Raw genomic sequence first — 71852 nt, 5'->3', positions numbered from 1 at the left:
TCTCTATATGTGCCTTATGGGGATTCCTTTTAACACCCCTTCTGATGTTATGAACGATAGCAACCATATGTCGGTTGTTCAAAAAGCATCCTATCACACGAAAATGTCAGGGACGGCTAAGAATGTCCAATAGATATAGGAAGAGAATATTTGGGAACTCAAGAAGGAGATTAGAGCATTCGAGGAAGATATTGCAAAAGAATTCAAGGAATTCAAGGAGGCTATAAGCTTTCTTTGAGCCATTGATTGAACAAGAAAAGTGCTATGGACTTCAATACATTATCTCTGGAGTTTCTAAGAACGATATGTTTGAAGCAAGTGTGGCGACTCAAGAGGAATCCACTGCTGGCTTGTTCGATGGACCCATGGATACATCCACCGATGGATCAACAACTCGATCGAAGGAAGTGCCAATGAAAATTGATGATCAACCGTCAAGCATGGTAGAGGAGATTGAAGGATTAACAAGTATGGGTGATTTGATGGTCGAAAAGATGGATAGTTTCACAATCAGTATGGTGATATCTCAATGTCAATTAAGGCTGACAGATCAAAAGTCGACGATGATGAAGGGGCCACAATTGAAGCCTAGAAGATGGAGGACCACCAAGTAGTGAAAGAAAAGATTGTGCGTATGCAACACTATATTATGCACAAGCTACCCATCGGGTATGTTGATCTCTACCATCAATTGCCAACGAAGTTGAAGAAGAGCCGCTACAAACGAGGATCTTTGCAAGAGATTATGACCATCAATTTTAACTTGAGGACGAGTTCTTTTCGAACCTAGGTGGAATTGATGCAACCAAATGGCCACGTAAGTTGATTGATTAAGATTTGAAGAGTTCACCAATTCGAATTGTCTTAATTGATGGTTTGGACTAAATCCGTAGACTGATAATCGATCTAATGTGATCAACGGTTAGATTACATTGTGGGGTTGAGAAGATCAATCTGATGGTCATTATATTTATTGGAGGTATTTGTTTTAGTTATTTATTAGGGTTATTTAATAATTTTTTTTCTCTCTCTCTCTCTTTTTTTCTTGGTATTTTCATCACTTTTTGTTAGGCCACTTTTGGGGCACCAAATGATATTCGAACGATATGAGATTGGTCCCATTTGATAGGCCATTGAGTTAGCTTTCAAACAAGCTCAAGATCATGTAATTATGATTGCATTTGAGTGAGTTATGCCCCATTTATACAACGCCCATATGGTAGTGACGGGATTTAGAGGCAATTTGCTCATTTTCTATTATTAGGGCCTCTCACTCTCTCTCTTAAAGCCTATATAAGGCTATGCTATGGAGGTGTAATGCATTTTTATGATGATTTGAATAAAACTTCTTTTGTTTGCCGTTTCTTTATTCGATAAAAGATTTGGAGAGTGTTTTTTTTTTTTTTTTTTCCTGTGATCTCTAGCATTTGTGATGCAGGACAATTAACCACTTGCTCTAAAAGCTCGATTTGTTATAGCATAGCGAATCAATCCCCTTATCTCATAGCCCAGGCCCCACATCTCATGGGTTAGGACCTCGGCAGAACCCCCTCGTGGGCCTCAAATCACATGGGTACCGCCTCACACGAGCCACCTGCCTCACACGGGCCGCCCACCTCGGGTGTGCCCCTGCATCCCACAGACAACCCCACTCAAGCCCGATGTGAAAATGCCCCTGCGTTAATCACCCTTGGTGAGTAGTCTTGAACATGAGACCTCCCGCTCTAATACCAATTTGATGAAAAACAATTAACCACTTGCTCTAAAAGCTCGAACTGCTAGAGCATAGCGAATCAATCCCTTTATCTCATAGCCCAGGCCCCACATCTCATGGGTTAGTACCTCGGCCAAACCTCCCTCGTGGGCCCCAAATCACGTGGGTACCGCTTCACACGAGCCACCTGCCTCACACGGGCCACCCACCCCGAGTGTGCCCCTGCATCCCACAGGCAACCCCACTCGAGCCCTATGTGAAAATGCCCCTACATTAATTTGGCTAAAGGATATCCTCTTCTTAGGGAATGTGATGAAATGAGGCCAAGGTCACCAGGAGCAAATTTCATTGATAGTAAAGGATATCCTCCTCGGTTTCAGAGACACCCACAAGATGACATTTTTAAAATCATCTACCATGATCACCCTTCTATGATAATCGTTGTGGTGACTTGGTGATGCCTAAAAGGATCGATGCATTCTTCATTATTTGGCATGGGGTCAAACGGTGTTCGAAGTATCAGTATTGCTAGAAGTTTCGTTGGCCAGGGATACGAAAACAACATCGATATCGCTGATAATTGAAAATGTGGGGAAACATGGGAAAAACAATGGAAATTTTCTGGGAAACTTCTTCAAGAGCTACTAAAACACACATATTTAGGAATATAAAAAATTGCAAAAAGAATGCATACTAATAAGTTTCCATTTAATGGGGGGCTTAAAAGCATGTGTTATTGTAAGAAATTAGTCCTACCATCTCATCAATCCCATCCAACCATCCTACCTTCCATCAATATTTCAGAATATCGATAGCACACGATATTTTGCTGAGAAATCGTCGACAACTGAAAAGGAGACAAAAGAATGTGGTCTTGATATCGCCCATGTTGCGTTAATGATAATATCGTCAACAATTTGATCACTACATAAAACCATGCCCATAAAAAAAAATTTGAGATGTGATTTTTTTAATAAACATTTTTTTGGGGATATCGATACATTGGCGATACAAGTGACGCCTGGAATTTACGTTGTTGAAAATATTGGCGATACATTGGAGATATCGAGACATTGACGATGCAGGCAAAACCTGGAGTTTACATAGTCGAAAATATTGGTGATACATTGGCAATATCGATACATTGGTGATGCTTAGCGATACATCACTGATACCTGGGATTTTTTATACTATTGGTGCTATCGGTATTGCTACAAGTGTTATCGATTTCTCTAAGCTGGAGATGATAATATCGGGAATACTTTGAACAATGGGGTCAAATAGGGGCACAAGAGGATTCTATTGTGGAGGCTCACTTTGCTTGCTCGATTATGGTAGATATGAAAGGAGCGGAACGTAGAACATTTTGCATAATGCATCTCATGCAGGATAGATATTCTAAGATGAACATGGTTATAGCATGGGTGACCATCATTTAAGAATTCAATGGGTATGGATGGGATCAGTTCATGGGATCTTGGGGATCGGGGTCTTTATTATTTTCAGATAGATGATATTTGTTATCTATTCACCTAGTTCTGTGTTTGCCATTGAAACGTCTTCTTCTTCTTCTTTTTTTCCTTTTTTATTCCCCCTTTTGGCCTTGATGCTTGAATAAAATCTCTTTAACTTAAACATAAAACACCTGCCTAGAGAAACGATCTTTGAGGGTGCACAACCCTGTTCTAATAGCAAGAATTTCTGCACCATTTGAATCGATCACACCAGTGGGACCTAAGAAAACCAATTAATCTCTCTCTTGTCTTTCTGGATAACACCGCTGATACCAGATTCCCCTTGATTGCTGAAAACCCCCACTGCACTCCAAATTATTGATGGGCCATTTGTTGTGTTCAGAAAATTCGTGAAAATTTTATGAAAGAATGTCTGACATTATGGTTCTTTTGAATAATTTATTTCTTTTTTAATGAATGCCTAGGTTTCTAACATCTCATTATGCTTAAATTGCTCTGGCTTATCCGTGGTTTGTAATGATTGTGCTTTCCTAGACTCTTCAGGGTCGGTTGACATATTGACACTAGATGCTGAAGAGAAAACAGCTGAAGCAGAGACTTTTAAGGAACAGGTATTGCCAATATTTTCATGACACTGTTTTTTGCTGCTTCCAGATTTAGACAGAATGCTGTTCACACAATTGCATTTCATATGTATTAGCCTATTTCCACAAAAGGCGAGAAGATGGTGTATCCCAACATCTCACATGATTCAACCACCATGGGCCCTTCAAGGGATACAGCAGGACATCAGGGATCTTTGGGCACAGGTGGAGATCGCAGTGCTGTTTATCCATCCAATGTCTATGCTCCTCAGGCCCAAACACAGTCGTTTTACTATGGGGGTTAGTTGCTTGATCTCTTGCTAAAATTCTCTGTTGTGGGAAAGTTATGGCTGTGACCTTGGGGTCCCCGATGCAGCAATCTCCTGCTGTCCAAGGATGGTGGGCAGGATGGTTATACCCATTTCAAACTGGGATTTTCAAATTCCATTTTGAAGTATTCGTTGGATTCCCAGTTTGCTACCTACCATCCTTAGACGGTGGGAGACTAGTGTACACCGTATCATACCCATATTTTAATTATCCCACACTTTTTTTTTGGCGTTGGGATCACGATTCATAGAAAAAATCAATGTTCAGAAGCATGCAGATTCACATGGCCGATTTAACGGTGTTTGACTTGTGTTGCTGCCTTTGGCATCTTCTGATGCACACAGATCCACTGTCCACCGTGCCTCATGCTCATGTGTTTGAGGCCCATCTGGGATCCATCTAATGACTGGTTGGTGTTAGTATTTACTTGTGATTATTGCTTTAAAACAACAGGGGAAGTGACAAAACTACCATGACTAGGAACAGATGGGGAATAATATCTATTTAAGTCACACTAGCAATTTCCGTGATTATTAGTCTTTTAGACTTTTTTTTAAACTATTTATAGTGCCTCCTGGGTGTGTGTGTGACTATTAGCTCGTTGAATGAAAGTTTTGTTTTTTTTTTTTTTTCTCTTTGGAGAATTACTTTTCTAATATGAGCATGTGTTGCTTTGTGGTAAGCATTGCCATGTGTCGTAGCATGTGTTGTTAGGTTCTTTCCATCTTATCGCATTTCCGGTGCTTCCAGCTTCAATAAGATGCAAAAGAAACATAATAATTGGTTTGCTTTCGTGTTTCTATGATTAATGCTTTAAAATAAGAGGGGAAATGGCAAAATTGCCCTCAATAAGGACAAATAGGGGATATTATTTTGTTAAGGGCAGATTCATGATTTCCGTTGTTATTACAGTTTTAGTTTGCGCAAAATCTGGAAAAAAAAAAAAAAACCAAAAAAAAAAGATAGAAGGAAGACATGTAAGATAGATAGAATAGGCAACATCATAGATTTGTGTCTTCATTTTGGGGCATTTGAGCTTACATTACAAATTCCAATTCAACATCATTAATCGGCCTATGTTTCCCATATGTTATGTTTATTCAGGTTACGATAATGCTGGAGAATGGGATGAATATTCACGGTATGTAAATGCCGAAGGTGTAGAAATTGGATCACCTGTAAGTATAAATCCTTATCTTCGTGTTATTGCGTCTCCATTTCCCATTGAGGTCTTAATGAACATGTGTTTTTCTTTTGGTATGTTGAAGGGCATCTACAATGAGAGTCCGTCTCTCATGTTTCATCCTGGTTATGGATATAGTCCTCAAGTGCCATACGGACCTTACTCTCCAGTTACAACTCCACTGCCCAACATGAGGAGTGATGGCCCATTGTATTCTCCACAACAATTTCCGCATACGGGCCCTTACTACCAACAACCTCTCTCTCCCGGCATGCCATATATAACTTCACCAATCCCCATGTCTCAGGCTGAACTGTCAATTCCTACTGGCATTGAACAACAAGGTGTTTTCCTTACTGATAGCCCCAACTCCAATGGTGTGCTGTTTGGACCAAGGCCTGGTTACCCCCTTCCATACGGGTCATTCAGTAGGGGCAACTTCGCTGGTAGCTCTGGTAATCCTCCTGTCTATGATTTACAACAAGGGTATGATGTGTTTGGATCTGGCGGTCCTTGGTCAGATTGGTCAAAGTCCTCAGATGGGCAGAGATCTTTGACTCCATTGTCATCACCTGCAGCTTCACCGCAACCAATAGGCACAGCTGGATCATTTGGGCACAATACCACCCCTTCAGCTGCTGGAATGGTATGGTTTCCTACCTGCATAAAGTAAACTTCTACAGAACGTATAGACTTTTCGCATGCTTTTTAAATGGTTCCTTTTGGGCTAGTTACATTTATTATTCTATTTTATTTTTGTTAATGGAGATGTGCCTCTAGAGTTTTATGCAATCATCGTGTACCAATGAAACTGAAGGGGAAATTTTATTGGATAAGTAACAGATTAGCCATGCTTTATGGGACAGAATATTGGTCAGTTAACTTAAGGAACAACATGTTCATCAGATTGGCAAGATGAGGAAGGATAGAATTAGAAATGAATGCATTCGAGGGAACTTAGGAGTGGCACCAATAGTTAATAAGATGAGGAAAGTAGACTTAGATGGTTCACTCATGTGCAACGGAGACCAATGACTGCGCTGGTTAGGAGTGAGTTGGTGTGAGTTGAAGGCTCTAAAAGGGCTAGGGGAAGGCCCAAAAGGACATGGGTGGAGATATCAAGAAAAGACTTGGCCTATGGTCCAATTGAAGTTATGGCCATTGATAGAGTGGAATGGCGGAATAGGATTCCTTTAGCCGACCCCACTAGTTGGGATATGGCTTAGATGATGATGATTAATTTTGTTACTTGTGTTGAAAATATGTAAAGATGATTGCATTCTTGATTAACCCTACCCACTTTGCTCACCTTAATCTTGATTCAGAAAATAAAACAGAAAAAGAAGGATTCAGTTGCAAGCTTAATGGTAGAGCTGTGGCTCTTTCGCTTTTTAATCTCATTCCAAGTTCAACCACAGCTATTTATAAATCATCATTAAGTGAGAAAAGCACCTGAATATGAATATAAATGCAAATGTCGTGAGCAGCCACATGCTGCATGGAAACCTCGAGTTGCAGATTCTTCAACCTTCAATAATTTAATTTTAGCATTTTGTAAATTTGCCAAAATATTTCAGTCGAGCTACACTAGAGTCGTGGGTATTGTTATTTTTTCATGAAACTATTCTCTTTTTCGTCTTCTTATAGTATTATAGTCAAGTGCCTATGATTTACATAAGAACTTTCAGGTGTTACTTTTTCTCCCATCTGCAAGCAGCCTAGTTTTTCTTTGTGCATGGACATGGCACGGCCTTTGAAACACAAGGCATGCTTGATGCAGGACAATTAACCACTTGCTCTAAAAGCTCTAACTGTTAGAGTATGACGAATTAATCCCTTTATCTCATAGCCCAGACCCCACATCTCATGGGTTAGGACCTCGGCCGAACCCCTCTCATGTGCCCCAAATCACATGGGTACCACCTCACACGGACCGCCCATCCCGAGTGTGTCCTTACATCCCATAGGCTACCCCACTCGAGTCCGGTGTGAAATGTGCATTAATCACCCCCGGTGAGGAGTTTCGAACACGAGACCTCCCCCGTGGGCCTCGCCCACCCCGAGTGTGCCCCTGCATCCCACAGGCGACTTCACTCGAGCCCGATGTGAAAATGCCCCTACATTGATCACCCTCGGCGAGGAGTCTCGAACACGAGACCTCCCGCTCTGATACTAATTTGATGTAGGACATTAACCACTTGCTCTAAAAGCTCAAACTGTTAGAGTATGACGAATTAATTCATTTATCTCATAGCCCAGGCCCCACATCTCATGTGTTAGGGCCTCGGCCGAACTCCCTTCGTGGGCCCCAAATCACATGAGCCGCCCACCCCGAGTGTGTCCCCCCATCCCACGGGCTACCCCACTTGAGCCCGGTGTGAAATGTGCATTAATCACCCCTGGTAAGGAGTCTCGAACACGAGACCTCCCCCGTGAGCTCCAAATCGCATGAGTCACCCACCCCAAGTGTGCCCCTCCATCCCATAGGCGACCTCACTCGAGCCCAGTGTGAAAATGCCCTTGCATTAATCACCCCCGGTAAGGAGTCTCAAACACGAGACCTGCTTTGATACCAATTTGATGCAGGACAATTAACCACTTGCTCTAAAAGCTCGAACTGTTAAAGTATGACGAATTAATCCCTTTTATCTCATAGCCCAAGCCCCACATCTCATGGGTTAGGACCTCGGCCAAACCCCCCTCATGGGCCCCAAATTACATGGGTACCACCTCACACAGGCCGCCCACACCGAGTGTGTCCCCGCATCCCATAGGCTACCCCACTCGAGCCCAGTGTTAAATGCACATTAATCATCCCCGGTGAGGAGTTTCGAACACGAGACTTCCCCTGTGGGCCTCGCCCACCCTGAGTGTGCCCCTACATCCCACAGGCGACCCCACTCAAGCCCGGTGTGAAAATGCCCCTGCATTAATGCTCTAAGGGTACCAGGAAGATGTGGGGCCCAGTGATGTGTGTGTTCACAAAATCCAAACCATCCATGAGATGCATCACCTCAGAAAGCCCCCAGATTTCAAAATCAGTCCAATGCAAAACTCAGGTGGGCCACAACACACAACATATTGAGAGGAAATGCCCACCGTTGGTTAGATTTGGGGGCCCACTGTTTTGTTTATATATAATCAAGGCCGTTCATACTCTTCGTCCATTCCAGGTTTAGGTTGAGCTACAGTCTAGGCTGCTTCATGATTCATGTGGACCCCTATGAAATTCAAGGGTGGGTGTTGCCACCTATCTTGTTGCCTTTACTATTGCCTCATTAGTTTTGGATCGGGCTGGTTTGTGGGTCCAAGGTGTTTTCTGAGGTGACGCATATTATGGAGATTCCATGAGAACATCACATGGGCCCCACATCGACCCAGTACCACCATAAGCTGGAGGTGGTACTGGTACCACTGGAGCGCACTTGATATAGGTTCGAGTTGACATTCACACCCATGTCCTCATAACTGGATACATACAACTCTATTCTTTGTGCTATTTTCCCTATTTGATATTTTTTATATGTTAGATGAATTAACATAACAGGAGTTTTTAGCATCTTGAAGTCGCCATGTTAAACATCTAACATTCATGTCCATTGCCAACTCTTCTCTGTCCAAGATGTGTTAATTGAATATTGCCATTCCTATCTCCGCTATGCCTTCTCTCACTCCCTTTTGTTGATAACACTGCTTAATCATTTGCAGGCTTCTTCACAGCAGAGACCATTATACGGATTTGGATCTGCAGCAAGCTCCTATAGCAGAGGCTACCCACATGGAGGAATGTACCATCAGGGCATGAATTTCAGTGGCTCCATTTCTAGTTTAGGAGTGAATGGCCGAAGCTGGATTACGATTGATAAGGGCAGACGGCGAGGACGGGTTAGTGGTTCTTTGTGCAGTTGTAATGGCACACTCGATGTCCTCGGTGAGCAGAACAAAGGTCCCAGGGCCTCGAGGGCTAAGAATCAAACGTCAGAACGCAACTCATCCGTTGATACCAAAAATGGTGTATCTACTCCTGATGCTAACAGCGAGTTATATAATCGGCCCGACTTTGTCCCTGAATACAAGGATGCAAAGTTTTTCATAATCAAGTCATACAGTGAAGACAATGTACACAAGAGTATTAAGTATGGTGTATGGGCCAGCACGACCAGCGGAAACAGAAAGTTGGACGCTGCTTATCGTGAGTCGAAGGAGAAAGAAGGTGCCTGTCCGGTCTTCCTTTTGTTCTCGGTAAATATTCGACTTCCGATTGAGCTTTTCGTCTTCTTTTTTGTTTTTTTGTTCCCTTTGTGGTATAATTACAGTTATTATACCTTAAAAATTTTAAATCACTTTATTTGCTACACCTGGTCAAATGTCAACAAAGAAAATTAATTTAAATGATAAAAATACCCTATACAATGCCATTTTGCATCCAAAATCTGTGCCTCTTAGAGGTGACCGGAATCGTTGTATTTGTCAAGCATGTAGAACAGCATGCTGTGGAGCCCACCATGTTGTATGTTTGACGTCCAATAAGTCCATGTAATCCTTATGCTCAGTGTACATCTGAAAGATCAGCCTGATAAGAAAAAACTCAGATGGGCCACTTCATTAGAAACAACGTAAAATTATGCCTATAACTTCTGAGTTCACATGCCTATCTATAGCAATGTCCGGTGAACATAGGGGTTATCACTTATCACCTGATGGACGAAATGGATTTCACATTTACAACAGGTTGGCCTCAAAAGGTGTGGGTGTTCTATGCACTGGGGAAACAAGTGTTGCAGACGATTACATCCCCTGTAAACAAAACAAGAAGCTAGCTTTAAGGGTACTTTGGTCATTTAGTGAAGTTCTCTCATTAACTCTTTGACCAAGTGTACACAAGAAAGTGATTTAAAATTATTAGGGTATTAGTGTAATTAGACGATTAATAGGTGGATAACTGTAATTATGCCACAAATTTGGGCATTTTAGTTCTCTCTCTCTCTCTCTCTCTCTCTCTCTTTTGTTCCTTTTTGGGAAGTCTTTTATTTTTAATGATGTTTTTAGAAAACCAAAAATTGGCCCCTGCTTCCTGAGTTTGGCCTTTGGTCAAGTCATTAAGAGAACCCTGTGACTCAAGGCAGTCAGTGAAAAGTACTTTTGGGCATTGTTTTGAAATCGTTATAGCATCACAAATCGTGATAGGGGTTGAATTGTATTGGATCACAAATTGTATTTTAAATTGTAAGATTTTCTTGATGTCTTAAAAAATTGAAAAGAAGTCTGAAAAATATAAATCTATCAGGAAAAATTAAAACTCATCAATTATCCATTTCCCATCAATATTTACCAAGAAAAGTAATACATGTCATGATATTGGCAATTTAGAACTTGTATATGATGTACTTATCATGACAGGGTTAAAGGATTCATGTTTTTTTCCTTTATGATTTATCTTTTAAGAAATTTATCATAAAAAACATACGACTATTGTTTAATAGTTTTTACCCTTCTTGAGTGTAGAATGATGTTGGAAAAATCGGCATTCAATTTTGTGGACCTAAGAAAAAGATATTTTGATTTCTTTTGTTGGGATTTTGTTTGATTTCTTTGTGTTGGGATTTTGAATATCAAAATCTGTAAATCTCCTCTCTTATGTAGAATAAAATAATCTTGGGGATAGGGGGGGGGGGGGGGGGTGGGTGATTCGGTTATAGGAAGATGTGTGGATGGGTAATACCCCTTTGCAAATCTTGTTCCCAAAAATTACTAGCCTCTCGCCGACCCGAGACATCTTAGCTGCACATGCCACATTGTGCCTCAAGTTACGGTTGTTTGGTGGTGTGGGTTCCCCCTTGCTGCTTGTTCCTTTCGGATGAAGAGGCAGCTGAATTTGCCTCTCTTCTTAGCCTCATTCAGTTGTATCATCGGGTTAGTGGGGAAAGGGACCGAATAGTTTGGAGAAGGAAAACGTCAGGAAGCTTCTCCAGTTAAGTCTTTTTTACTCTATTGACACAGGGAAGGGCGTGATGAGGAGGATCACCGTCTTCCTTGAATGATAAACACATTGAATCCACAAGAGAAGTTTCTCGAATCCATGAGAGAAGGTAAATTTTGAGAAATTTTATTAAAGCTATCCAAATAAACGAATTTGCATGCTTAAATACTCTTAAACAAACCCTAAGATGCAATTAGGAAAAATTTAAACAAATAAGGAATCAAAAACTGAAAAACACACAAATATCCGCATTCCGTCAATCGATCAATCGGAATAGCGCAAAATGTCCAGAGACTAAAACCCGTAAAATTGAACTGAGTAAAAATTGTCCAGCAAGCTTTTCAACTAAATCCAAATTTCGATTGATCGATCGATCGATCGATCGAACTATGCTGAAACTTTGTTGATTTCTTTCTGGACTTCTTTCGGTCCATTTGTGATAGGCACGTGCTTGCTCCACGTCCTACATCATCTATGCTCATCAATTTCAGAAGTAGATGGGGGAATAAAGTATACTAAGCATGTATGGTCATACGCAGCTCCTCCAAAAGTAGCAGCTTTCTGTCGGCTTGGTGGGAGAGAGGATTTTAACTATGGACAATCTTCAGAAAATGGGGATGATTTTACCCAATGTATGCATGATGTGTGGGGCCGATTCAGAATTGGTCAATCACCTCTTCATCCATTGCCTATTTGCGTCCTAGTTGTGGAATGCTACCCTCACTAGGTTTAATGTCTTTTAGGTATGCCGAGTTTTGATGAAATTCTTATGGCCTAGCATGGTGTGCATATCGGGAAGGTGAAGATGGTTCTGTGGTGGATTTATTTACTGGCGGGCGGGTCTTTGTTTGATCTGGGAAGAGAGAAACAGGGGTTTCTGTAATGTTAGCCACAATGCTAAGTGGGTTGTAGGAAGGGCTTTGAGGTTTTGTTCGGGAGTGGGGCCGCTGTACTAGTGGGGAGAGGGTGTGCTCTTTGCCTATGTAAATGGTTGAGTTGGTGGGTTTTTTGTGGTCCTGTATTCTTTGTCGCCTTTCAGCACTGTTTAATAAAATTCCCATTTACTTTCAAAATAATAATAATAATAATAATTGACCATTTTTAAACAATTCTCAAAGGACCCACCAATTTGAAATCAGAAAATGAAAGCCACATAAAGTTTAGAAGAGAACAAGTATAATTTAAATAGTAAACCATAGGATTCAAATTATAGAATCATAGGATTCATTTTGAAATGGATTCAAGGTGGGATTCAGATCGTTTTTCCTAAGATTCGACTCAAATTTGAAATCGTTAATTGTAAATCATAGGATTTTGACAACTATTGTTTTGGGTATGAAAATTGGAAAAATGCTTGAAATGTATGAAAAGGCAAATGAATGTCTTCTTCTTCTTTTTTTGTTAATTAATGCTGGGCTATGCAGGCATAGAGGTGCCAAGGTCACATGAGGATAGATTGACGTGGTTAAATCTCTGCACACATGGCATGCTATCATGAAGCACCCATATGAGATCTGGACCGTTTATCAGGTGGGACCAACCTGAATATCCCCTGGCTTAGAAATCAGGCTGGTCAACTCATCAGATGGGCTTCTTCACCCCCCCCCCCTTTCATAATTTTTTGAAGGATATCAAATGGACTATTTGTGCATGAGAAAAAAGGACAGTCAGTAAAAGATGACAAATGGTCTATATTTGACGTCGACAGTTGGCCCACCTGATGAGTGGACCTTCTTGATTTTGGGCCATGGCATGCTCACGGTAGCCCCATCTTTTGAGCGGCCACCGGATCCTGCACTCCGTGCAGTGAATCACCTTTTCAATCTCTGTTCATGTGAATCACAAAGCATCTCTCATGCGAGGGAGATAACCAAGATCAAGGAGGAAGCAGCATGGTTTTATTTTATTCTGGGAAGTTTGCCAATTTCTTGCAACCCACTGCTTTGATCCTGTCCAAACTGATAGACTGGGTCACCCAAGTTTCATTTTATTTCTATATTTTACTGTTCTCCCATCCTGCAAAGTCTGAAGTCAGGGAACATAGGATATGTTCAAATCAGTTGCATTCTGATATTCCATTTCAAATCTAAGTCAAACTATAATGTTCTATCTTTATATAGAGCATTCAAAACAATCAGATGTTTGAAATACATTGGTCTCAGGCAATCCATTGTACAAAAGGATTCTCAGTTAGGTCATTTTACTCTGTTGATCAAGGCTTGAGTTTAATCATGAATCCTTTTGCACAAGACCCGGCTCAGCTTGGCTCGTGGTATTTGAATTTGTGAATTAACAATGCAGTTCATGGTTATGTGCAGGTAAATGCCAGTGCTCAATTTTGTGGGGTGGCTGAGATGATGGGGCTTGTAGATTTCGATAAGAGCGTGGATTACTGGCAGCAAGACAAGTGGAGTGGCCAGTTCCCTGTCAAGTGGCATATCATAAAGGATGTCCCCAACAGCCAGTTCCGTCATATTATCCTTGAAAACAATGACAACAAGCCCGTGACCAACAGCCGAGACACTCAGGAGGTAAGACATTTCTAATCTTTATTTCTACATCCCAGGAGAAAAGTCACAACGCTTTGAGGTTTCTTCTTGCATATGCAGCGATCAGATGCTTTTGATCATTTTCTTTTAACAAAAAGATGGGGGTTTTCTACCTGTCAAGAAAAAGAAGATCTCTTATCTGTCTAGTAACCCCTCTCTTCGTTCCATCCTTACCTGAAACCCTTTCAATTCGACGAACGGAGTTATGATCTGATAAGATTTCTTCTTCTGTATTCTGGTGCAAATTCTTTTGTGGGCCCCAGGTCGACCCATCCGTAGCCATATTGACACTTTTTGTTGGTGGGACCTACAAGTGGGCCCTTAATTGGATGGCTATGGTCATCCGATTAGAGTGTTTTTTGGCATCATGCAAACCTATGTAGATTCTTCTATCCGATAGTAGTTGGTGATCATAGGTGGGCCTCCTGGGGCTTCGTGCATTTGAAGTAAGGTTTAGTTCCTTACTTTCATCTTGTCACCTTTCAGAAGATAGGATAGTCCGATCGGCGAGGTTTGTCCGCTGCAGGCAATCTTTGGGGGAATCCACCTAGTGAGCACCGGTGCATGACATGCGCCAAGTATATTTGAGTGTTGGATTGAATACTCAATCAGGCTTACTGCATTTACAAGCTTATGCAAGGTTTTAAAGGGCCCGAAAAGTGAATGACTGTCGATACAGCATGTAGTTCCTCTAGTTTGCATGTGATGCATACCCTTGCAGATCTTATATGTTTCATCTTTCTGATTGGATTTCTTTTGCTCTTTTGTTCATGTTGAAGGTTGGATTGGAACAGGGTCTCGAGATGCTTAACATCTTCAAGAACTATGAATCTGATGTGTCAATCCTTGATGACTTCGACTTCTACGAGGATCGGCAGAAAGCGATGCAGGAGAGGAAGGCCAGACAGCAAGCAAACCTGGTGGCTGCCCCAGCAGCTGCAGGCATTGAGCACAGGACTCCAGTACCTTTCTCTGGAGATTTAATGAAGCAGATGTCAAAGAGCTTCGCACAGGTGGTCCGGCTGGAAGACAGTTGCAAAGAAGACACCACATCGGAAAAGGCGGGCTCCGCAGCTCCTGCTGGGGTGAAGCCTGAGGACCCAATAAAGACGACAGCAGCAGCCGCATCGCAAAGCAGTTAGCCATTTGTAGGTGGGCCAGAGTCTGACACCATGTAATCCGCCAGCTTATTTCGTATCAGAATCGATGAAAAGGTGTCAGCATTTGTGCCTGATGGAGAGTTGTCGGCGGGTGTGGCTTTGCCAGATTCAGAAGCTGGCATCGCATGTGTATAGTGTAGGCCTTTTGCATTTTAGTTGTAATTCTAGTTGTTTTTGTCTTCTTCTTCTTCTTCTTCTTCCCTTTTTTTTTTTTTTTTTTTTTTTTTTTTTAAAATAACTTTGTTTTAGTTTTAGTATTGTTTGTTTGTTTTGGGTGAGAGCAGTTATTTTGAGCTGCCTTTGTAAAATTTCCAGCTTTTAGATGGCAGAGTAATAAGAAGGGAATGCAGTCCTCTTTTTTTTTTTTTTTCACAGCCCAAGTGAATGTCAGAAAGCATGCATTTTAGGAATATCTATCTTGCAGGGGTAGTAGGAATCCGATTTTGACCTCAGATCTTCCACTCATGATTATTTGAAAAACGAAAATCACCACTAATAGAGATGACCTGTGCTGCAGGAACAAGGATTCACAAATAGCAATTTGGGGTAAAGAGTGGCAAAGAAGTAGAGGAAATGATCTCCTGTTCACAGTGTTTCAGCTCTGTAAGGATAGCTAGCTGTTAAGACCCCCTAAAAATGAGTCCTGTCTGTACTCATTTTTAGGCGTCTACCAAACAGGGCCCGAGTAACTTCACCTCACCATGTGATTTGAACGTATAGCAGAGCAAAAGAGATGCATTGACTTTCGATTTTAACCTAATCTTTCATGACCATTCTTGCTAAAGGTGCATTCCAAATACTCTATTTTAGTTTGACTCTTAAAAAACTCATAAAACTCCAAACCTCGAATTTGGCATTTACCTGCTTTCGGATGCACAGCCTGTTGCTGCATGTTTAACGACTTCTCATAATGTTTGGATATTCATCATCATCAACAACTATATTTACTATATATTAGTGCCAGTAGCTTTGGATGTATTTTTTCCTCCGTAATTAGTCTTTGCAACATTGGTTAAGAGGGTAATTTCATCACGAAAATATAGTTGCTTGCCCTCGATTGGTTGAGATGTTGCTGCACAAAGGACAGCATAAATTGTACTCTCTTCTTTTAATGCATATAGCCTATGCCAACCTCTCCTCTAACTTGGGCAAATACCATCACTAGAAAGACTGAAGGATGAGTGATTACCAAAGGCACTCTGACTGAAGGGAGGGAGTAGGGTTCAATGAAAATAGTCTGAGAAGAACGGTTTATCATTATCTTCATCAGATGAATATGAAAAGGAATTGACACTAGAAGTCACCCTCCCAAAGGTATGCCACTTTCTAGCTCTTGAAATTAGGACCGTTATTGGAGAATCTTTCTTGTGGAAGCCAGTAGATAATGTGATTTTTTTTCTTTTTTGTGCTACCCTTTCTACCTTCGAAAGGGTTCAACCCATTTCGTGAAATATTCCGTCACTACCAGAATCAACTGTCAGGTTCGGCTCTTTGTCAGTTGGGTTGGGAGGGTTCGACTAGAAATGCTATTCTTATGCACAAGACTACCCCTCTTGCCGAAAGCTTCATGGGGACTACTTTACAACGATGGACGACTGCTCGTCAGATAGAGGCTATGTAGGGCCTACCTTGATGGCTGAGGCTATGTAGGGCCTACCTACCTTGATGACTATATGACGTTAATTTCGTATATTCGTTTTATCGGCTCATATTAGGAAGCTAGCTAAGAAATGAGAGGCTAATTGTGAACTCGAGTTGGTCACGGAAGCAGAAACAAAGAGGATGGATTGCTCACCAACATGTAGCCCCTTTTTTCCTTACATCCTTCTTTTCCCTATCCCAGCCTCGCTCCACGAGCATTGCACATGCCATGCCCCTGGTATGGTGTTAAGCAGAAACATTTCAAAGTTGTGGACCCAAAATAAATATTGTTTGATCATTTACTGTTTGTTTCCAGGATAATTACCATAATTTCTCATGGTTAACTTGTAGGACCCACATGAACTTGGCCCATCACAAGTATTACAGGTGAGATCTTAAAATATGTGCATAAAGGTTCTTGAAAACAGGACAGAATATCCGAGGGTGTGGGCCCAGCAGCACAGTAGAGAGAGGGGTATGTGTAGAGTTCAATCCTATCCATAAAGTTCCTTCACTTCCCCATGCTGAATGTAGGTCGTTAACTCTTTCGAGGACACTGATCAGATGGCTAGGATCATCTTATGGATGTAAATTTTGGACCATTAGCCATTCACACTAGTGGGAGAAAACAGGTTGGACAGACCCAATTCATATATCACTCCCACCATATTCTGGTTCTACTGCTTCTTATGTCGGCTCTCTCTTGTCCGTTTGCCTCTCCCAAAGAACATTTCAAAACACACCAACTTAGCTATGTGGGTCCATTTCGATTACTCATGTTAGGATGAGAGACAAAAATAAGACATGTCCAATAGTATTTAAGGTTATTTGGACGCTTGTAAAATTATTTAGCTGTAAAGAAGTTTTTTAATGACTGCAATTGCCTCTTAAATTCTATACAAGTTATAAACATTCTTTTTTTAATGATGTTTCATATCACAAATAATTCAATTACAAGCATTTGAGAGACCATTCAAATGGGACACACTGCAGTCATCAATAGGGATTGAACGTCCGTTGTTGAAACCTTCTTAGGCGTGTATGAGTTTTGGATCAGAATGATATTTATATATTACCTCCATTTTGGTGGGAATTCACCTCATCAACGGATTGGATGGTACATAAAGTTTACGAGGGTGAGATCCAGGAAGTCTTCCATCCTCACTGTGGCGGGGCCCACTTGAGTCTTGGATCTGTTTTATTCTTGGGCCCTTATCTTAACATGTGCTAGCAGAAACGGATGGACTGATTGGTTTATGTTAGCCCTTTCCATGGTTACGCTATCCTATCCTACCGGTGCATTTTAGCCTTCTCCGTAGTTGACACTATCCTACCCTACTGGTGCACGTTAGTCTATCCCCGCTCGATTATCATTTTTCATTCACAGCCCCTGCAGAGGTGCACGTCTATAAAAGCCAGAAAAAACCGAAAAACTCCTCTCACGAGAGCAGAAGGCAGCGCTTGTCATTTCCATGGAAATCTTCACAGAAAACCCTAGATCTTTCAAGATGGATCGGAAATCGCCGCAGGCTTCCAAGCTCAAATCCTCCGTCTCTGAGAAGCTCTTCGAATTCCTCGGAAACTACTCCGATGACGTCCTCGCTGTAATTTTCTTCAACCCAGTGAAATTTCTCTATATTCCCGTCTCTTCGTCTACCTTTATCTTCATTCGCTCCTCATTTTTCTTGGATTTTGTGGTTGATTTCTGAGAATATGGTGGATTTTTTGTCACTCTGTTATTGGAATGCGTTTTCTTATAATTTGCTGCGATGGTATGTGAAATGTTTGTTAGGTTTGTGTTTTCTTTTTCTGATTTTTTTCCAGGTGAAATTTCTGACCACTAGTATCATGTTTGTGTTGAAATTATTCGGTTTAGTTACCATAATAATTCGCTGTTTTTCTTTTTCCTTTTTGACCGATATAACTTGCTCTTGTTTTCTCTAGGGTTTTTCTAGGTGTTTGATTTTTGGGGATTATTTGATTGATCTGTTTTGTTATTGAAGTACATGAGTGATACGGGGGAGTAGATAATGCATTTAAGTTGAAGGATGGGTTCTGTTAAAGATTCCTGCTAAGGGCTTTCCTGATGCTCACCTGGCTCCATGTGCCAGTGTGGCACATGTGGAAGATCAGGGCCATTCGTCAGGTTGGACCCACCACATGTTTGTTCGTGCCCACTAGCCTGCTTATCAGATGTGTAATAATTGGGTTGGCTGTGAAGAGTAGCTTATTGGTTTTTTTTTTTACCTTTTTATTTTCATATTAATTCCCTCCTGAGATTCTCGGTTTACCTTTGTTTCTTTTGCTATTATTTTAATATATTGATTTAAAAACGAAAAACATAAAAATAATTTCTCACAACCCTGTAGCATCATTTTTGCTTCAACTTTTATTATGCTGAAGGCACATTTTTTTTGCTCTTTGTTTGTATTGGTTTCTTTTGTTGATATTATTGGTTTCTTTTTTCTCCCCTTTCGGGTTTTTTTTTTCCTGTGGATATTATTCAATTCTTTTTGCAAAATTGACCAATAAATTCGTGATGGGACAAGATATGAGGGTTCTCTCTCAGTCAGATTTTTTCTGGGATTGGAAGGTCGTGATTCAATAACCCGATGTAGCTGGGACAAGGCTAAGGCGGTGATAATGATGATTGCAAGAAGAGGGCCACTTATTATTGGTAGTTTGTCCCCCTCTCTTAATGCGCCTTTCCTCTATCTAATAGTTTTTGGCATTAAAAAAGTAAAAAAGAAGAGTCAAGAGAAAAGATGTCTGAGATGCGTTTTGTTTTAGTACCTAGAACACAGTTCTCCCTGTTGACATATATGTTAAGGTCATCAGTCCAACGGGGTTCAAGATCATCATTCATTGAGGGATCACACCATTCACTGATAGGGTTCGGATGACCGATGAGGCTTAGCCTTTGTTCGGGCGCAGAAACTTCAGTGTTTCCTGTGCAATCAACGACTCGCCAACTCAATGTGATCTTCCTTCTTGGTGGAGCATCAATTACACAATGGTTCAAGCATTAGTCAAGCTTCAGTTAGACACTGATCAATGCACATAGTCGAGGTTTCTCATCAGTCACCATCATTGGTGCCACGTTATTCCACATGATTGGTTGAATTATGGGTGTCTCACCTCCACATCAAGCCTCTTTGCCTATAAAACTTCATTTCAAAAATTCATCATTATTGCCCTTCATGAGACCTAAGAGAAAGAGACAGTTATATCTGGGAGCACTGTTGCTTGTTAGCTGACCATTCTCTCCCATCCCTCTCTCATATGACAGTGAGTCAGCCAGCATGGGGTAGCCTGCGTGCTACCATTGGGCCATTACTTGTACTCTTTGCCTTTTCTTGTTCTTTGTCGCAGCTTGCAAGCTGTTAGACTAAGCCTCTGCCCTTCAGTCCGCCGGCCAGACTTGGTGTGGGTGGCGGACATGGTTGGCATCCCATCGTCGTTAGACTGGGTGTTCAAGCAATAATAATAGTGCAAGCTTGAACAGGACAACAAAAGAAAACTGAAACATTTAGCAATGGATTCCAAATTCCTGCTTGAACTTTGTTCGCATTCCTTGGGCTACTCCTTGGGCAATGGAGAAAACGTTAATTTCTGGGACAACATTTGGATTGACTCATCTCCCTTAAAATCTGACTTCCCTTCTATCTATCACTTGGCGCTGGACCCTCACATAAAGATCGTTGCATGCTTCTCCTTTATTGGAAATTCGGTGGTATGAGCACCTCCTTGTAGAAGATTTCTTCGGGATGAAGTGGCTGATTTTGCTGCTTTATTGGAAAGAATTCACCTATGCTTCCCAACCATTTTGGAACCTAACAGAATGATTTGGAGGGCACACAAATGTGGAGCATTCTCAGTCCGCTCCCTTTACTCTCTCATTTCTACCGAGGGCCGCAACAATGCAATGGAACACTCAAAATTATTATGGCGCTACAACACTTTGCCTAAGATTGCCACATTTGGATGGCTAGTTGGAAAAGAAAAAAGATTCTTACAATTGATAATCTGCAAAAAAGATCTATGATCATTCCAAACATTTGCCTCCTTAGCATGAACGACGAGGAGACCATTGACCACATATTCATCCATTGCTCCTTTGCCAGCTCTATTTGAGCAGATTTCTTGATGCGATTTCGGATGGTTTGGGCTTTTCCAAAGATGGTTCAAGACCTCCTCCTTGCTTGTCATGGGGCCTCTTTTGACAAGCAAAGGAAGACCCTTTGGAGGATGACCCTGTTGGCTGTTTGGTGGGCGATTTGGGAAGAAAGAAATGCTAGGTGCTTCACTAATATCTCTAAGTTGTCCGAGAGATCATCCCAAAGAGCTAGGTTCCTTGTTATCAAATGGGCTTTCGGTCTTTCATGTCTAAAGGGATATTAATGCTTGGGCATTTTCACACGCAGGCTCGAGTGGGGTGGCCTGTGTGAACCAGGGGCACACTCAGGGTGGGTGGCTAGTGTGAGGCGAGACCCATGTGAAGTGGGCCCACGACGGGGGTTCAGTCGAGGGCCTGACCTGTGCTACGAGAAAAAGGGATTGATTCACCACACTCTATTAGTTTGAGCTCTTAGAGCAAGTGGTTAGTTGTCTTGCATCAAAAGTGATATTAAAGCGGGAGGCCTTGTGTTAGAGTCTCCTCACCAGGGGTGATTAATTCATGGGTATTTTCAAACCGGGCTTGAGTGGGGTGGCTTGTGTGAGGTGAGACCCATAGGGGTGGGCGGCCCGTGTGAGGTTGGTAGCTTGTGTGAGGCGACACCCATGTGAAGTGAGGTCCACGAGGGGCATTCAACCGAGGGCCTAAGTTAAAGGGATTGATTACGCTCTATCAGTTCGAGCTTTTAGAGCAAGTGGTTAGTTGTCTTGTGTCAGATATAATCTTTTTTTTTTCTTGGGGATGTAGTTGAGTCGCTGTCTTGGCGCCTCTTCTTGTAATTGTTTTGTTTTTTTCCTTTTAATAAAAGTTCATTACCTTTCAAAAAAAAGCTTTGTTCGCATTCTTTGTAATTATGAAGCTATAAATTTATGTTGCATGTCACCTGTATTGATAACTTTTATATCTCACTTTTGCTATTTTAGCTGTGGCATTAGGATAGTGCTGTAACTGGTTGGTGTTAAGCTGTAATTCAAGGTGTTCCTAACGGTAACGGTGGCCGTAACGGCTACTACCGTTACCTTTATGATACGGGGCATAACGGCTGTTACAACCCCATAATGGCCGCTACGGTCTCTCTTTTTATTTATTGAGAAAAAAAAACCCCTGAAAAACATGTATTTGCCTCATAATGTTGATTAAAAAGTATGAAAAACTTGTATCTGTCCAGTAATAGACCATTATAAGGCTATTATGACCTTTTTAGGGGACGTAACGTGCCGTTAACGGCAATTATGGGTCATTTTTTCCATAACGGCTGTTACGGCCGTTACGACCCCGTAATGTGTAACGGTTGCCACTGTTACCTTTACATAACGGCCTTTACGGTACACCATTCTATAATTATTATGGGATGCATGATCTTCTGTTTATCGGATTGTATCTGTTTCTGACAGATTTTCTTGGATGTCAGTTATATTTACAGTTTTGCACGTGAGAAATGATGTAAATTTCCCCCCTTTTCATTTCAGGAATATATTGTGGTGCTTGTTTGTAATGGCAAGCATCAATATCAAGCAAGGGTTGATTTAGAGGCATTCCTTGGTGATGAAAGTGGAAATTTTGTAGCTTGGTATTGGAAACATCAGCACATTCTTCATTTTCTTTCTTTTTGTTGATCAGTGGTTATTATTGTTCATTGGACTGGCAATTTCAATGTTTTGGTTAGTATAAAACGACAGGAAGAGAAAACTATTGATGCCGTTTTCTTCTTCTGTCTCACTAATCATCCATCCATTGTCAGAAAAACTGTATTTGCTGGTGCTTCTTTACAACTACATTGCAGTGTTTGCTAAGTTATTGGAATTTACCATCTTGCACAGGCTGTGGAGTCATCTCTCAGAAACTGTAAATATTTCAAAAACACCATCTGGTATGACAAACCCTAAAGTGGCCACTGTTACAAATGGGTGTGTTGATGATCTGGACAGGGAGCAGAAATTTAGCATGACTGGGATTTCTAATAACCCATTGGTAATATTACCTCCAGATTCTTTGTACTTAAATGAATGTTTGATTGTTTGGATGAAGTTTATGAAGTAAATACTCTTTGCAGTCTGAGGATGAGAAGCAGCACATGCTGTCAGCCTTTTCGCCTAAGCTGATTTCCACAAATATCGACAATGTCTCAGAAGAATGTCAACGTTGGTGCCCTGGCTTCGATGCCTCTGTAACTGACATAAATACTGAGGAAGTACATGCAAGTTTTTTAAGAAGTGAGATACCCCAAAAAAGAACTGGTAACCACAAAGGAGCCATGAAGCATGGGTCTTCCAGAGAGAGATGCTCCAATGGAATCTCAGCTGGTGGTGAGCAATGCCTGCGTTATGAGGATCAATACAAGAAGGTTGACAGAGCTAAGCCTTCTGTCTTAGTTTGTCATGTTTATTCTTAATAAGGGACCCTGGTCTAACTTCAGCCATTGCATATCGTAGAGCAGATAGTCAACGGTAATCACAATGGGTCGCCTCATCTGCTTTTGCATTCACCAAAGAGAGAATCAGTTTCGAGGAATATGGAATCAGGTGTTACAGGTAACACAATTCTATCTATATCTGTGCCTGACTGCCCATTCATCACCTCATGCATTACATGCCTACAATGCAATGATATATAGAGATTTTTATTGTTTCTTCATGGCTTATGCAGAAAATCCTCATTCAAAGCTTATTTCTATGACAAATGCTGCTGCAACGGGGCTTTCTTCAAGAGCTGCAGATGCTGCTTCCCACCATGATGTTAAGCGACGTGGTAATGTTTGGGATAGATTAGGAAAGCCACGCGAAAATGATGGTGCGATGATGTGTGACAGAAATTATCCAGATGACATAGATATCATTAAGAGGAAAAAACTGGAGCACGGCAGGGAAGGTCTTGAAAAACATAGGTTGATGTTGGTTGTGCCTGATGTTGGACTCAACAAAAAGCTAGTGCGGGAAATTGCTGTGTTAGATAACAGTTCTGGAAAGCTTATCTCGAACACTAAGACCAGTGAATGCACAAGATTGGAGCACAGTGTCAATACAATGCACGGACTTAATGATGCAGGCATTTCCAGATGGAAGCTGCAGCTTGGTGGCATGGATTCTAGTGATGGTTTGGTACCCTTGTCAGACAGCAGGGACGGGCAGCTCCAAGCAAAAGTTCCTTTCCAAGGGTTGCAAAGATTACAATCTGTTAAGCGTGGTCTGTCACAGCACTCGAGTGGTGTTACTTCTGACACTAGAAGCTCAGACGGCCTGTTTTCTGGTGCCCCATATCATTCACTAAAATATCCCAATGCAGCATTGAATCTTGAGCCCTATAAAAAAACTAAAACTCACGCTCAGTTGAATAGGGAGGCTCCGCTGGCTACCACTCAGCCTCCGGTTTCAGTTTGTAGTTCATTGTTGGCCAAATCAGAATCTCTCAGTCATGCAGGAACTCAACTGACCAGTCATCAGCCTGTGCAAGCTGTAAGATGAGTAACCCACCCCCCCTCCCCCCAAAAGGGTGCTTTACAGCTCTTTGCAGAAATGCTGGTTTCATTTGTCATTTCAATAAATTTCATTTGTAAGCATTTTCATGTCTTTCATGCAGGAAGTTCTTGACATGAAATTGAAATTGCAGCAAATTGAAATGGAAATGAACAAGCTTCGCTCAAAGCAGGCAGAGATGAACAATGATGGTAAATCGAATGCACCATTAGGTACGTCTAAGTTGCCTCCACACTTCTCACATTTTAAAGTACTTGTATTGTCAAACTATCACTATATCATTAGATATATGTTGATCTTCGGATTTTTGTATTTGAATATGCAGACTGCTGTTTAAAATTGAAATTGTGACATACATGATCTTTTGTAGCTCTTATCTATGGATCATTGTACAGTTTATATTATTTAAGATGTGAGATGATTGAGTGAGAATTCTTTACAGAACGCTTATGCCAGGATTGTGTGATAGCAATCCTACTGGTGAATTACGAGGTCAAAACCTGGGGCTGGCAGATGGCCTTATTCGTGACGGTAAGGACGGTGTGAGAAGGTTTTTTCAGGTCCAGTTGAGCGTTGCGATTTCAATGGAGAAGTGAATGCCATTGAGACAGGCATTTAGAAATTAGTTACAATGCAGTCAGCGTGAGTGATTATTGAAGGGGGTTCCTCCAATGCGATTAGCTGAGCAAGCTCCCCAGGGCTTATCGTTCGATGCAAGCAAACTGAGTAGGGATCAGGGATTTATGTAAAGGAGGGAAATAAGAGTATTACCTTTTCGCATATCTGGCTGGGCAGATACCATAGAGTGAGAGGGTTGTTAGAACCTGTCCGAATCTGACATGCTCCTGAAACTGAAAATGATTGTATGATCTCTTGACTTCTACATATAAAAGGAACCATTTTTGTGTTTTCTCTTTCCCATTTTGATGTAGGACAATTAACCACTTGTTCTAAAAGCTCAAACTAATAGAGAGTGGTGAATCAATTCCTTTATCTCATAGTCCATGTCCTACATCACATGGGTTAGGACGTTGGCCAAACCCTCCTCGTGGGCCCGCCTCACAGGCCGCACACCCCGAATGTGTCCCCGCATCCCACAACAGGCTTCCCCACTTGAGCCCGTTGTGAAAATACTCCTACATTAATCACCTCCGGTGAGGAGTTCAAACACGAGACCTCCTGCTCCGATACCATTTTGATGTAGGACAATTAACCATTTGTTCTAAAAGCTTGAACTAATAGAGAGTGGTGAATCAATTCTTTTATCTCATAGCCCATGTCCTACATCACATGGGTTAGGACGTCGGCCGAACCCTCCTCGTGCGCCCCACTTCATATGGGCCCGCCTCACAGGCCGCACACCCCGAGTGTGTCCCCGCATCCCACAACAAGCTACCCTACTCGAGCCCGTTGTGAAAATACTCCAACATTAATCACCTCCGGTGAGGAGTCTCAAACATGAGACCTTCCGCTCTGATACTACTTTGATGCAGGACAATTAACAACTTGCTCTAAAACCTCGAACTAATAGAGAGTGGTGAATCAATTCCTTTATCTCATAGGCTAAGCCCCACATCTCATGGGATAGGACATTGGCTGAACCCTCATCGTGGTCCCCACTTCATATGGGCCCGCCTCACATGGGCCGCCCACCTCAAGTGTTTCCCTGCATTCCACAGGCTTTCCCACTCGAGCCCGGTTTGAAAATGCCCCTACATTACATTTGTTCTTCTTTACAATATTTTTGGGAGCCAAAGGACAACATACCTTGTGCTTTGGTAGATTTCATGTTTTTAGTTAAATGATTGCACTGCCGTTGCATCCAGCTTGATTGTTGAGCTCATTAGTGCACATCTGTACCTAAAGAGGTGTCTTGGGCTCGAGCCACATTGATGTACTGGTTTCGGTCCTTCCTAAATTGACCAAGTAATCTAGACCAAATGACGGATGACAGCAACAACAATGATGATGACAATGACACCACTAGCTTTGGACATTTTTGCCCTCACAATTAGTCTTCACAACATTGGTTGGGAGAGGGTAAAGTCATTATAAAAATGTAATTGCTTGGTAGGGAATAGTTGAAATTTTACCACTCGCAATTAGCCTTTGAAACTTTGGTTGGGAAAGGGTAAATTCATTATAAAAATGTAGTTGCTTGGCAAGGAATGGTTGAAATTTTACCTCATAAGGGATGGCATAGATTGTACCCAGTTCCTTTCACTTCTTATCATGCGTGTAACCCACACCGACCTCTCTATGTGTAGCCCACATGTTTAATTGGGGAGACCATGTGATGAAGGCTCTATGGTGCCCACCCTGATGACCATGTGACATTCACTCCATACATCTGTTGCATAGGCTCATGTTAGAACATCAGCCCAAGAATTAGGCAAATTCGGGGCTTGAGCAGGCCACAACAAGGGAAATAGTGAGATGGTTTGCCCATTTTCGGGGCTTAATTTTAATCATTCCAAGAGTGAATTTTTGGGTATTCACATGGCTTCAAAGGAAGTCCGCAGCCTTTGCTTGTAGAGTGGGATCCTTCCCCTCGACTTATCTTGGGCTGCCCTTGTGCATAGGCAAGCCTACTATGCACCTCTAGGACAGGGTGCTGGAGAGAAAGAAACGGAAACTCACTCCTTGGAAGAGTTATCTTCTGTCTTTGGGTTGTAGAATTACTATTATTAAAACATCATCCCTCTCCAATCTTCCTCTATACTTGATATCTTTATTTTGATGCCCTAAATATGTTATTTTGAAAATTAACAAGCTTTGGAGGAATTTTGTGCGGCAAGGTGGCTCTCTCTCTAGGAAGTTCCCTCTTCTTAAATGGGAAGAGGTTTGTAAACCGCTCTCTAAGGGAGGGGCACGTATTCAGCATTTGGATGTTTATTAATTCTGCCCTTCTAGATAAGTGGGTCTGTCATTTTCTCTATAAGGAAGACTGCTTATGGAAAATGGTAGTCTTGGCCAAGCATGGCATATTGTTGGGAGGGTGATGAACTAAGAAATCCTCCCTGTATAGATCTTCTAACCTTTAGAAGTTGACAAGGTAGCTGTGTTGGTCTTAAGGAATCTTTCTTTCTTGGTTGGTAATGGTGAAGGAATAAGGTTCTGGTCTGACCTTTGGTGTGGGACTACTCTTAGTGCCTCCTTTCCAGCTCTAGCCAGATTGTGTGCCAATATTAATATCTTGGTTTCATATTGTTTTTCCTTCTCTGGATTGGATGGAGTGTGGACTTGCCTGTTTCAGAGAAACCTTAAAGATGAGGAATTTGAAGAGTTATTAGGGCTTCTTTCTAGTGTGCAGGAGTTCCCAGATATAGCTGACTCTGTCACTTGGGTTCCTGGGAGATCTGGAGCCTTCTCAGTGAAGTGCTCTCATCCCTTGGGGTTCTGACCCCTTCCAGTTATACAGGCCCTCTCTGGTTCTATGGGGCCCCTCTGAAAATCTCTCTGCCCTCACCTAGCTTGCTGGTGGAGGTCGTATCCTCACTACAAACAACCTCCAGGAGGGGTCTGTATCTTCCTAATGTCTGCCTCCTTTGTTTGCAAGATGCAGAGTCTATCTCCCATCTCCTCCTACACTGCCCCTTTGCTTCAGCAGTTTGGAATGGGATTCTTCTTAACGTGGAGGTTTCCTTGGTGTTCCCTTATTTGATTGAGGCCCAGATCCTGGGATGTTGGAGGCGGAGGAAAGCTCGGAAAAAAGAGATGGAGGCTAGGTCTGCTTGCAGCCTTGTGGTCCATCTGGTTGGATAGAAATAACTGTTGTTTCAACAATGTCAATAGCTCAGTAAATAGGGTCTTGTATAAGGTGTTTCAATCCATAAGGGAATGGGCACCGGGTTAGAGTTTGTGGGCTGGGCTTGGGTTTGTCTTTTCTTTGTCCCTTAATATTATTGATCACCTTTCAAAAATTATTCCCTTATGTCTATAGCATGCTCCTGTGCATGGGCCCCCAACCCTTCTCTCCTCTCTTTTTTCTCTACCCTCTGAATCCTTCTCCCTTTTCTCTCTTCCGTCATTCCATGCGTGTCGCACATGTCATGCCCCTTGGTAATAATAAATTCACTACCATTGTAACCCATGAAAACCCTATCTTGCTGTTTAGAGATAGATTTTGTTAGATTATTTATTTGTTTTAATTGTGTGGTAGACTGGCATTCATTGTTGCAAATCATTTCTCAGCATGAACAGAAGTTGCTGGTTCTTTGCCAGATTCCTTTCCACACATCATAACCTTGTCGTGTGGTTCAGAAGTCTGAATGCAGTTCTTAATTGCTAAGCTGCATGTTGCTTTTAGATTACATCCCATATGCGTTGGTTATCGCTGTGGCTTACATTTAAAAGTGCTGATACTACGCTCTAAATGTTTTCTATGGTTATAAGTTGTATTATTGAGCTGGCAGTGTTTTTTCTTCTCTTTGCTTTTTGCAGGTGCACAGAACCATTCCGAGGACGATATCGAATCAAGAACTGTTTTTGTGACAAATGTAAACACAACATCTCTGATATGATTTTGAAAGTTGTCTTCTGGACACATTCATCTTCTTTTTTTTTTTTTGGTCACAGAAATTCTAATCCTCTTTTCATCTTGTTAGCATGTTAACCATTAGATTGTTAGGGATTTTGATATTGGAGGTTATACAATGATTTCAATTTGATGCACTGTTTATGGTCTGTTTTTAGTACTTTATATTGCCACAACAGTTATTGGATATGACTGATTTGAATTTATAAGTTGACTGGTTCATGGAGGTTTTATCAATTTTCTTATACAGCTTGTATATCGTCAAACCATCTTGTAACAGTGTCACGACTCATGATACCCAATATGTTGTGCATTTATCTGCTTTGAAGTTGACATACTAAATGTTGATATCATAGTTATGAAGCAAATCACTATATACCACAGATTAGAGTCTGCTAAAGAGGTTTTCTGGCAGACAAGTGATTTCGCATATCAAAGTATGGATTCATCAGTATCCTAATTTTTATTTCTCACGTACATTTCTATTCCCTTTGATGTTATTATTTCAAATATTTGTCTACGACTTGCCTAAGTTTCCATGTGCATCATCTCATTGCTTAAACTCAGAATTTAAAATGAGTGCCTTTGTGATCATGTTAACCAGCTCATTTATTTCAGGCTGCCACTCTTGCTTTAATTTCTAATCACATGTATCTACTTGTTACTGGTTAAACGATACTAAATCTGTGATGTCTTCCCACTGTTTGAACGTCAGGTGCATTTCGCTGCAACAAAAGAAGCTCTGTCATCACATTTTTCCAAATGCGGGGCAATTGTCAAAACTACGTTGCTGACCGACACAGTAACAGCCCAACCAAAAGGGTAGAAACACGTCTACCCTTCATTTATTGTAATTGTTTTAATCTATGACACTGAGATAATTGTGCAATAGACTTAACATGCTAGAAAGATCAGAAGATGATAGCCTGTTGGATAAAGCTGTGCTATATGGGGTGGAGTGTTACCAATCATAAGGCAACATGAGCAGAGATCTAGTGTTGCAAAGATGATGGCGTTGAGATGGAGTGTGGGAAGACTAGGAAGGATGGAATTTAGAAGAGTTTTTTGATACTCTGGCAAAGTGTGGTGGTCGAAATGCATGTACTCAAGAATTGGACATGTGACATACATCAACTGAAATTAAGCCATCCAAAGTGCAAAACTCACTGTAGATGGATCATCATCCAACATTCAGATTGATTAAACAATCCTGACCTTTGATTAATGGGCATTAGTCTGTTGAATTTGGACCCCTGCTTATTGTCATTTTTTTTGCCATTTGTTAAATGTCCACAATCAGCCAGTTAGGAAATCAAGAATTTGGATGGTTTAATTTAGGTTACCTACTTACCTGAATGCCCATGTGCAATTTCTTAATGCCAACGTATCAAGCATCACACTCTGCCAGAGTATCAAAGTTTTTTTTTTTTTCCTCTCAATTAAGAATTGATTGTCTGAGGCAGCCTAGGAGTAGGCACAACAAGAGATAAAATGGATTCCATACTGAGATGGTTCATTCATGCATAATGAAGACCCGGGAAAAATCTGGTATGGGAACACTGTTTAGAGTTGGAGGGCTTAAGAAGAGGATGAGAGGAAGACTTAACAGGACTTGGATCAAGGTATGAAAATGGATATAAAGACTTGTTCACTTACTGAAGATAGGATCTTGGATATCAGGAATGGTAGGTGAAACAGAATTCACAAAGCTGACCCCAAATAGCTTGGACAAGGCTATAATGATGATTATGGCCTCATTTGGTAAACTTACAAATTAATAGAATAGGTTGAAGAGTTCGAGTAAAAATCGTAAAAATAAATCTGAAGTCCATGTTACAAAGGGGATAGTGGCATCGTGTATTTTTGAGAAATGGAGCCTTATGCACATCCCCGTTGTCAGTATCTAGGCAGCATAAGCTTTGATTGTTTCCATTAAGATTTCTTGTTCCTTGTGTCCAGGACATAGTCGATAACATGATCATAGACTTTATTTGCAGGTCGGCATTCGTTGTTTTTGCTAGTAAGGCGTCAGCTGACAAGGCAGTTGTGATGAGTGGGACCTCATTCTTCTCCAGAACTCTAAAGGTAAGGCCTTTCGCGGAATCATCTTGAGTAACACCCAGTTTCATGCATTGACTGCATGAAGAATATTTGGTATAAAATATCATTTTGGCAATGACCTCTCTCCAAAACAGATAATCAATTCAAAAGTAAGACATGATCTTCCAACTTTTTTCTTTTATCTATCAAATAAAAAGTTGATTTTGTATACACAGAGGTACGCCTCATGTTGTTGTTGAATTTTCGAAACGCAATGGAAGCATTAAGAATTTCAAAATTTTCAGATTAAAAAAACCCTAATAAAGAATCCGTCTAGATATTGTCAAGTTCATAAAACATAAATCAATAAACAAAAGTTTACCTTTGATTTACCTCGTATGATTGTCGTTGCAGAAGTCTGATGTCATCTTGGTATCCAAAAATGGTTATTTAATGGCTGTAATGGCAAAAATGGCACATAACGGACGTTACAAGGCCGTTTGTAATTTCATTTGGCTCGTATATATTTATAAATTTTGGCTTTGGCCATTTGTTAATAAAAATTTTCCAATGTTCAAAAAAACAGAGACAAAAAGGGACATTATGGGGCCGTTACACTTTCTTAACAGTAGTGATGATGGCCGTTATGACTACTGTTACCGTTATTTAATACTTTGGAGGTCAGTTCTTCTAAAGTAGGAAACCTCTCCCTGATCTATCCAAGAAAAGAGGTGAGCTGAGGGAGGGCCACTGCACTCTCAGGATAGGGCAGAGCTAAGTGTGCGCACTTGAGAGCTGCCCAAGGTGCGCCCCACGTGTGGACATGTGATGGAAGGAGTGGGTGGATGTCTTGTCTCCCTTTTCTGCTTTTCTTTCTCACACACCAGACATCCCTAGTGGGTGGATTCTGTATACACAAGACATGGTGTGCGTCCCCACATTGGCCCCACTCATGACCAGTATAACCATACTGCACCAAAAAGAAAAGAAAAGAAAAAAGACCTGCAAATGGGTTAACAAGATGCTCTAGTGTATTATAGCATCAGAATTTTCTAGTTCTTATGTGGATCTCAAAAGTTGCTGAATCATGAGATCTTTGAAAATCTTGATACTGCTATCTGAATTACGGTTGCATCCAATCCATGGAAATCTTCAATGTCAATTGCACCTTTCTTAACTGAGTTTTCCACGTCCAGGGAAGTTCCCAAAGTGTCCCCATCTCCCTGTCAACCACTCTCTTTCCTTAATCCATAGAAAAGGCAACCATGATCTCCATCGCTGGGTTCCACTGCCTGGCATTCTGGGCAATGTATCTTTGCCATCCATCAGTCCATGTGGACACTCCCTCTGCCTTGATTGCCTTGACCTCATTGTGGGCAAAGACCTCAACAACAATGACTCAACCATCACATCCCCTCATTCCGGTTAGCTTATGTTCCAATTCTGTGTGATCTTTTATCAGGTTGTGAGAAAAGCAGATGTGCCAGTCGGGATCTCAATGCCAGCTCAGCCAACTGGAAAGCCTTCTCAGCTGTGGAGACCGACTCCCCCCCTCAGAAAGGGTCCCTTGCAGAGACCGTATTCCAGTTCTCATCTGCAATGGCGGCGGGACCCACAAACTAATGCTGAGAACAGACCATCTACCCAAGCAAGCATGCCTGACTTTTTTAAAAATGCGGAGCAGGGTGGTGGTGAGACAGGCTGCAATCCTGCTACCTGTGGTTCACAGGTGGATGCAAGGACCAAAACAGGATCTTCAACTGAAAACCCAAGCGCCTAACTTTTTGAGATTGCAAGGTGGTAACATATGAAGCAGTGGGTGCTGTTAAGAGATGTAATGGGGGGGCTGAGTCTCCAAACTTGAGAAACTGCATTACTTACCCCTAGCCCTAGCCCTTTACCGAGTGGATGATGCTATCCTTATGCACACCTGTTTTTTTTTTTCTTCTTCCGTCCATGCTTGTAATGAATAGTGCATCAGGTGAAATCACAATATTTCCATAGCAATATTACTGAATGTATGTGCATGGGCCTGTGTATCCCTGATATGGCATGCATCAGCTGTATCGGGTAAAGAGGGTACGTGGTTTTTTGTTTTTTTTTTTTTTGGGTTGGGGGGGCGGATGGGCTGAAACAATGGGGAGAAAATGAAATGTTGATAGCTTGCACTGAATTGCTGATTATTCGTTGTTTGTTTTCTGTAAATGTCGTCAGGTGGACCTCTGATTTTCTTTCTATGTTTAATACTTTTCCTTAATGTTGATTTTGCTTATTAAGAACCCTCTTCTTGCTTAGCTAGTTGTACTGAGACTACCTTTTCGTTTCTTCTTTTAGTTTTCGTGGGTAGAGCAGGCAAGGCAACGGGGCATTGCCTTGCCTTGCACATGCCTTTTTGTACTTTTTGAACCAAAACCATGTTTAAAAATGGCCAATGCCTCCACCCTTTCACCATGATGTTATAATTAAAGTAAGATTTTATAAGATATCAGGGGGGGTGGGGGGGACACAGAAGTTCAACAAAACAAAAAAAAGAGGCCGCTGGTTCTGAATCAAACAGCCCATGTCGGATGGTTCAATGGTTGGGCCCAAAAACCTGTGACCGGTCCAAATCCAAGAATGGTGACCTGGATATGCCACTGGCCTAAACTGGTCCTTGACCAGCTATCTTTGGTCTGGTTTAAAGACATCCAACCAAATTGCGTTAGGGCCTGGGTTTCACGTCATGCAAAATCATCTGCTTCTGGAAGAAATCAAAGAATTCTTAGGAATCCCAGAAGATCAATTCGTTCTTTTATTTGTCACAGACGGTCAGAACATTTTTTCGTTCAAATCCTTAGGGATGTAAAAATTGTTGGAGGAAGAAGTTTCTCGTGTCCATTCCAGGTGATTAGAAAATAAAGAAGCGGTTGATGCATTCAAGATAATTACCTATTTATAAAATACCATCTGTATCCAAACTTAGGTGTCTGCCCAAATTTTAGGACCAGTTAATTGATGGGTTGTAGCTTGTAAAATTTTCTAGGGCCATCTGCTCTGGTTGGTCCTAAGCCTAGTTCGGGTTGGTGTGTACCTGTTTCAGCTTTGAGCAGGAAGGGCTAATGGACAAGGGATGTGGACCGAGGAAACTCAATTGTGAAAAAAGTCAGCATGCCCAGGCCCAACCCACATTAGCATGTGTTTGGACCTGAATACAGCATATCGTTTCAAGTAACAAATTGCAAATTCCCATCTCCCAAACATCCCATTATCACTGCTATTGTGTAGTCCTCAGACGATTTTTTGCCTTGATCATTTACAGTGATTTCTTTTCTCATTCTTGTCAATAATCCTCTGGGCCTGTAACCTACACCAAGGGCCCAGCCTGAGACAGCCAAAACTGGACCTAGACCTGGGCTAAATCTGGGGCTGAGTAGAAGCCATCAATAATGAACCTGAGCCCAATATACTTCCAGCCAGCCAGAAATGCGGGCCTGGAGTCAGCTCAACGGGCATGGCATGCAGCTCAAGCTCAACCTATGAGAATCCTTTGGCCTAACTTGACAGCTCTACATTTTTCAAAAGTCTTATCTGGTCAATGGTCACCACCTAGTGATGCCAATAGGCCGAACCCATGTAAAGCAAAAACAAAATTTTGATTACGGTCTTGGCCTCACTAGCTGAAAATCCAAAAGCCTAAACAAATCCCAGGCCAGACCAATGACAGCCCTCCCTTTACAAGGAAAGTTCGCTGGCAACATGGTATAGGATTTCACTGGTGACATATTTTTGAGTAATCTTACTCAACGGAAATCAGATTCAAGCACCTCTGATTAGAGTGTAATAAAGACAGAATGATCAGGGAACAACATCATCTTTAATTTAAGCTTCACACAAAATAAATAAAAGAACTCTCTACTTTGATTTTATTGCGGGTAAGAAGGGAAAAAAATGCTTCTAGTAGTACGCTAAAAACAACGTGGCAGCAGTCAGCTACAGTCAGCTACCCTCTCACTCTTATCAAGTTGTAGACGTCAATGTATTTTCCAGCCGTATTGTTCCAGCTATTGTCTATTTCCATCACCTTCTTAACAAGCTCATCCCACTCATCTGCTTCTGCATACAAAATGAAGTGAAAAAGAAAAAAGAAATAACAAAGAGATCGTTAAAAAGAACATTTCTATTTTCCGTCACCATCTTTTAACAAGCTCATCCCACTCATCTGCTCCTGCCAATAAAAAGAAAAGAAAAGAAAAATATAGAGTTCTTTATAAAGAAATGAAAACCCTTCACCATGTTGGTGAAGAAATTGTTCAAAAACCCAAATGCTTGACTCGGTGTCCAAACAAACCAAAGTCTCGGACAAATCTTTTCTTTGATCAGTAGACATTCCATCTTCTGAAACCAAAACTTTGGATGTTATTTGATGTACAAGAATATCTATATACCTATTATGGATCTGCACCCCTGGGATCGATAGATCTTTTAACTAAAGACATACAACTTTGCTCTATGGTTAGCTCAGTGCCAATCAAGAATCCCCAAGGAATTCCAAGAATTCTTGTTTTACGTTCATTCCAACCTTCAATCCTCTTTTCTAGGTTCATTGATATTGAATCACTCGAACGCACTTCTATTTAATCAAATTAATAATATTTATAGCAGCAGTAAATGCTTAATGCTTGTCCATCATCAAAAAAAATATTTAAAAAATCTAAAGCACAACACATATTCAGCTTGTGTTGCACTGGTTAGACATGTTCTCCTCACTGATGGTGGTTATAGGTTCGATACTTCACCTTTTCTTTTTTCCTTTTTCTTTTTTTAAACAAAGTGGCAGTAAGCGACTTAGTTTGAGTTGTTGCGAGTCAATTCAACAAGCCAAGATCAAGTTTCCTTGTGACTCAGCTTGAAATCTCGTCAAGTCAACTCAGTCAAATTTCGATTCAAATCACCTGAGTTTTACAACTATGGGTGCAGAATTTAGCAATCACTGACCCTCACTGATGAATGTGCCCATCATCCAGGCCATCCATTAGAATGACCAGTCACCTCTTGGACAGGCTGTTTCCCAAAAATTCAGCGTTTGAACCATGCAAAAATTATACTATAATGTTCATTTGATGGATGATCCATACAATTCTAACCTATTGAGTTAACCGTCAAAGGAATGGACATTGTAGGCTTTTACATTTATCAGACCATGCAATCAGTCTGGTTTTTGGGCAGTGGACTATCCAAGAGGTGTTGTTCTAATGAACAGCATCGACCAATGAGCTGATTCACTGGTGAGTTCTCTGGAGGTTGGTGAAGGTCAGAATTCTTCACTTATGTGGTGAAGATCAACAACCCTTATAAACTGAATAAGTGACATGTACTTTTAGTAGTCAACTAGATTTAAGAACTCAAAAGGAGTACCAGAAATCTCAGAGTTCAGACCACAACATGAGCATTTTAAATAGAAAGATCAAGCACTTGGTTGGATTTCAAGTCAACCAAGACTTGACCCTCGTCAGGTCTGAATTAAGCTTTGAGATTGGGACCTTGATCTATTAATCCATGTGGATAGCTAAGTACTTGGCTGGATTTCAAGTCAACCAAGATTTGACCCTCGTCAAGTCTGAATTAAGCTTTGAGATTGGGACCTTGATCTACTAATCCAAGTGGATAGCTAATCCTTGAAGTAGTGATTTCCAAATAATTTCCAGTGCATTTATATGGCTCCATGAAGTGGAAAATTTTCATGAATTCAAGATTACGTAGAAGGGAAGATCATCGAAGACTCCTAATTCGGAGATGGAAGTACAGAAGTATCTTCTGAGAATTCCTTTTTTACTGGTAAAAGCTACCTCCAATTATAGATAGGGTTGCAAATGTACAAGCCTGGATTTAAATAATGCCAACCCAACTGGCCCACCCTGATCAGTTGATAATCCAGACCTGTCATCTTTGCAAGCCTAATGCTAGATTAACCAAAGGGAACCTTTGATACAATGAAACTGCCATTGAATTCTCAAAGTAAAATAAGATAAGAATTGCTGCTCTTTTGGAGGTAGTTTTCACTATTTTTTTATAATTTAATGCTTACTATCATTCTGTTCATAGGTAGGAGGCTTTCCATAATCAGCCCACAAAATTAAGGAAAGATATGGGCAAGGGAGGTGGAAGCTGACTCTCTTTGTAGTGACGGAAAGCACGCTCCATAGCCGAACTCAAGGATCCTTCGTCAATACCTTCAAAGACATACCTTGAAAGAAGAAGGAAAAAAAAGTACATAAGAATATTTTCTAAAAGGTTTACCTTTAAAAAATGAATATAGTAAAAAACACAGGATTTGCAAATGATGACATCTCAGGCATTAACTCCAGAAAGAACTGTAATGATCCCAACAAACATTAATATGAAACTATTATGCAGGCGCAAGTGGTTATAGTTTCAGTTTTATATTCACAAGTGATGGTTTTGAGACAATATTTAGATCTTTAGTCTTTGTTCTCTTAACTTACCATCTCATAATGGCCAATTCTACAAAAAACATCAGTAACTCAGTTTCCAATGGATCTAATTTGGATCAGAGGGGCAAATTAGAATATAACCTACATTAATTAAATTCAATCACATTCAAACTCTAAGAAAGAAATGGTAGTTCTACAATCACACTCCTAGCCTAATCATAGAGACATGGCTTTAGGAACTTTAAAAAAAAAAAAAAAAGAGTCGTCAACATTGCATCTCTCAAGAGTCCCAAGAAAGAAGAGAAATTAATATGCAGGCTGTGGTTAAAATGCAGATACGATTATAGTTCTCACAAATGAGCACTTTCCATTTGATCTCCATCACAAACTCACATCTCTTGATTATAGATCTTGAACACAACCTCTTTTACATAGACACCACCAACGATTCAAAGAAAATCTGCAGATTTGACTTAGGGCTAGTTTGGGAGCTTGTATTTGGAATGCATTGGAATCCAAATCACAAATCAAGGTGATCCCAAATCCTCAGTTGTGTTTGGCAAATTATATTTGGAATGCACTGGAATGCACTAAAATTTTGTAGAATATTTACAAGAATTTTAGAATATTTACAAGAATTTGAATTTGATTACTAAATCAACTTTAATATGCCAAACTAGTTTGCATGTGATATTTGACAAAATGATTGTAATAAGCCCATCAAAATATATACTGTGGCAAAAAATGACGAATCCAAGCCTCTGGGAGGCCTACAGCTGTACATGAGCCAAGCTAACTTGAAAAGCTCGATCAACTCGGCTCGATCTAGCTCAATTTGACTCGGCTTGAACGGTGATTCGAGGCAAGCTAAGCTTTATGTGACCCAACTCGTTTGAAAACGAGCCAAGGTTGAGCAGAGTGGAGCTTGACTCGGCTCGGCTCGAAGCTCGAAGCTTGATTCGAAGCTTGGTTAGCTCGAGCTCAGCTCAGCTTGGCTCGAATATATATATAAATAAAAATAAAAACCTAAAGGCCCTACCCTACCCTACTCGTCCATTTCTTTACCTTTCCCTTTACAAACCCAACCCGCTGCGCCCACCCGAGCTCATCTCTCTCTCTCTCTCTCTCTCTCTCTCTCTCTCTCTCTCAATAGCAAGGTACATCTAAATCTAATCTTTGATTTTTTAATTTTTTATATAATTGTTTGAAAATAGGAAAACCTCAAATCCCAAAATTAAGATGTGGGGTTTTGAATCTATGATTTGCAAATCGAAAGGTTTGGGGGTCGAGTTGGGTCAGGTCGTGGCTGGGAGTTCGAATGGTTCAAGGGGAGCATGGACGAGTCAAGCCAAGCTCCAATAGTAAGCTTGAGGGTGAGCTCAAGCTCAAGGAGAGCACGGATGAGTCAAGCCAAGCTTGGCCCACCTCAACTCGACTCGGCTCGATGTATAGCCCTAGGTAGGTCACAAGCATAGGATTACAAACGAGTGACTCACCAACGTTTTTTTAACTGTCAATTTACATGGCTGATGTTTGGATTGTTTGGATCATTCTATTAATGTAATTTTAGTGATGCAGCCGATAATGCAATTGTTTTGGGGTATCATCAACGTACCACGTGCACAATGGATTAGTAGTCACCTTTGTTACATGGGTGACTCTCCTGCCTTCAAAAAGGAGTTGAAAAAGGCATTTGATTCCAAATTGCAACAAAAGGGATAGATTTCAAAACACACTAAAACTGTGTATTTCAAATATCTACGAATCCATGCTACGACTTTTGGATTCCGAATGCGCTCAAATACACTCAAATCCACGATGCAAATGGCCCCTTAGCAAAAGTTGTCTTTATCAGGTTGGTACATGTCATTGTTCATTTTGAATCGTTGATTGACATACTGATGCAAGAATTGCTACAGGAATGATGAGGGGAACTTTGACTGATAGATCTGAACTGGGATCAATAGGAAATTGCATAAGAACAAATAAAAGTTCATCAAGAATGCACGTAAATAACCTAAAATCACTCTAGGGTTTCTAGGACTCACTCCTAGGAAGAGAATGTATTGCACATTCAGATGGGCAGCCATAACTAGTCATCAGTCTCTTCTTTTTTCTTTTTCTTTTTAAATTCTGTCACAAAAAAAAAAGATTATTTATATCCTCCCTAGGGCTTCCATCCCAAACATAAAAAGACTAAAATACCCCTTTTGCAGCAATCAATACCAAAATACCCCGTACTGCATAAAAGACTAAAATTACCTAACTAAAAAACCAAGACAACTAGGCTGCCTATGTAAATAAAAACTACTAAATACTAATCAAGACCGCAAGTGGGACCATCACCATTATCATGCCATATGAGAACTGCTGGTCCATCGCGCGGCCTCCTCTGATGAGTCTTGAAGGACTGTTTAGGATCCCTATCACAAATGTGCTAACAAAGTGAATATTCTATGGAGTAAGCTAACATGTTCCAAGATACAGATGCACATAACAAGGAAACTTCCACCTTCCAAGAATTGCCTGTGAGGAAGTATGTTGAACACGTGCCAATGTGGCTATTGGAAGAGATATCGTTTCCTTCTCTATATCAACTATAGCAATGTTTAGAAACTCAATCAAACACTCAGAAACTCGCAAAATGATTTGACTCGGTTAGGAATTAGGGTCAAGTTCAAGAGGCAAGTTGGTTTTCAGAATGCCCAAGAAACATCAAAAAATTAATCAAAATGCTTGAGAAATCATACTATGAGCTCACTCAAGCACTAGGGCTGCCAACAAGTCAGGTTTGGGTGGGATCCAATAGTATCCACGCCTGGCCTAACCAGGTTCAGGTCTTGCTGGGTTCAGGTCCTTTTAAGTTTAGTTCTAGATCTTGAAGATCCAGACCCAAATCCAATCGGTTTCAAGTACCTTTCGGATCTTTGGATCAAGGTTTCAAGTTGGATACGGGACAGATGAGAGCGTTAAAATGATTGGGGCACCCAACGGATATATTAGATCTCACACATGCCACTTTGACACCCTCATGGTGTGTAAACAGGTTCTCTTATGTGTCTGTGCCTAGGAAGGCTCATTTTTTATTTATTTATTTATTTATTTATTTTTTGGAAGGCTCATTTCATTTGCCAGAATAATCACTATCAGTGTTTCGAATGGTGCATAGCGTATAGCGTAGTGTTCACCCCTTTGAAGCGTGAGGCGTAAGCTACATGTTCCTCCTAGATTTTTAATCAAGGTTGCGCTTTGTTGCGCCAATTTCATGATATTCTGCACCAAATTAGACTGATTAATAATGAAATTTTGTTTATTATAATTTCATGATATTTGGTGCACCCAAACGCAACCTAAAGTAATAGAAAAGTGCAATGATCAAGTATAAAGCTAAAGAAAGAACAAAGAAACTGATGTAATATTGTTACTTACATTATTTTACTAAAGGCATTGAAAAGATGGATTATTTTTTATTAAAAATAGAAAAATGTAACAAATCATTGAAAATATTAATTGATATTTTTTAATGTTGTAGTGAAAAATAACTTGTAATGTGAGCTATGTATCATTTAGGGTGTAGCCTATGCAAATTATCATGTAATGTAGGCTACACACAACCTAAGCTATTGTCATGTGCTCGTCGTGTTAAGGCTAAGCTACGCTACATAGCGTAGCTATTAAAAACACTGATCAATATATATTAAATATATATAACTCTACCATTTAAACTAATTGGACCTGACTATACCCGACACGACCTTAACCAAGTCCATCAGATGGACATGACCCAAACCCCTGCTGGACCTGATTTTTAACCAGGTCCGAAAGGTGTTACCCGAATCAGACCGAACTTCTTAACGGGTCTAATAAATGGGACCCTGACCCATAAAAATTGGGTCACATCCATTGGGTAACTGCAGGTCCGTGTACCCATTGACAGCCCTATCAAGCACACAATTGAGTATCAAGTCAAGTCAGAATAGGCCCTCACCAAAAACATGTTGAGTTTTAAATTTTTAGTCCTTGTATAATGCTGTCTATATACCAATATTGTATTTCAATTAGGATCAATATAATTTCTATCTACCGTACTCATTTTCTTTTTCTTTTCTATAGAATATCTTTCAATGTTTGTTACCATTGTATGAATGTGCAGTAAGCATGGCAATTGTTGCCACTGGAAAGGTTTCAGCCTGATGTTTGGACTGCTGGTCTCAGGCCTGTCAGTCTGGGCATATTCAAAACTTGTCTTTTTGCTCAGACTTATTTCCAGTCCTATGGATGTGTCACTGTTTAAGATTTGAGAACAATGCACTCATCTATGTCACAGATATAGTGGATGGAACCAGGTTTGAATCGGAACATTAGCGGTTTATGTGGGGGAGGGGGTGCTTAATAGCAGGTTACAAGTTATAACACACGGAGAGTCACAGGGCATAGCATAGTTTTTAATTTATTATTTTGGAAGCATTTCAATGATGATGGAGAAACCATCACAACACCTCTAGGGGAGATGTGAAGAAGAACAGTGCAGTTTCTAAAAAGTGAGTATGTGCAGTCACGTGCGTGTGTGTGAAATTGTACCAGAGGCATGTATTACAATGCATGTCAAATTTCATTTATATACTAATCTTATAACGTGTGTTTCCACTAAGATTATTTTTATATTCTTCTTTACTTATATGAAGATTATTTATATTATATGATATTCTTCAACCATCATCATCGTGATTGTAGCCTTGTCCTAGCTATTTCATATCAGCTTTATGAATCATTATTGCTTGGAAAAGTTCCATGACCAGCTGCCTACCCAACATCAACCCTCCACCCAGGATTGGGAGTGGCTGCTTCTTTGCAACCAAGCAGAGTTTTAAGGATAATATATTTCCTGTGTTATGATACAATTCTATGGGTGCCTCTGCAGTTTTATATGATTGCTATATACAAATCAAATTGAAGGAGAGATTTTATAGCATGGTCAAAGAGCAACATGTTCATAGAATGATGTACCTGAAACCAGCATGTTGAGATGGATGAGGATAGCATAAGAAATGAACACATTCAAGGAAACTTAGGACCCCCTATATGTAATAACATAACGTAAAGTAGACTTAAATGGTTTGGACATGTGTATCGGAGACCAAGAACTGCACTTGTTAGGAGCGAGTGAGTTCAAATTGAAGGTTACAGAAGGGCAAGAGCTAGGCACAAAAGGACGTGAGTGGAAGTAGTAAGAAAAGATCTGACAACCTATGGTGGAATGGCAGAATAGGATTCGTCTGACTGACCTTAATTAGTTGGGAAAAGGGTTAGATGGTGATATAAATCTATGGATGTGTCATTTTCGAAGTTAGCCATGTTTGGCATCCTGTCTCCATATCTGAATTGGGACCCAAACCAACACATGTTATGATTCAATCTATTTTAAATTAGGAAAACCACAAATTCACGAAAAATTGAAAGCAGTACCCATTTGCATTATCGAGATTTGACTGATCATCCATGTCAAAGACGGTATCTGCAAGGCCGCCAGTTTTTCGGACTATCGGTACCTGGAGGGAATATAAAAATCCAAATTAATATCACAATGTCGCATCCATCTCTTCCACTGACATTTGCACAAATATTTACAAAACATATGTGAAAATATTCCTGAAAATGCAAACTTTATTTGGCTATGAAAAATTATACTTCTGAAATGTCCTTAATATCTAAAAAAGGAGACTGCAATGGTCTTCAAAAGCAACTGAAATCCCATGGTTTACATCGGAAAACTTTCAGAGTTACTTACAAAATATAAGTCATCAAAGCATGTACTTAATAAAGGCACCCTGGATTCTTCCCAAAATAACTAAATTAGTCGCTTCTTCTCTTGCAACAGTAGGTATATGTAAAGAAAGGGTCTGGAATCAAAATCAAGAGTTACCCAGTGTTGATGCTTGCGTTATGGCCACACCTGTGGTCCCCACAGTCTCCCATGTGGTCCACATATGTTTGAGTCTAAGTTGGGCCTTAGTTATGTGTTTGGATTAGAATCCTTAGGCCCATAGTAATTAGTTTATTTGTTTATTTTATCTTTTAGCAAAAAGGGGTATAAAATTTCATTGTAATAGAGGTGGGGCGTGTAGGGCTCTTTATGCTCTCTCCTCTTCTCCCTCTCATCTTTCTTCCTTTCTTCTTCTCTTCTCTCTCAAACTACACCCAGCACCCACATTGTTTAGAAATGAGCAACACGCCTAGATATACTCTGCAATATTCACGAAGATATCAGACAATAAGCTTGCTTTTTCTGAAAGCTTGTGTTTTACTCCAATAAATCAACTTTATACTTTTATACATTGGATATGTTTCATGGGAACTGTGCAGGGGAATTGTGGATCAACCAGTTTTCCCATCATTTTAATCAACTAATAAAAAACTATGGATTAGTTTAGACCTTAGATTCCTCTTACTATGGATAAATAAAATCTACTGGTTATGATAGACAAGTGCAGTTATCAGGCTGCAGATCATATTGGTTGGTCTCCATGCACCTTATATCCCTCTTTTCTCTCAGGTTTTTCAGGGCAGGATAAAATATAGTGGACAACCTGTATTGGAAGTACGACCTTAATTCACTTCAAATATGAAACATGATACAAAATCTTATCATGTGCCTAATCCTCAACAAGGCTGATAGGGCCTCTATCAGGCTGATCAGGTTGGAAGGCTGATAGGGTTGTGTTATTTTTCACAAGCATTATGAGAGAGAAAATCAATGCTAGAATTATGTGATGTTTTGCTATTTTAATGGCAACCAAATCTTCAAATACAAGCAAATGAGGTCATGGGTTCGAGTGCCCATGTGGTGTGTGTGCACGCGTGTGTGTAAAAAAAGTAGTAATAATAATGGAAACCAAATCTTCAAATACAAGCAAATGAAAAGTTTAAAGCATGCTTTAAAACCAGGACAGGGATCCAAACCATTTTGTAGCAGTTTGATCCAACCAGTCAGACTGATCCACACTGTTCCGCCCCAGGATCATACAGTACTTTAGTTAAATTAACTAAAATAAAAGAATTAACCACTAATATATATCCGGCGTAGTGGTTAGGGGCTAGATCGTTTTCTTAATGAAATAGAGGTTGTGGGTTCAAACTCTAACCAGATTTCCTGTTTTCAGAAACAGTTAAGCTGCCTCATTTGACTTGGGTTTTCAGTGACCGGGCATTTTTAGTGGCCAGATCTGGTCCAACCATCTTGTCTGGTCAGGTTTTTAGAACACAGGATTAAAGTGCCACCAATTATTGCTATCAAAACAAAAATCAAGAGAGAGGCTGCAGAAGTTGATACCGCTCCATAGCGCATGCCAATCATTTGAGCAAGTCCACAGGGCTCATACATTGAGGGAACCAATACTATATCTGCTGCTGCGTACAGCATGTGGGACAGCTCCTCACTGCAAAGACAATCAATCAAGAACAAAAGAAACACTTATGGAAATGGTGAAAGTGATATTAGATGTCTTGAAATTTTGGTTTCTTTGAATAAGCTTTCCAAATCTGAAATTCTTATGGCCTCTTCCAAAAAGGCAACATTATTATGGTCATTAGACCCAAACAGATATCAAGGCTGTTCACAACAAAACTCTAAGAAAGGGGTTAACTGTTATAAGGAACTGAGAGAATTTATTCAGATCCTCATGAATGATTCATTTCCATACGATTACAGGCAGTTCAATCATCTGGAAAGGTGCTATGGTGATTCGTAGAATAGATAATAGCCATATAGAGTTCCATCATGACATTACCTGTATATCTGAAGGATTCTTACGCTGCTACCTTCGCTATGCTGAAAAAGACGAGAATGGGCGTCAGCTAATTATCTTACTTCCATTGGTTCAGAAGGATAACAAAACAAAACCTGCATGCTTCTCATTGAAAAGTCTCAATTTCTCAAGAAATTTACTGCTTCCAAACAACTAGTCACTACTGTTCAGAATATGCAATTAATAAAGAGAATAGGATGCTGATTCAAAGGTATAAAACATAAACAGACTATTAGAATCTACGGGAAGAATATGAGAAGGTTTAAGCACCATTACAATAGCACATAAAACTTGATTAATTAACAGAACGCAAGATTTAGGAGAACAAGAAGAATGAAAATCAATGTTAAAGGTAAACTCTCACAAACCCTTCACGGAAAGAAAAAAAAGGAAGGTTAATAAAATTCGTTAGTTATCAGAAGTGTTTAGTGAAAAAGAAAAAAAGAAAAAAAGAGTGGATTAGTGTCAACCAACAAAATGGAGAATTCAAACTAAAAGATCAACCAGAAATGCGTCAAGGTGTTGTCAATGAGGTAGGCAAGGGAAAGGATTGCCAGAGGGCAGTGGAGTTGACCACTGATGCGCAAAAAAATTATAGGAAGCTGATATGGCTGGATTCAAGGGTTTTTTTTTTTAATTCCATGATTGACTCACTTAGCTGAATCAAACTAGTCTAATGAGGGAAGCCGTGAAAACCAGGGCAATGTGCATCCAAGAAACAGTTCATGCATAGTAAACTCACTGTCAACCAATGAAATAAAAAATAAAATAAAATAAATAAATAAATAAATAAATCATACTGAAAGAACCAGATAATCAAGTGAATTAGATGTCAGAATAGTAGAGAAGGATAATAATTGTTACTGAGCAGTGCAGCTGACATCTAATGTGGACCAAACTATGAAAAAGCCAAGATGGCTGGAGTGTACAACCGCTAAGATAAAATATCAGTTTGATAGCATTTAAAGGGACTTGATTTATTGGAACCTCCATAGAATTTGCCACGAGGACCAAATAAACCTGTAAGGGAGCAGCAGGCCAGAGAAACAGTTCAAAAGAAGGTTTGTGATGGAACTAGACAGCCCATGTGTGAAAGCTAAATATTCTCGATAGGAACAGTAAAAAGCATATTGTAGAAAGAGAGTTCAGCTCGTCGGATGCTCAGCTCCTTTCGGCTATGAATCTTGCTTCCATCTTTTCCGGCTAGTTGTGTGAAGTGGGTTTTGCTCTTTGGAGCTTGCCATACTTTGGCCTTTGCTTCCCTTTTGGGCTTCTTCTTGCCCTTTCCCTCGCAACCCCCCCAACACCGCCCCGCCCCCCCCCTTTGTTTGTTAGTTTTCCTAGCCCAGTTCTCTTTTTTTCTCCCTCACCCGGAATGTGGGCTTTCATATTTCTTTCTAGCCCGGGTTGTACGCTTTTCTGTTCTACTTCCTTGGCCCAAGTTGTGGGCTTCTTCTTTTTTTTTTAATGATGTCAGGGTATCCCTGCCCCATTTTGAGGTGAGACTATTCCCCGCGGATGCACGCAATCACCCGCAAACCACGTGCATCAGGTAATCCCAGGGAGGGGAATCAAACTCGCATCTGTGGGGAGCGCATCCACGATGCTTGCTGTTCGCCCAGACCCCCTCTTTGTTCACTTTGTATTCTTGGGCTATTGGCCCTTTCGAAGTAATAAAATCTTGCTCATCTTCCCAAGAAAAATGTATCCAGAAAACTGTCTGTATATTGTTGATAATTCCAATAGAAATGTCCACCATCTAGCTTGAATGTATGATGCTTCATGAACATAAAAAGTTGAATAAACAACCGAAACCACAATAGAAGGCATGATGCATGCAATAATGTTAATGCCAAGTTCAAGGGCTATGCAAGGTTTGACCATATATTGCCAATCCATGATAATAAAAAAAAAAAAAAAAAACTTGTGGGTTGGCTTAGAATTCAGCCTCTACTTACTGACTCTAATCTCATATTTTGTAAGAAAAAAGAGGTGATTGATTCAGCTGAGTCTTTATAAATTACACGAGTTTTTCATCCGCTTAACCAAGTTGAATTCAGAAAGGAAAGGACCAGATTCTGAACCAAATGTCAACCATATGATTCCAAAGATGTTGTTTCAATTCCGTCAGAAGACTAACCAAAAACTGACCACAAGTTAAATCTTTAAAGAATAACAGCCATTTGTGTGTCATTCAAGCTGTATTCATTTCAGCTTTTGTTGAAATTTAATAATGGCAACTTTTGCATTCTGCCATGGGAACAAAATAGCATATCATTCCAAGTGGATCACCATTTTGGTTTAGGCATCACATAAGACAACATGCCCAAAGGAATGCAACCTAGAACAATGGACAGTAGCATTATGACTGATTCCTGTATACAATTATAAATGCAGGATCTCACAGCATTACCGCTTTTGCGAGTCCCTCAAATTCTCTTTCAACTCTACCATCTGGAGCTTTTCCCAGTAGAACCATTTGTCCACCCTACAAAGTGATTAGGAAAAAAGACTTAGAGTACAGAAAAAGTGTGAAGTATCTACAAACAAAGATCCTTGATGCTTGTGAACTTATTAAAAATAAGGTTAGCTTATTCGAGTATGGGTTAAAGAGACAGCAATAACTTTGGTTACAGAGACTACCACCAGGAATACACATGCACCCAAATCCACTGGATTGGGAAAAGACACAAGGGAAAAGGAATCTGCTGTGGCCAATCTCCAAAATGAATTTCTCAAATTGCACATGAGCAGTTGGGTAATTTCTTTTGATAATTATCCTGATAATATAATGTTGTAAAGCTTTCCTCATTACTAGTGAAGCCTAATCCATATAGATTTAAAGCAATTGAATAAATAACTTTAGCTATCATGTGTGGAATTAGATAAGATGATAGAGGACGCACAAGTTCTTCAATGCACTTTATTGCAGAATTAATCAAGTGTAGACCCTTCTGAGCAACCAACCGAGTAATGCAGACAACCAGCGGTACCCTATTTGCATTATTTGGCACATCTATACCAGCCAGCGTGCACTCTAGATCTAAACCAAGCCCCTTTTGGACATAGCGTTTGCATTTCTTTTTGCCTTCAGCATCTTGTGCTGCAAGCCAGTAATACACAAAAGTTAAAGAGAAGCTAAGGCATCTTGCATTTGATCTTCTTACTAGCTTGGAATCATAAATGTAACTAAAAGAGCCATTCCAATGTGAGTCAAAGACATATTTGAAAAGCAGGAAAAGATGCATTGATCCATAATAAAGCCTAACAATGCTTCCAATGATCAATCATAAATCTTTAAAAGGAAATACAGGGAGCAATGTGATCGTCTGATTGGGAAAATATGAGTTATAAGCATCTTTGGATACAAATGACAATCCAAGGAAGATTGTTTCAGCCAATGACAATGACAGGAAATAATTTAGCTTTTGAAAATAAACAACAGAACCAATGGCTCTGGATTGCATGCATCTAGAGAATCTTTGTGAATTACAGTAGACACCCATTATATTCACCCTACAAAAACAGTAGACATGCGTCCAACTGTTATCAACTCTTGTATGCAGTGTTGTAACTTATGTGATGTTTGCATCCCACTTGGAGTTCATGCTGGTTAGGGTTCTCATTTAACAATATGGATAAATGCCTGATCCCAGGCCTGCAGTGAATTTTAGTACACCTGTATCTCACACACTTCTAGTCTAACTATGTAAACATGGTAGGGAATCTGATTGACAGGAGTATGCAGATATGGATTTGTGCATATGACCCAACCAATGCTTCACTCCGACTATTTTATGACATTTCACCATATTAGAGCAACCCAGGAGGCCAGAACCTATCAATGATAATTGAATTCAGAACCTACGTGGTATGTGGATATTGGCTTTGAATTTTACAAATGGTAACATGATGCCATTGATACCTAGTTGATGCCATCAGTGCCTACTTGTTTATTTGATCAAACATGCAAACACCAGAACATTGCACATGAACACACACTCACACAAACACGCCCCCACACCTGCACACACCCACAAACGCATGCACACAAGACCCACACAAACGCATGCACACACGCACATATACACACAAGACCCACACAAACACGTGCACGCGCACACACTAGAATAGTTTCTGAAGTTTTGAAATGTTACCACTGAAATTAGCAGGCAAGAAAACATCCGTAGCCGGATTCCAGAGGGCAGTGTCGATTCCATTTAAAATACCATAATACCTATAAAATCATGTATCTGCATTGTCAAATACACAGAGCACAAATGGAACTGCAGAACTATAGATGCAGAAAAACTATGGGGTACATACACAAGGGGCATGAAACAGTAATTAATGGGTGCCGATGCATCAGTACATGAATGATGTACTGATGTGCTATTCCTTACAAGTGAGTCTCATGATGGGCACATTTTAGAAACGCAACAGAATAAAAAAGCTTTTAAAAATCCAATATTAATTGGTCAATTGGGATCCATGTTTAGATCTGGTCATATTTTCACAAAAACAAAAAAATCTAATTCAATTAGATATACTTGACGATGATCCATCAATCGAATGCCACTGTTGATCTCTCTGAGCTCTCCCAGATCTATCCCAAGTGGAGAAGGGCAGAGAGCCGCCGTCGGAATCCTAGTAGGGACCAGATCTGACGTTGAGCCGTCCAAGAAACGGACCACCACACACAGAGACATGGATGTAAGGACTAGAGCAGTCTAGTCGTGACCCGCCTCTCTTTTCTCTTCCTCGCTTTTGCTCTAGCCGCGCACGGGGGGGGGACCCAACCGTGAAGGATGTTCGTAAACCTCTAATAACCATGCATTCCAACCAGTGGTCACCATTCTGGGCAATTCTCATGCCACCCAAGGTATAGATCATCTTAGATCTCAACCATTGGATATCCATTAAATGTGATTTAATACAAATCCACGGTCGGAAACGAAAATCAACGGTTGAAATTTTTTTGTTAACCAATTAAAAACCTTATAGGTGCTGGCAAGCCATTTAAACACTTGATGGACTATCCAAACCATCAGATCGCCCACCTATTCATATGATATTCATGTTCCGGGAAGACAGTGGATCCCTTGTTGGATCGTGCGTACTTTGAGGACCCTGATGAAGAAACCCAGATACACTCACTTTTAGTGGCTATGTAGAAGCCTCGGAAGGAGAGCCAAAGCATGATTAATCAGGGCCTCTCCATCCGCACATCCTCAGGTCATGGGGACTTGACGGAGCTAGTGCAACCACATGCATATTCAAGTTTGGGCATCATGGGTATCCCAATTTTGATGCTTGTAAGAGATTCATGCCAATGCAAGTGACCGAAGGCCCAATCCAAGGAACCATCGATGGTTCACTTACACGCTCATGTGGGGTAGGGAAGGAGGCAATCTAACACCAAGTCGGTCTCGGTGGGTTATGATTATCCATCCTGACACCAAGCCAATCCTCTCACATGGAATGATCATCCAATCATAACATAGGTATGCTCTGGAACCTGTATGGTCATGGCCAGGAAAATGAGATCCATGCACAAAACCATCCCTTGGCTATCAAGCCAATGTGTCCAATCTCGAGTGCCCAAGGAATTCGGGGGTGATGCCTCTCAAAACCCACACAAAACAAGTTCCAGAAGAATTAATTAAGAACAATGAAATGCATTATATCATAAAACTGAGGTCCAATAACATTGGTTTTCCTGGGCACAACACCAACATCTCATAATCTGGCGATCCATATCACTGATCTACTAGGACCCACCATGGGTGGGGACTTGGGATGCTGTAAAAATCTTCCAAATTTGTAGGACTTAATCCTTTGGTAAGTGGCCTACAGTTAAGGGGATAAAATAGCAACAGTACAGGCCCAAAGATTGGATCCAATGAGAACATCCATCTGGAAGGTTTTTGGGCATCCCCACCCCCATCCACAGTGAGGTCCTCAGGTCAACAGTCCGGTTTAGTAAACCATGGTCCCACTTGTATGAAATTTGCACGACAGGGAACTATTCACATATGGAATGCATCAGTATACAGTAATTCTTCAGAAACAGGATAACAAAAGCTTACACCTGTAGCAGTAGCATCTGTTAGCATATAGTGCTAAAATTCATATGTCAAGTTGAACCAATAAAAAAAATTTGTTCTCAGTGACTTAGCCATTCAAGTTTCAACAACCAAGACAATTCCTCAAAGTAAAAGCGACTGTTGAATCTAAAGTTTATCTCATAGATTTATTACAAGTGCCAATAAAGAAGCTGTGGAGTTGGACAGGCACAATTCCTTTGAACTCACCCTTTATTTCAGGCATTATTTCTGTTTACAATTGTTTTAAAGCTTTTTTTGTAAGAACATGTCAAACGGTTTCTTAAAAGATAACATTTAAAAAATGTTTCTTCTTATTGACATTCAGCTTCTTCTTTTTTAACAAGTAGCTGAAATGCTCTTACACAATCAGCATGTGAATTGTTTAGTGGTTTGCACAGTATGTGGTGGTACCATAACAAGTGTCATGACTTGGAAACACTTTCCGAATTCCCAACTGTAATATGTTTTTTTTCTCATGCAAATGGGGACAAATTTACATGACAGAATATTAAAAAGAATTTCTTGTTAGTAATAATTCATTGAATGGTTATGCATAGATTTGAATCAAAATTGAGTTGGGTTTGTCTTGGGTTGGGGCATCTGTAATTCTTTTCTTTTCTTTTTCTATTTTTTCTTTTTGGTCTTAGCTCTCTTTTTTCTGTTTTTGTCTCCCTGTTTCTGTAGCTGTGTCACTTTGGCTCTCTTAATAAATTTTCTCATCTTTCAAAAAAAAGAAAATGAATCAAAATTTCTTATCATTGAATAGTTATGCTTAGATTTTGAATCAAAATACTCTGCATAATAATAAAACATGAATTCTGATACGAATTTATCAATAGGATAGATAAATAAGTAGAAGAATTAGAATTTCTTACTTGTCATTATTTCTTATTAGAGTGCTTGCAAGCCAGCCGGAGCACAGGGTTTCCTTAAGATATGTTGGAGAGACTGTCCTGAAAATAAAATAAAATAAAAAAGAAATCAAGCATTTGACAGTGACGAATGAAAATGATAATTAAGATAAAAATGCTCTCCATGAATGAAAATGATAATTAAGATAAAAATGCTCTCTATGGTTTTGTTTTTTTTCCCCTGAGAAACATGGTCTTCAAAAGTGAGTTTCTATGACATATGAGCACCATTGTCATGAAAGTTCGACTAGAAACCAAGCCTCCAGAGAAAGATTCAATGACATAAAAATGGCAATACATTAAAGTTTGCTATGATGCAAAATAAAGGACGGTGAGTGTCTGAAAATTGATTAGGTATTGAAGTCATAGCGCAAAAACATGACATTGTGTCCAGAAAATCCCAAAGCACAGTTTTTGATCCAGAAGCTGATATTGCTAAACATGTCCTGTTGATTCATATATCATTGTTGCAATAAACTGCCTGGTGTCCAACTCAGCAACACTCATAAATAAATGGCTCCAATCGCAGTATCCATTTAATGTTTACAAGCAGCAATGTCCAATCATGGTGGTGTTCAATTATGTGTTGCATCTTAACCAAAATACTACAATCACTTGTGTTAAATTCCCCAAGTAAGCATGAAAGAGAAGAAGCCATATCATCCATAAGTCTCAAAAGCCACTTACACCACAGCGTTGCTGTATACAATTCCACCTTTCAATAAGCTCAATCTCTCAGGATTATGGCCAATTGTCCGATCATCAACTGCCTATAATGGGCAAATTTACAATGTTGAGATCAAGAGAAATCTAATACCATGTAAAAAATAATAATTATAAAGAATACAATCCACCTATAGATTTATGCACATGAGGTGAATAGAAAATGGCACCTGAAGAAAAGCATAAAGGAAGGAGTGGAGAAATTTCATAAACAACAAATAAAATAAATATGTTACCGCATCTTTACCCCCAAAAAAAAAAATTTACATGTCAAAATGCGTAGTTCCATACAAATTTCTAATTGACTGAAGCATACATATTCTTTGAGGGAAGGCATGTTATTTCTTCTAATAAAAAAAATGTATTCATCTAGAGGTATTTTCTGCTTCCTTAGTTCAGAAACTGCTGATAAATTTAATTAAAGAACAAATTTTGGATGCATCTGAGGCAATAGACATCATTATCCTCCATTATTTTGTCCAAAAAGATAAGCAGACAGCAAGAACGAATTTTCATACTGACAACCGAATAAGTAGCCATTGTCAAGGATGAATTTTTCATACAACAATCAAATAAGCAAACATAGCGATGGGTAAAAGCTGCAGTCAGCTAGCAAGAGGGTGGCTAATGTTGGATTAGATCACAAAAAGCAAAATGGACGTGACTCTACAAAATTAGTTCCAATAAAGAAACTTACTTTTCCTAAAATATTTTTTGCTCTCCTTCCTTGTTCCCTTCAATAGAAGCATAAATGGACGTGATGACCAATGAAAAGGTTGAAATTCCCATTACATGAGGTGACACAAAAGCAAGCATATAGTATTGATTGAGCAAAACTGCTTCTCAGGTGGTACAGAGAGTCAGAGACCCAGAAAGTAGAAGCCAATCCTTGTCAGAGCAGGCTGTACTCTGATTCAGGGTTCAACCAGGCAGAGACAAGATCAATAAGTGTGCAAAAATGCCTAAGGCAGCCCTTATTCTTTCACTCTTCATGAGAAATAGGATGTTTATCTATGACGGAGCTGAGCTTACATTCACAAACTATAACATCTCTGAACAGATATTGAACCATTACTGAAATGAATCTAGCATCAAAAAGTAGATACTAAGAGCAGTGGATTTGAGCAATGATGAAACTAAAATAATTCCTGTGAAATATTCATTTCCCATTACTTACAAAGCTTGCAAGAAAAAATGAAATGAGGACACAAGATTACGAGAAGACTGTAAGATATGAACTAGACCAGAAGAACACCCGTTGGGAATTCTTATCAAACCCTTTCTAGGACCCCACCTTCCAGCTTAGTCGTAGTCAATTAGAACTCTACCATCTTTGTCTAGAGGATTTATCAAGGAAGCTAGTTAGAACCCTAAAAATTTGTTGGCCACTGAGAACAAAGCACGTGTTGTCCTAAAATATGAAATATTTCATAATGTTTGACAGCTTATGAAGACTTGGTCATTAGAAGCAGTTACAAGCAGAAGAAGCAACACTGAGCAGACCCAAAAGCATCTAGGAACAAGGTGGGAGCAGCACCATAAGTAGGTCTGAAGGATTACAGATCAGAATATATCATGGAAGGAGATGCTACTGAATTTTTTTAGAGATAACAGCCACTTTATTAGAAAGCTCGCAAAAGCAAGAAAAGAATACGACCCAAACCACAAGACCAAGGACTCGAGAAAGGCTGAGGAGATGTTACTGATGTGACTGATGCTAATGATAGTAGTAAAGATGTTGGCTAGGTTTAGCCTCAACTTACAAAACCAACTTTCAGCCAATTCTGATTGGTATTATTTTGTTAACAGCATGCAGCTAAAAAGAGCTCACCTTGTCAATAGTTGCATATAAAGATCCATCAAGACCACACTTGTTTAGTTGCTCAACCCTGCCAACAAAAATAGATAATATCACTGACAAACAGATTGATGCATTGCAAAACTCTTTTAAGCCAACTCAAATGGGTCTCCACGAAACAAATACTAAATGTGTTGTCTATTTTTAAAAAAGCCTCTTTCACTGGATCACCATATATCACCTGTAAGTACGAGTTATAAAATTTGTTCCATAATGCATTGAAGCAAATAGGATGAAGGAAGATGATATTAAATGGAGGCAACACTCGAGGAGTCTTTGGATTAAGGAAGGTGACAAAATTACAGAAGTTCTTCCATAGTATTGCTAGTGTGCAAACAAGGATTAATAAAATCAGTAGTATGGTGGTTAATGGAACCCGCATTGCAAACAAAGATCAGCTCTCAGAAGAGATTTCCCACGTTTATAAGGATTTGCTCTCGGGGGAGGAGTGGAGAAGACCAAGATTGGATTATTTGCCTCTCAAGCGCCTCACAGTTGAAGAGGCCAATTCAATCGAAGCGCCGTTGTCAGAAGAAGAAGTGAGAAGGGTTGTGGATCCGTTGGGGAGAGAGCTCCGGGGCCAGATGGCTTTCCAAGGGGTTCTTCCAAGTTTTTTGGAGGTAGTCACAGCAGATGTTATGAACTTCATGGCTGAATTTTTCAATAGGGGCTGGCTATCAAGCAATTTGCGTGCCTCCTTCATAGCAATCATTCCAAAGATCTCTGGTGCAAAATCATTAAAGAACTTTAGGCCGATTAGCCTTATTAGAGGGCCATATAAAATTTTGGCTAAGGTCCCGGCACCTCGTTTGCAAAGTGTGACAAGTAGTATCAATTCACAGAATCAGAGTGGCTTCGTCCCAAGCCAGAAAATCTTGGATGGTGCTCTTATCGCTAATGAATGCCTTGATTCGAGGGGGGGAGTGAAAGGTATTATGTGCAAGCTCAATATTGAGAAGGCTTACGACCATGTTGACTAGGGCCTTCTTGATCACATGCTGCAGAGGATGGCATGTGGGGAGAGATGGAGTAGTTGGATTCGCGAGTGTGTTGCTTCAACACACTTCTTGATTCTCCTAAATAGCTCCTCAAATGGGTTTTTCAAAAGTTCTAGGGGGCCTTCGCCAAGGGAACCCTTCATCTCCATTCGTATTTGTCACAGTGGCGGAGACATTGGGGGAGGATGCTAGCTAAGGGGCAAGAGGAAAGCTTGATTAGGGGGTTCGAGGTGGAGAGGATGGCCTCCACCATATCTCATCTCTAGATTGTAAACAATACTATCGTGTTTTGCAAAGAAGACTCTGATATGGTGGACAATATCAGGCCTTAAGGTTAACATCTCTAAAAGTAAATTGTTTGGGGTTTGTACAAAGGGGGCAGAAGTGAAGCATTTAGCCGAAGTTTTTAGGTGTGAAACAGGGATGCTTCTAGCTTCGTACGTGGGTCTTCCTCTTTGTGTTGGAAAACCAGCTATTTATCTCTGGGGCAAGGTGCTGGAGAGATTTGAGAGGAAGTTAGCTAGATGGAAGAATTAGTATCTCTCCCTCAGTGGCCACATTACTCTTATAAAAGTGGCACTTTCAAACTTCTATCTCTATTATATGTCGCTCTCCAAATGCCCGGCTCCGGTGCTTGCAAGGCTTAAGAGACTTTGGCATGATTTTTTGTGGCAAGAGGCAAAGGATAAGAAGAAATTTCATTTGGTAGGTTGGGATGAGGTTTTCAAGGCTTATGAAGATGGAGGGGTACGTAGAAAGGATCTAAAATCCATGAATGTAGCATTGTTCATGAAATAGCTTTGGAGATTTGGGGTGGAAAGTGAGGCCCTTTGGAAAGAAGTTATTAAAAGTATGGATGTTCGGAAGGAGGATGTTGGACTAAGAACTCTTCGATCTATAGAGTGTCGGCCTCATGGAAAGGGGTTTCCACCCTGAATCCAGCTTTTTTGGAAGGGGTTAGCTTTGTTTTGGACAATGGTGAAACTACTTGCTTTTGGGAAATGCTTGGGTACGAAACTCCCCCTTGAAGGTCAACTTCACTAGAATTTTTTGGTTAGCCCCGGATCCATCCTTGTTGGTGGCCGATTATTTCTCCTAGGTTGGTGGGGATGTTGTTTGGGAACCTCCGTGTAGGTGGTTTCTTCTCGATAAGTCAATGAATTTGTGGCCCTTATGGATGGTGTTTATCTTTGCTCTATGATCTCCTCCGTCCCAGATAAAATGTTGTGGAAGGTTGACAAATGGGGATCTTTTTCAGTTAAGTCCCTCTATTCCCTCGTGCATGGAGGAGGCAGACATGAGCTTGTGAGGGACACCAAATTCGTTTAGCATTACAATGTCCCTCCAAAAATTGCATCTTTCAGATGGCTTGTTGGTAAGAAGAAAGTTCTCACTATCGATGATCTTTGAAAAAGGGCCATGGTGATTCCTAATATGTGCCTCTTGTGCAAGCATGATGAGGAGACGGTGGATCATCTCTTTGTGCAGTGCCCATTTGTGGAGTCAATTTGGGCAGATATCTTGGGACGATTTCAAGTCCTTTGGGTGTTCCTGAGATCGGTTAATGATCTCTTGCATGGCTAGCACGAGATTAATTTTGGGAAGAAGAAAAGGTCACTGTGGAGAATGGCTTTGCTTGCAGTTTAGTGGGCTGTTTGGGGGAAAGAAATGCTAGATGTTTTAAGAATGAAAGGAAATCAATGGAAGGAGTCTCTCTTTGGGAAAGAATGCTTGTTGTTGAACGGTAGTCTCAAAGCTTAAGGATTGTAATTTGTATTTTTCTGGGGTTGTAAGCAGGTCGCCTTCTCAGCGCCACCCATCTTTTTTGCTGTTTGTTTTGCTTGCTTTTTCAATAAAATTTTCTTCATTTTCAAAAAAAAAAAAAAAATTGTATTGAATTATCATGGAGAATATTTAAATTTGTTGAGCTTAATGTCTATATTACCAAGACGTTGATGGACTATGGGCAACAATTTAGAAGTCGGCCCAACTTCTGGAACAGTTTTTTGAACAAGCAGGTTGAGTGGGAGGAGTCCAGATGAATTCTTGAACTACGCTTGGTGTAGAATATAGAATACCAAAATATGAAATTGATAAATATAAATATTAAATGATAAATAGGTGGTTACAACAGAAGAAATGGTATTTTAACAAGTCACCTGCACTCGCCGTAATGCTCCATGTTGTGGATTGTCAAAACTAATCTTGGTTTCTACACAACCCAAAATATCAAAGTCAAGGTATCATCAGCAAATAAATTTTTGCTAGGAAGTCGAAACTACCACTACAATAGCCACAATACTAGATCCCAAGAAGCATAAGACTTCAAAAGGAAAAGAAGCTCATACCTTAATGGAGAGATGATGATACATGTCCCAGTAAAGTAGAGGCACGGCACCAGTCTGCCACTCATGGACGTGGATGATGTCTGGTTGTGTCCCAGTAACCTGATACAAAATTGCAGCTGGGCTGACAATCTAATACCACCAAAGCAACAACCTAAGAACATGAGCAAAGCCACAGACCTGCATCCATTCAAGGCAAGAACGGCAGAAAAATATATATGCCTCAAGCTCATCGTAGGAACCTCCATACACAGACTGCCCCTTGAAGTAGTTGTTGTTTGGATCAATGAATATCACAGGGATGCCAGAAACTACTCCACGATATGCATTAGTAGGAACCCAGTTTCCATCATGAAATGAGTTATATGTACCAGTTAGCTGTAAATCATTAATGTGCTGCTTCTGAATGCACTCATAGAAGGGGAGCATTATATCCACTTTGTGGCCACGTGATAAACAAGCACGGGCAAGGCCTGTAACAACATCTCCGAGACCACCAACTTTTGCAATCGGTGCCATTTCAGCTGTGACATGAATAACGTACATAGGATCAGAATCCTTTTCTACATCAATTGGAGTATGCAGACTCGGATCCCATGTAGGGAAATCTTTTTCCCAGAACCGGATTTCATCATCAGGAGAAGGCCAAGTCGTATCTTCAAGAACAGAAGCACTGGTATAATTTAGGTTCACAGAATTGATCTGCAGAAGGGCACAAAGGTGATAGCTTTAGGTCAGCATAAGAACTTTCACTAAAAAGATCTTCTCTTTCCTTTCCAACAGATATATAAAGAAAGAAACCTTTTGAGAGACACGGACATCAGCAATACGAAATGGATAGGTAGTACAAACTGCTCGCATTTTACATCCACGAAAGTGGCTGATTTCAGATCTTATCTGTTTAAGGATCTCTGGAGAGCACTTTTGAACAGTTGTTGTACGCTTAATACTTGCATCATGTAGACCCAATGAACCGCTGTGGAGTTTCGTGAAGGAACTCTTTTGGACCAACATAAGAAATGCCTCCATTGATGTTACAGGATTCCCTGTTCAAAGCCTTGGGAATGATCTGCAAGAACTTGAGTCACATTAGAATACAGATAGCAGTTTACAACAAAGTTCCCCCGCCTCCATTATTTGCATATCATAAATCCCGTTTAATTCCCATTTACACATCTAAATGGTTAATTCCCATTTACACATGTAAATGGGATTTAGGTACGTTTGGTTGTGCTGATTTACATATGCAAATGTTTTCACATCTATAGCCATTTACATATGTAAATGGCCAACGAAAAAATCGCACCTCCCCCAATGAGAGCGTTTACATATGCAGATTGCCCTCTTTGGTTTTACCACCTCAATATGGACCATTTGTTTCCTAAACCACTAATCAGATTGTTTTATCATTCAATCAAGGTGATTTCAAGGGGATGGTCAATCAAAGGTGGGCCTCGCATGATGGACGATCCACATCAATGGGTGTACCTCTCTATTGTAATCAATATGGACCATCCATTTCCTAAACCACTAATCCAATAGTTAGGCTTATCCAATCAAAGGATTTGAGAGGGATGGTGATGCAGGAAAGGACGTGAGGTCGAGCACCGTCTTCCTCAAGGGGATAATTGTTCCGAATCCACGGAACTTCTCCAGACTCCTCACAGAGAAACCCCGAATCCACGAGGAAAAGAAAATATAAATAATTCTAAAATATTCGAAATAATTTTATTGATGAATGTCCAATATCTATGTACCTGTTACACCATTAATATAGGGAAAAAAAAATCAAAATTCGTAATTACCAAAAATAGTAAATTTCTAATTCTAATAAAAATCCTAATTCTACTAAAACTCTTCTAAAGCCTAATTTCTAAAAATAAAAGTTCCAAATAAACTTTGTTAGAAGAGTCCTAGCATAATTACAAGTTATTTCTAAAAAGGAAGAAAATCTAAAACTCTAAAAATAGGAAAATATTAAAAAAAAAATCGGAATTACTAAAATAGTAATATTTTCCTAAAAAATCGTTTTCAAGCTAAAAGTACACATTTGCTAACAAAACGGACGGATGCGACCCACATTATGGGTCGGTTCACCTCAGATGGTCCATTTCAATAAAGATTGATAGGTTGCGCGCCCCATAACGATACCCAGATCAAAAGTTATGGTCAATTTACGGTCCACCTTTTAGCCCAACCATGCTAGGAACGTATCTATAACACGTTCTACATCAGACCCCTCCATTTGAAGAAAAAAAAAAAAACTCGTCCTCGAGTTACTCAAGGGACTTAGCTCATAATTCTGAGATAACTTCTGACGCCAATGTTTATTACCCATTTTCTTGTACTTGGCATTAGGCTCTTAAGCTAATACAGTACATGTACCCATGCTTCCCTTGATTTGACTAGTATCGATCAGTTCCTTCACTTCTGCCTTCAAGATCTCACATTCTTTCTGATAATGTGAGCAATTAGGCAGACTTGCCCCAGAGACAAGATCAATGTGGTTTTGTATATCTCATATGGGAGGCAATTTATTAAAGAGTTCATCGAACACAACCGCCTTGAACTCCTGCAACACTGGTTCCAATCCTCTGGGATGTTCACAGGCTCCACATATTTTTTCTTTTCAACCAATGCGTATATATCTCCCGTTTCCTCAGATTGTTTAACAAAGAATTGTTCAGTTATGAGAGACAGTCCCTACATTTTAAAAGTCTTGGGTTGGTTCTCCATTCCCATAGGGGCCATATGTTTGCCACCGATGAATTTTGTGGCATGTTGTAATTCCGTTTCGACGCAATCATCCCTCGCTGACAAATAATGGGATTTCTCTACATATCCCCATACTGATCGGTTATCCTGCCAATAATTTTGGTTTTGTTGGAATAATACCTGATCGTAGTTGCTAGGGAGGAATCACATGCGCAATAACTTCTTCATCTGCGACCACGTGCGGATTGGCGCCTTCATCCATCTCGTCCGCTCAAGTTGCAGTTGCTCCCACCAAGCTAAGGGCCTATTTGGATGCCTGTAAGTTGGGTAAGTGGGAAGTGACTTACAGGGAAGTCACTTACAGGTGGTGTTTGGGGGAGAAAAATCACCTATAAGTAACTTACAACCTGTAAGTCACTTACAGGCAAATCTACCAAAAAACTGCAGGCGGATGGGGGTGGGAAGTGACTTCCCTGTAAGTGACTTATAGGCTCAACGATCAGATTTTTAAAAAGAGGGGAAGAGGGAGAAACACACCAACCCACCAAATCTCTCTCCGTCTCTGCAATCTCTCGCTGCAGTTACCGCCTTCCGTCTCTTCTCCTCCTAAAACGGTAGGGTTTCATCTAACCTTTTTTTCTCCTTTGAAAACGGGAGTGGTTTGACGTTGCTCTATAAGACACGCTGGCATCCAAACATTCACTTATACGCACCTGCGCACGTGCGCATTTTTTCACACATGTCATGGGCCTCTAATCCGAACAAACCATGTGATGCAGCATCCCATGAAACCGTCAGGGACTATGGCTTGTGGTGTAGATCGTTTATCTGGTTGGTCTCACTGTGGCCTGGGGTTGGTGATCCTGTGATGTACTCACAGTGTTGGTGAATCTCTTAGATTGCACAGTTGGAATGCAAGTAATTTAACGATCTACATTAGAGTTGGTGAATCTCTTAGATCCTGAGCATCAAACTCCTCATTAGAGACTGAGAAAAACTTTGATGATAGAGTGGGATTGATGATACGCTGGCCCCTGGAAATTACATCAGATTGCACAGTTGGAATGCAAGTAATTTAATTATTAGATTTTCTATTAATGTTTTTAAGTTTATTCTCAATGCTTAAATTGAGTTATTACTCCATATTATAGATATTTTGAATTCGTGGGCCCACTTTTATAGCCCACTTGATGATTGGTTTAGCTTAATAATTATCTCAAATATTCATCTTGATGGGCTTAACAAAATAACATATTTGATCCCATATTTTTTTATATGATTATAACATTTTAGAACAATTTCCCAATCTAAGCTCTGCTCGATGTTAATATACAACTTTCTACCTGTAAGTAACTTACAGGTTATCCAAACAGAAAAACTAACTTACCTGTAATCCAAACAGAAAAACTAACTTACCTGTAAGTGACTTACAACTTACATCCAAACAGGTTATCTGTAGGTAACTTTCACCTGTAAGTGACTTACAAGTAAGTCACTTACAACTTAAAAGAACTTACAGGCATCCAAACAGGCCCTAAAGCTCCGCCCTTCAACTTGTAGGCCACAAGTTTGACCTTCTTTGTTTCAAGGATTTCCATATACTCAAAGAATCGCTCAACTTTAAAAAGTCAATCAAGGAAATCCTCAATGTGAAGTTGGCCATTAAAGCTAGGAAGATCGACTTTCATCTTAAATTCTCGATCCAATCAATGCCTCGTTCAGGATGTTGTGGAATCATGTTGCTAGATCCCACCTTCTCAAGAGTGATCCTGTGGTTCATTGCTAGCACTATCCCGCGATCAGGACGATTATGAGTTCTAATGCCCACTGGGGGTGGATCACCACCATGAACAAGGAGCTGCCCTAAGGCCTCCATTATGTGATCTGTTATGCGATCGATGGAAGCCTGCAGCCCTTACATGGCTTGCCGATTCTCTCGTTATGCCGCTTCGAAAGCTGTCGCAGTTAAAAGATGATTCCATGGAGCATCGTCCATGAGATTGTTGCCCGACCTGTCGTTAGAAGACATAGATCCGAAGAAAATAGTCGCTCTGATACCAAACTAACGCAGGGAGGGACGTGAGGTCGAGCATCGTCTTCCTCAAGGGGATAACTGTTCCGAATCCACGGAACTTCTCTGGACTCCTCACAGAGAAACCTCGAATCCATGAGGAAAAGAAAATATAAATAATTCTAAAATATTCAAAATAATTTTATTGATGAATGTCCAGTATCTATGTACCTGTTACACCATTAATATAGAAAAAAAAAAACTCAAAATTCGTAATTACCAAAAATAATAAATTTCTAACTCTAATAAAAATCATAATTCTACTAAAACTCTTCTAAAGCCTAATTTCTAAAAATAAAAATTTCAAATAAAATTTTGCTAGAAGAGTCCTAGCATAATTACAAGTTATTTCTAAAAAGGAAGAAAATCTAAAACTCTAAAAATAGGAAAATATTAAAAAAATCAAAATTACTAAAAATAGTAATATTTTCCTAAAAATTCGTTTTTGAGCTGAATGCGTGCATTTTTTGACGAAACGGACAGATGCAAAGTGGATCAGTTCACCTCGGATGGCCCGTTTCAATAAAGATTGATAGGTTGTGTGCCCCGTAACAATACCCAAATCAAAAGTTGTGGTCAATTTACGATCCGCCTTCTTTTGGCCCAACCATGCTAGGAACGTATCTGTGAAACGTTCTACATCAGATGAGAAATCAAATGTGGGCCCTACGTGATGGACAGTCCACATCAATAATTAGACGTCTCTAGTATACTTAATATGGACCGCCCATTTACCAATCCACTAATCCAATAGTTAGGCTCATTCGATCAAAGCGATTTGAGAGGGATGGATAAAATGTGGGCTCTACATGATGGACAGTCTAGATCAATGCTTAGACCTCTATTGCATACTCAATGTCTACCATCCATTTCCCAAACCACTAAACAGATGGTTAGGATCATCCAATCAAAATGATTTTAAGGGGATCGGCAATGACAGGTGAGCTCCACATGCTAGTCGGTCCACATCGATGCTTAAACCTCCTAGTAAAATGGATGGACACCATGGATCAGACACATACATCATGGTGGGACCCACAAATTTTATGTAGCCAATCCGTGTGATGAAATCTCATTTCTCGAGGCATATTTACTTTGTGATTTCCATCTCTCTCCAAACAACTATTAAAAAAGTAATCATTACCCATTTACCACCATTTACTGTGGTAAATGGTAAAACAAGTGGGCCCTAAGCGATTTACAGCTTACATCCAAACGAGCAGCACTTTCAAGTGAAAGTCACAACTTGAAAACTAAGGGGCCATTTGGATGCCTGTAAAATTTCTTAAATGTAACAAAGTTACAAGTGAGATTGTTGCGATTGGTGTTTGGGGGAGGAAAGTCATAGGTGACTTTCTCTCAACTTGTAACTTTCTTATAGGAGAATGAGGTGAAAATGATACAGGGAGTCGTGTCATTTTTCAAGTTACTTGTATTAAAGATATAGGTAACCATTGGAATTTTCGAAATTAAAATTTTTAGGAAGAATCACAGCTTGCATTGATGAGGCCTATCTACATTCTGACGGAGTGAAGGCTTGAGCGGCCATTGAAGGCTATAAGCAACCATTGAACAGCTTCTCCCCCTCCAGCGTCTCTGTCTCCCTCTCTCAGTCTCCTCTTCCCTCTCCCACGTCTCCCTCTCTCAGTCTCCTTTTCCCTCTCCCACCGAGCTCCAGCAAGGTTGCCCTAAGAAAAACCCTTTCTTTCTTTTTTCATTTGTTTTCCTTGTTGACGGACGCTATTTGGCTGGGAGGCGTGCATAATGGTTGGTGGTCTATGAGGCCCACCATCTTGTCTTTGTTTTATCCATGACGTCCATCCATTTTTTTCAAATCATTTTAGGGCTTGAATCCAAAAATGAAGCATATCTAAATCTCAGGTGGACCAAACCACAATAGTCAGCTAAAAGTGACTGCTAATGAGGGTGCTATGTGGGTCCCACCATGATTTGTGTTATATCCATGTCGTCTATCCATTCCTTATTGTTATTTTAGGGGATCAACCCAAAAATTAGGAACATCCAAAACTCATGTGGACCACACCACACCACATGAAATAGTGGTGATATAATGGAAATTTTTGCTTGGATATGCAACCTTAGGTTTTTTTTCCACATTACAAGCATTTCAAAAACCATGGGCCCATTTTTATGGCCCACATGTTGATTAGTTTAGCTTAAAAATCGGACAAAGTATTCATTTACATGGGCTCAATAAAATAAAATACTTTTATTCAAGCTTTTTTATCTGTCAATCTGATTTTTTAACAATTCCCTACTCCAAGCTTTAGTTGGTGTAAATATACAACTCATTACTTGTAACTAAGTTATAGGTTATCCAAACACAAAAACTAAGTTACCTATAATTCTTTAACCTGTACGTTTAAAAAACTTACGGGCATCCAAACAGAGCCTAAAAGGCATCCGAACCACCCCTAAAGGTGAGGAAAAACACTAGAATAAATATCATCATTCCTTGTTCTCAATCAGAAAGAGCAGGGCAAAAAAAAAAAGGCATGGAAATAGCTCAATGTTTGTATAATGGTACCAATTTCAACTCCCCAATCAGAAATTGAAGAAAATGGAAACAAGGAATTGCTAGAAGCATTTCCTTCCTTCTTTCATCAGTTACAACAAGCATCCCCGATACTCCATTGCTTTCACGTTTCTTACTAGAAAAAGAAAAAATCAAAACATGGAACTGAAATTTCCATTAATTGATTATAATTTCCAACTCGCGATCAGAAGCAAGAGAAGAATCTCGATGTAGGGTTTTGATGCTTGAATTTCTCTGTCGTAAACAAAAGGCATGAGTTTCTAGAAAAGAGGATGTTGATTACCTGAAGATTTGGCGGGAAACGAAACAGAAGAGGAGAAGATCGGTCGGGAATTTAAGCGGCAAATGCAGTGAGTTAAAATGGAGTTTGGATTTGGAAGGGTGATGATCGGAATATAGACTTAATGTATTTTTGTCATTTCGCGCGAGATTTATGTAGCCAATGGAAGGGTGACAACGCCATTCAAAAGATAATTCATTTCTTCCGCTCCCCTCATGGTATAACCTTCAAGCATATACGCACCGGGACCTGTGTCCTGGCCCATGACGGGACAGGTGGCTTTTGTCGATTGCCAGTCCCGACGACGAATCCTGACTGTCCATCTGATAGGACCACCGTGAAAATACTCTAGTTGGGTAGTAACATAGTGACGTGTAGCGACCTGATGCGTCAAGATCTACAAGGTCGGCCATTGCTAATAACGGCAAATACGGTGCCAGCTGATGGAATGCGTCAAGCTTACTCTTCCAAAGCTCCGCAGCCACCTCCTCTGCGACAGCCTACTCTTAAGCATCAGGGCGCGGAATAGTTGTTACCTTGGAAGGTAACAGTTTTAGTGGGTGTTACCTTTACCGCATGGCACCTTAATTATATGTTGTATATCCATTACGTCCATTTGTTTTTCTAGCTCATTTTAGGAGGAGATCCCAAACATTAGGTATATCCAAATCTCAGGTGGACCACACCACAAAAATATTAGGTATATCCAAATCTCAGGTGGACCACACCACAAGAATATTAGGTAGATCCAAATCTCGGGTGGACCACACTACAAGAAACAGTGATGATTGAACACTTAACCATTAAAAACTTCCCATGGCCTTCCGTGAGTAGATTCATAATGTTGATTTTACCATCAATTCATTGATAAGGTCAATTAGAAATACACCAATCCATAGCTCAAGTGGTATACTGAGTGAAGATATCATCGTTTCAAGACTGGGTGTTGGTATGGAATCTCTAGTAACAGGGAGTGTATACTGATAGTGGGGCTTGTATTAACAAGCTAACCCAAATAAATATATATATATATAATGCTCTCGACCTCACGGTCCATCCTATGAGGTCGAACTGTGTAGGCCCCACCGTGATGAGTTTCGAAAATCTACTCCATCAGTCAGATGCACCATTCCATTGTGGGCCTAGATCTCAAAAATCAAGTCAATCCATAACTTTCGTGGGCCACACCACATACAGAAGTGGGGAGGGGCCGTGCACCATTAAAACATTCATAATCATTTTTTGGGCCCACCGAGATGTGGTTTGCAAATCCAGCCCATCCATTATGTGTGTCCCACTTGGATGAGGGTTCAGACCAAGTTTCAGCAGCATTCAAAACTCAGGTGGGCCCCACCAAGTGCTTTTATATGTTTTAACAGTGCCCTCACATGATTTTAGATGTTATGGCCCACCTAAGTTCCGTATACGCCTGATTTTTGGGATATCCCATAATTTAGAGGGCACCCATCAAATGCACGGTGTTGATGGTCTACACGCATCACGGTGGGGCCTACACAGCTCAACCTCACAGAGCTTATCGTGAGGTAGAGCGCATAGTACCTTTTTCCATATATATATATATAATGTCAATCAAAACTGAACAGAACGAAAATATAAAAATTAGCTTGTTGATCAAACAGGTAATTCACAATTCCACCCTCTAACTACAGAGCTAATTAACTTAATCAGATGCAAATATAAGAAACGTCATTTTTTTTTTAAGCGGGCCTACTTTATGCACTTATTAGATTATTATGTCAAATTTCAGATATACTAATTTGAGATATTAAAACCAATGCATTCTAGTTCCAATCATCCAAACACAACTTTTTGGATTCTAGTGTATTCTCAATACAATTAAGGATTCCATATTGCATTGATTATATTTATCATGTGATTTGAATTCCACTACATACCATTTGCAAGCATTTAAAGGAGCCATTAATGTCCAGCGCCTTTGAAGTTTCTAAGAAAATTAATGATAACTTCTCTTTATTGTGGATGAGAAATCATTTTTAGTTATGGCATGCATGTGCAAATATCCATCTTCAAGCAAGGCGAATATAAAACTTCTAACTCATAGCTCAATGATAAACTTACTAGAGAACTTTTAACTCATAGCTCAATGATAGATTTACAAGAGTTTCAACATTAAGGTCATGGGTTGAATTACCCATCCTAGGGTGTGCATAAAAATAAATAAATAAATAAATAAGCACTACAAGCATGGCAAACATGCCACATGTCACATGTGCCACATGCACCAACATTATTTGTCTTCAAGCATTGCATCTATGTTGTATTCAACATCCCGGTGGCAACTAACATACTTGACACATGTGCCGCATTGATCCATCATCATACATAGTCAAGACCTTGCATGCACTACATGTGCCATTACATATCTTAAGTAGTACCTTAAATAAATCACCCATAATTTTTAGCAAACATTGCTATATAAGTAGGGCCCGTGTCGTGTTTTCTAATTATTTGGATAGGTATGATTCAACCCTCAAAAAATTAGAACATATGTCAAATTTTCAATGTGCAATTTTACTCCCACATGCATTGAACAATCCTTTTACTATTTAGCGCTTGAAAAACAATATTATAATAATTAGTTCAGCACTAAGTTTTCAATGTGCAACTGCACACCCACATGCTGGAAGATCCTTTTTTTCTGTTTAGTGCTCTGACAAACAACATAATAATAATTAGTCCAAGATGCTAAGTGAAGAAATACTGGTCCATGTGAACACTTATTGAATATTATGCGATGACTAAACTTTTGAAACCACCAAACAGCAATTGTAGGTGAGAAATGGATTGCGTGGTGTGCCACACACTACCAACATGGGTGGCTTGTTCACATGGACCAAGACTTGGCAAAGTTCTGTAGGCCCCACAGATGTATGTGTTATATCCACACTGTCCATCTATTTTACGAGATTGTTTTAATTAAGCAATGAGGCTAAAAGTGAGCTAGATCCAAATATCAAGTGGACCAAACCAAGGAAAGCAATGTGGATTGAATGCCTACCATTGAAAACTTTTTGGAGCTAGAAAAGTTTTGGATCAAGTTGATATGTGTGTTTTCCCTTTCATACAGGAGTGTTTGACCTTATGAACAGGTTGGATAGTAAATTAACAATTTGGTAGGCCCTAGGAAGGTTTCAACCGTGGGTCATTGTCTCCACTACCTATTGTGTTGAGGTATAGTTGAGGTTTAGATCTGACTCATTTTTGAGCTCATGGCTTAAAATAATATAGCAAAATAGATAGACTGTGTCGATATAACACATACATCATGGCAGGGCCACGGAACTTTGCTACGTCAACACACATGCGAGTTCGGTGTGTGCCACGCAATCCGCTTCCTCGTACGTGTGAATATTAAAGGGCATTTTTAATTTATTTTGCCTTTGCCACTAGTCGCTTTCATCCATGCATTGTTTGAAATTCCAGTCTCGATCACAATTTTAAGGGCATTGAGAGCTGGAATTGTAAAATCTTCCTTCCTTCTTTTGCATATATTCAGCTACTCTCTGCCACCATATGACAGTTGTACTGACCTCTCCTCTCTTTTGGATTTACTGAAATTACCATTGCTTGGCTGGAAACACTACCGGGATAATTAATAAACAATGAAGATATGAATTCGCATCAACAGTAAAATTTAGACCCTCGAAAAATCAAATAAAGCCAATCATCAGGTGGGGCATGTGATAGAAAACAAAAGATAGCCACCCAAAAACCTCCTAATTCACATGATAGGCCGGGCCACATGATGGTTGGATCGGCTGGATTTTTGGAGTATTCCATTTCCACACTTGGATAACCATGCTGAATGGGTTGGACGTATAGTGGCCCACAAAAGTCTAAAACTATACGCCTATGATTCCGAAGCAGCTTGCAAATTGTGTATTGAGTAAACTCCGTGGAGTCATCATGATTGATGTATTTTATCTACTATATCTATCCATTTTATTAAATAATTTTAGATCCTTATCCCAAAAATAAGTATATTGAAGGCTCAAGCAAGCCGCACCGTAGGAAATAGTGTGAATTGAACTTCTACTATTGAAAAATTCACAAGGGCCGCAGAAGTTCCGAATCAAGCTGACAAATAAACATGAGCCCTAGGAAGGCTTCAACAGTGGAAATCTTTATTCCCTTGTTTTCTGTGGTGTGGTTCACTGGAGCTTTGGATATGCTTCAATTTTGGGCTCAACGGCTAAAATGTGATGGAAAAAGGGATGGTAATATGGATAAACCTCATATATTTATGGTGTGGGTACCATAAAAGTGCACTGAGTAACTCAGTAGGTGATCCAATTTCCTACTATACAGGGATTAGATGGTCAATTGCTCGTAGGCAGCGGTCTTAACGGAGGCATGTATGATCGTCATGTACCTGAGGGAGGGAGGTGCAATAAACACCTTTTTCTACTTGGATGTTCTTTTTTTCTAATCCCGCGTGCTTTTACAATTATATCAGTTGGCATACCTGATTCCTCATGCACCGTTCTGCACACGTGTAAGCTGTCCTTTGCCCTATCTAGGTCCACTCATTGGGTGTAAACATAGTTGTACTACCAGACAACTAGTGTTTTGGCCAGCCATATATGTACGTTGGGAACGGACTCCACTTTAATGCATCCTTAAATGTGGGCCAACCGTGATGTATGTGTTATATATTCATCTGCTTTTTCCAGACTATTTTAGAATATGGGCCCAAAAAATTAAGCAAATTATGTGAACTGCCACACAGGAAACAGTGGTGATTAAGCACCCACCGTTAAAAACTTCTTGAATGCCACGATATTTATTTGCCATCCAATCTGCTGATAAGGTCACAGAGACCTGGATGAGGGGACCACAGATATATCAGTTTGATCCAAAACTTTTGTGGCCCTCGACAAGCTTTTTAATATTCAATCACCACTCTTTCCTGTGGTGCCACATGAGATATGGATCTGCTTCATTTTTTAACCGATATACAACACATGCAGCACGGTGGGCCCCACAGTCAGGGATCAGCCGAAGCCGCCTCTGTTAGGAACGGGTATTACGTGACTAAAATGTGTCACACGCGTGGCACACTGTCAGATATGGAGGTATTGGAACTGGGACATTTGAGGTGGGGATTTAGCAATCATGGGCGGTGCTGTATTCTATATATTGATAGACCCCGCGTAAAATAGTTGTCTTGTAAAGGCCATTGGTTCACATGTACATATTGAAGAGCAACAAACCATATCAATTATGAACCGTCCAGATTGCTACTCAGCTGGAGAAACCTTTTTATTAAAAATTATTATTATTTTTTTTTTAAAAGGCAACATTATAATACTAGTTTCAGACCGGCGAAAAGGGTGTATATGGACCTGACCATTGACCACGCGGCTTCGGCTTCCATCTGTCTGGTCTTTTCAAGTTCATTGATTAGAATCAAAAGGGGGGACAAGAGCCAGATGTCTATACACGCATTTGACGTTTTCAGCAAACCTGAGTGCCTGCCATTGGATTCCGCAAAAGTATTTAAAACAACTTTATTATGTGAAGTATATGCGTCAGTCATCAGAATCTGCGCCACCCGATCCCTCAGTGCCACCAACCTCTCTGCCGTTCATCAGGTGGGCCTACTTGGTATTTACCTGTCACAATTCCCTTGATCTTTTTAAATCGTCCCCCTTTTTCTTGCGCATGGCCCACTTGATGAGCTTATTTGTGAGACACGAAACCTCGGTTGTGGCACATCGGACGAGCAATGTATCTGGCTCTCATGTTGCACGGCCACGGGCACAAGCGGAGACTACATCATTCTTATTTCGCATTATTTTCAAGCGCTATGTAGTTAAGGACACGTCAGTCAGTGGGAGAATCTTGATCATTCATGAGCAGGGAAGCCCCAATGGGAGGGGAATTTGGGCTTGTAGTCCCACATCTAACATTAGCATGCTTATAATTTCTGGATGTACTCACATCACTCGCACGCTATTATGGACGGGCCACGGTTAAAAAATCGTAATCAAACGTCTCAGTCCGTGCATTATCCATTTCAACGTGCACCGCCGGCTACTCTTTTTTTTTTTTCAACTATCCACTTGAGTGGCATCAATTGGACAATCAGGATCACCTATCGGAGTCATTTTTGGAACATAGCTATCTCCACAAATATAAGCTGGACCATTCGGATCATCCACGC

At 40.2% G+C, this 71852-nt stretch overlaps 3 protein-coding genes across 15 annotated transcripts in view; 2 read left to right on the top strand and 1 right to left on the bottom strand.

Moving 5' to 3' along the window:
- LOC131217660 (YTH domain-containing protein ECT2-like) overlaps positions 1-15342 on the top strand; it is an 18592-nt gene extending 3250 nt beyond the window's left edge. Inside the window, exons 2-8 of one of the 3 annotated variants that reach the window (XM_058212609.1) lie at positions 3733-3800; positions 3890-4073; positions 5208-5281; positions 5372-5932; positions 8995-9528; positions 13585-13797; positions 14595-15342. In XM_058212609.1, coding sequence (XP_058068592.1) covers positions 3733-3800; positions 3890-4073; positions 5208-5281; positions 5372-5932; positions 8995-9528; positions 13585-13797; positions 14595-14957 — 1997 coding nt within the window. In that variant the 3' untranslated portion in view covers positions 14958-15342. Of the gene's footprint in view, positions 1-3723; positions 3801-3889; positions 4074-5207; positions 5282-5371; positions 5933-8994; positions 9529-13584; positions 13798-14594 lie in introns of those variants that run through there. The other 2 variants (XM_058212608.1, XM_058212610.1) reach the window with 2 other exon arrangements.
- Positions 15343-17982: 2640 nt separating this feature from the next.
- LOC131217651 (uncharacterized) lies at positions 17983-32870 on the top strand. Of its 6 annotated transcripts, XM_058212595.1 has the most exons (11): positions 17999-18220; positions 22263-22363; positions 22614-22764; positions 22847-23137; positions 23231-23324; positions 23440-24245; positions 24370-24478; positions 28710-28765; positions 29519-29625; positions 30801-30888; positions 32306-32870. In XM_058212595.1, the coding sequence occupies exons 1-11, from the start codon at positions 18089-18091 to the stop codon at positions 32621-32623; spliced, it is 2253 nt and encodes a 750-aa protein (XP_058068578.1). In that variant the 5' UTR covers positions 17999-18088; the 3' UTR covers positions 32624-32870. The 6 variants fall into 6 exon arrangements, 5 of the variants coding, with proteins under 5 accessions (XP_058068581.1, XP_058068582.1, XP_058068579.1 ...); XM_058212598.1 differs by lacking the exon at positions 28710-28765 and having other exon boundaries at positions 17983-18220; positions 29519-29653; positions 32306-32444; XR_009157280.1 differs by lacking the exon at positions 28710-28765 and having other exon boundaries at positions 17986-18220; positions 32306-32444.
- Positions 32871-34622: 1752 nt separating this feature from the next.
- Positions 34623-65916, bottom strand: LOC131217650 (probable starch synthase 4, chloroplastic/amyloplastic). 6 transcript variants are annotated; one of them, XM_058212589.1, is made up of 17 exons: positions 65648-65912; positions 65356-65479; positions 58823-59090; positions 58202-58723; positions 58025-58123; positions 57836-57888; positions 54652-54709; positions 52785-52867; positions 52062-52139; positions 49237-49316; positions 47986-48182; positions 47493-47567; positions 45062-45102; positions 44605-44710; positions 42741-42823; positions 36993-37066; positions 34623-34935 (listed from the first exon to the last, which is right to left on the bottom strand). In XM_058212589.1, the coding sequence occupies exons 3-17, from the start codon at positions 59048-59050 to the stop codon at positions 34823-34825; spliced, it is 1890 nt and encodes a 629-aa protein (XP_058068572.1). In that variant the 5' UTR covers positions 59051-59090; positions 65356-65479; positions 65648-65912; the 3' UTR covers positions 34623-34822. The 6 variants fall into 6 exon arrangements, with proteins under 6 accessions (XP_058068572.1, XP_058068574.1, XP_058068571.1 ...); XM_058212591.1 differs by lacking the exon at positions 65356-65479 and having other exon boundaries at positions 58874-59090; positions 65648-65913; XM_058212588.1 differs by lacking the exon at positions 65356-65479 and having other exon boundaries at positions 65648-65911.
- Between the last annotated feature and the right edge of the window lie 5936 nt (positions 65917-71852).

The sequence above is a fragment of the Magnolia sinica genome, chromosome 10, assembly GCF_029962835.1.
Source record: "Magnolia sinica isolate HGM2019 chromosome 10, MsV1, whole genome shotgun sequence".
Taxonomy (NCBI): Eukaryota; Viridiplantae; Streptophyta; class Magnoliopsida; order Magnoliales; family Magnoliaceae; genus Magnolia; species Magnolia sinica.
This window is presented reverse-complemented; position numbering and strand designations above follow the sequence as displayed.

Coding starts and splice junctions, on each gene's coding strand:
- LOC131217651 (XM_058212595.1), top strand. CDS start 18,089: ATGGAAATCTTCACAGAAAACCCTAGATCTTTCAAGATGGATCGGAAA. Junction 22,765..22,846: donor GGATTTCTAATAACCCATTG/GTAATATTACCT, acceptor TACTCTTTGCAG/TCTGAGGATGAGAAGCAGCA. Junction 29,626..30,800: donor GTAACAGCCCAACCAAAAGG/GTAGAAACACGT, acceptor CTTTATTTGCAG/GTCGGCATTCGTTGTTTTTG.
- LOC131217650 (XM_058212589.1), bottom strand. CDS start 59,050: ATGGAGGCATTTCTTATGTTGGTCCAAAAGAGTTCCTTCACGAAACTC. Junction 58,124..58,201: donor CTTGCCTTGAATGGATGCAG/GTCTGTGGCTTT, acceptor ATTTTGTATCAG/GTTACTGGGACACAACCAGA. Junction 52,868..54,651: donor TATATGCAACTATTGACAAG/GTGAGCTCTTTT, acceptor TGCCCATTATAG/GCAGTTGATGATCGGACAAT.